Below are 60,948 nucleotides of genomic sequence, written 5' to 3'. Positions count from 1 at the left end.
TTACCCCCATGAATTTACTTTACCAGTCACCATCTGCCAGAATTCCTGAGTTTAGGGACCCGCTCTGCAGTTGCTCAGTCCCGGCAGCTCACCCGTCACAACCTCTACGGCTTATACGCACCCATGTAATGGAATAAAGATGGATTTGACAGGAGGAAAAATTGTGCTTTTTCATTGCGCAAATATAACCGGCGCTAGTAGAGAAGAATTTTGATTCTCATTTCTCAATCCAAGGTGCTGTGTCTTTCAAAAAAAAAAGTTGAGTAGTGCAGTTTTGTGTGCTGTTGCGTAAGGATAGTCACTAGGATGAAAAATTCTGTGCAAAGATTTGGTTAAACATTTTTTTCCAACATTTAAATACTTATCAGCCAAAGGAATAAATGCAAATAAAGCAATTTCACATACCATCATGAGTAAAAAAAGGATAAAGAAAACTGGCAACACTTGTAGAAAAAAAGAGGGAGACAATTCATGAAACTTCAAGGCTAAGACATAGGATAGGTCCCCGAGCAAAAAAGAAGAGTCCTGGATTCATCGAATGAGCCAGGAGCATAAAACATATCCATAATCAGGCAGGAAATAAATATCCTGGCAGCAGATATAAGCAAGGCCGTCCCCAGCAACTTGACTTCCCCACTCCATCGTGTTAGATATTTGTAGATCAGAAGGGCGGCAAGGAAACTATCTAATGACCTGGCAGGGCACTTTGGGCCTTTTCCTGTGTATCTCCACTTTCTACCTCACGTTCGAGGTTCCAAAGGCGTTACGGCTAAGGGGCAGTGGCAACGACTGGCACAAAACCTCATGCTTTCGAATCCAAAAGAACCTTTCCCTCCCTTTCCCTTTTGATAAAGAGAAGGGCAGCATCTTCCACGCCCTCCCTCCCTCTGCATCCTTTATACCACAGCGGCCTCCAATTCTCTACCTTTAGATTAAGCCTTAGTGCCCCAGTCATAGGACATTCCAGATAATTCCCTTGATCCATGGAGTAGAGCAGCTCCTGGGATTTGCCTCAGCAACAGTCTAGCTCACCTGCGATGCAAAAGAGAAAGTGCAACACCAAGGGACAGATCAGGGCTACATCATAAGAGGCGATCATAGCATTCTGCTTGCGAATATGCAGACAGTTTTCACTTAAAAGTCATGGCAGACTGCTCAAGGGGTTTTACCTGGAAGTATACTCTGTCTAATTCCCCAGGCTTGCCCAAGAGCATCAAATCTTTATCCGAAAACGACTCGATGCCTGAGGATTGGCATTGGGACTAAACAGTGAGGCAGCAGCATACAAAGCCAACCACAAGAATAGGCACACAGCGACGCTCAGCCCCGAGAATGAAGCCAGGTGTCACTCCCAGGATTCTCCTCACACCCTGCTATTAGTACTCTACGCTGAACCTGTGACATTGGTGACTCCCCCAACCCAACATACTCAGTCACTGCAAGAAGGCATAGGAGCCATGAAAGGCAGAGGAACGGGAGAATACATATACACCCACGTATAGTAGCAGTAATACTATCTAGACTCCTACTAATAGCTTGCTCTGAGCCCCTTAGATTGCCTATGTGGTGCAAGCGCCAAGATCTCTCCGTTCATGAATTATAATTTTGACGGCAACGCCGTCGAGAAGGAGGTTGGAGGAGGAGGAGAAGGGAGTTGCCCATGGCCCAGGCCGTGCGACGGGTGCCGCGCGGCGCCGAGCGTGGTGTACTGCCGCGCCGACGCTGCGTACCTCTGCGCATCGTGCGACACGAGGGTGCACGCCGCGAACCGCGTGGCCTCGCGCCATGAGCGTGTGCGCGTCTGCGAGGCATGCGAGTGTGCCCCCGCCGTGCTGGTGTGCCGCGCCGATGCAGCAGCGCTGTGTGCCACCTGCGACGCGAAGGTGCACTCTGCAAACCCGCTCGCTGGGAGGCACCAGCGCGTGCCCGTGGTGCCACTCCCCACTGCAGCCATTCCGGCTGCTTCTGTGCTTGCCGAGGCAGCAGCCACCCCCGTGGCCATCGGTGACAAGGAAGAGGAGGTGGACTCTTGGCTGCTGCTCAGCAAGGATTCTGACGACGACAACAACAAAAACATCAGCACCAGAAACAACATCAGTAGCAACAACATGTACTTTGCAGAAGTGGAAGAATACTTTGATCTTGTTGGGTACAATTCATACTGCGACAACCACATCAACAGTACAGAGCAGTACGGAATGCAAGAACGGCAGCAGCAGCTGATGCAAAAAGAATATGGAGATAAGGAGGCTGGAGAGTGTGTGGTACCTTCACAAGTTGCTATGGCAAAAGAGCAGCAGCAGAGTGGCTATGGAGTTGTAGGGGCAGAGCAGGCTGCCTCCATAACTGCCGTGGTCAGTGCTTACACCGATTCCATCAGCAACAGCGTGAGTTCATCTATTACTATGCTGTCACATGTCATGTGTTTTTTTTTCTTGGGTGGATCCTACAAATTTGGGTTAGCATGTTACTTTCCAGTTAAGACCATATCCAAATAAAAGCATTTATCTAGAAAAAAGGGCCATATCAATTGATCTCAACAAAAGGTAGGTTTCTTGCTGAAAAAGGAGTTTTAGTTCTCTGGCGGTATTTCTCACTTTCTTCCATTTCGTTTACTTTTCTACTATTTTCTAATTGTAGGCAGACAATTCTTAGGCTGATGATAAGGGAAGTAGCAAAAATGTGCTTATCGTATACTAGGAATACATATTGATACGTTCCTGCAGTTTGTAACATAGACCACTCACGTCATCCCTAAGTGGATTCTATACATTAATCACTGATGGAGACCTCATTTCATATACAAATAATTCGAAGCTATTTTTCCACACTTTTTCTGAAAATCTATCAATACACAAAAGAAATGGGAGGGACCCAACTATCTATTCAGATAACAGTTAAGTAGTCCAATTTCGTCGCTAACAAAGCTACACTATATTTTGTCTCTTATTTTGCAACAGTAAATAACATCACCTTTTTTTTCCATACGTAGAATTAACCCCTTAAATTAAACCCGTCTATATATCATTGCAGGGTCTATGACACCTGCAATCCCCTTATGATTCACATGTTTCAGTGACCATTTACCGATTCCATCTCAGATATCTTTCTCATCAATGGAGCCTATGGAGGTGGGTATAGTACCAGACAACATGGCCACAGACATGGCAAACTCCAGCGTCCTGACACATGCTGGAGCCATCAGTCTCTTCTCAGGTCCTTCACTTCAAATGCCACTTCACTTCAGCCCAATGGACAGAGAGGCCAGGGTCCTAAGGTACAAGGAGAAGAAGAAGAATAGAAAGTTTGAGAAGACCATACGTTATGCAACAAGGAAGACATATGCAGAAGCACGGCCAAGGATCAAGGGCCGCTTCGCCAGAAGATCTGATATGGAAATCGAAGTGGACCAGATGTTCTTAACTGCAGCTGTCTGATGGTAGCTATGGTACTGTCCCATGGTTCTGAAGGAACTTGGTGAGATATTATCTCAAAGGCATATGTATTGACCAGAGTAATATGGTCCAATACAAGTAGTTCTAGGAAATTGACGTTATGAATAATAATGTGTTGTTGAAAACATATTGATAAAGTACCTTGGCATTTAAGTTGTGGTTTGTAACTTCAGCTATGCAGCTAGCAGGTATATGTTATTACTACTTGCTCACACGTTAACATTTTTAAATGATCAGAGAGCAGCATAGTAAAATGGAACTGCCGCTGCTTTCTGCTAATGAGTACATGTTCAATGAAATTGACGTTGCTCGATGACTGGTCACTGATAAATCCAACTGAAATTTCTCTACAGCAGAGGTGATGTGTTCCCACAGCTTCAAAAAATTCATTATGAGTGAAAAAAAGGGCAACACTGTGTGTTTTAGCTGTGAGCATCATATCTTTCGAGCATGACCTAAGCCTTCAGCATACCACTAGATTTCAGTGATAATTAACTCAACTCAAGTAGAAGTTTTAGGTGCCACTATCTGATGTATGCAACATTGAAGTTGAGTTAAAAGTACCCTAGACTACAAAATGATACAAAAGCATCCTCACACTATTTCCAAAATGAAACAAGAATATATTATAAAGCACTTTCTCATTCTCAGTGCATTCCTCTTTCCTTTCGCTAGCAACTAGTACACGAATCTTAGTGCCTTTATTTCACTGACTAGCATATATGGGTGGAGCCTCACCAAATATCTGAGGCATCCTAGGGTATTTGATCGCCTATACAGCTTATCGCATCCTTGATTAAACTTAAATGTTTAGGACCGCTAAGCTAGGCCACTAACAAACCAGCTAAATCGCCACACATTCAGATATCCAGGACATTTGGTCTCTGATATACCAGGATCAGAGGCAATTCATATGTAAACGTTTTGAAAATATTAATCAAAGAAAACGCCAACATAAACTTTGAAGGGCCTGTCCTTGACTAGTACCGAACTGTGGCAATATAAAGTGCACAGCAGATACGGTTTCATAATCTGACTGACATTGACCAAATACATCACGGAAGAATGAATTGGGAAATATATTTTTCTTGTTCCATGGTACACAAATCAATATTCCAAAAACAAAGGAGACATGGACCCAGTCCAACTTTTTAAAGAAAAAGGAACACCACAAAATTCCTCTAAGAGCATCTCCAAGAGCTCTTGTATTTATGGGTAGCTAAAATCCTAATATAGCTATTATGTAAAACAAAATAGCTATTATGTAAAACAAAACAGCTTGCAAAAAAAGATGAAATCCAACAGCTTGTCCAAAATCTAAAAAAAGGATGGCTAGCGCTTAGCGCTAGGCAAAGATAGCCAACGGCACCCACTGGAAAGAAAATGAAGATAGAAGACGATGTAGATAGAGAATATGTTGGATATGAGTTTTTTGTCTTCTTTTTTCTTTTTTTAATAACTCACTCAAGATACAAGAGCTCTTGGAGATGCTCTAAGGCCTCTTCGTTGGACACGGGCAATTGTGCCAGGGCTATTGATAATTTCCCAAACTAAACTCGACCCAAATTCTCTGTCATCCAAATATCCTACACAGTTATTTCATGAGGACCAATGGTGGTCACCCTTGAATGATGAGTGATTGATAAGATTGTGTGGATTTGATGTGTCTCTTGGCTCGTAATGTGCAGATGTAGGATGCGGCACGATGGTCGACGGCGCGAGGTGAAGGTCAGGCGAAAGATTCATGCTGAATGACCGTGGTGAAGGATGGACGCGAGTAGGCTCGGTGGAGCAAAAGGTTCATACCGAGGGACCAAGACGATGAAGGGTGGATGCGAGTAGGCCTGGATCGAGGGACCCGAGGAGGCCGGGCGGAGTCATGAGCAGTCCACATGGTGCGCGGAAGAGCAAGAGTACATGGTGATGAAGACGGCGTCGACCAAGTCGGCGAGGACAATGGCGAGTCAAGTAGGCGTGCGGCGGGCGCGCGCGAACGACTCGAAGGCGTCAAGGCTCGGCGGGAGGTCGGACACGCGTCGACATCGGCGATTTGACCCGTTTAGCCTCAAAACCGGGGAGTCAGTCGCGGCGTGCGAGAGGGTTTGACCGGTTTGGTCTCAAAATCGGGGGAGACAGGTTTGACCGGTTTAGAACTCAAAACTGGGGACGGACTTGGCGCGGTCAAGGTCCGGGCGGAGGGCACGCGGCGCCATCACGAAGCTTGCATCGAGACGAAGCGAAGTCGTGAAGGTGGCGTGTCCGTCTGTGGCTTCTATAAAAAAGTAGACGGTTTTGCCCCTGCATGGGCATATACCTTAATTAATAATGTAGGGGTCTTTTGGTAATTGGGCGAAGGATTAGTGGATAACAGCAAAGGGGATCGCCCCTTCCTCCCTGGCCGACCGAACAGAATCGGACCCCCCCCCCCCCCCCGGGGATGAATTTTTGAGACCTTGTACCAGGAATTTGATGGGAAAGGAGGCCCTTCCCTCCTTGTAACCTCCGGGCGTTTATTGCGGATCAAATTCTTGGTTCCTTTTGTTTCACTGGGAATTTTGTTTGGCCGGCGTTGCTCTGTTTATCTTGGCCGGCGTGTGGCAGTTTGGCGTGGTGTTTCAGCAGCACCTGGAGATCGAGTTCTGTAGGGAGGAGTTTTCTTGTTGGTTTGCTGGTCAGGCGCTTGGGGAAGCGCACGGCGCGCGCTGCCCTCAGGGCTGGGCGGTGGCCACCGCAGCGGCCGGCAGCAGCCCTGCTACCTTGGCCTGCGCGTGGCCCTGGGCGGTCTGCTGCTTGGAGCAGCAGCAGGCGGCCTACCGACCAGTGCCGCAGGTGGCCGCAGCGGCTTGCAGCAGCGCCGGCTGGGCAGCAGAGCCAGCAGCAGCACAAGCAAGATCAGGGGCACAGCAAGCCAGCGACAGCAGAAGCACCACCACCGCTACGCAGACAAGGTGCTCGATAGTTTGCACCAGCTGGTCGAGAAACAAGGTAATTAGCAAGTGAGCACGTTTCTTTTCTGTTCACGATAGCATATCGTCACTTATTTATTTACATGAACAGAGGTCACTCGTTGCATGCTCAGATGATCAATTAATTGTTAGTTTAAATCCTTCGTATCTACTGCACCTTCACTTACTAAATAGCTTTTGGTAATTAGTTTTTTGCTCTAATCCTTGCTGGCTTAGTTAATTTAATTAATGAGTATTTGATTTTGCTTTTGGGCTTGCATGCTTAGTGAAGAAATATTTTTTGCAAGTCTTTTAGAAAAAGGTTTTCCAGCGCTATGATAAATTTGGTACTTCCGCTTTGTGCTTAGCTTTGCTTGAGTAATTTGCTTTGAGCTTGCTTCCGCTTTGCGTCGAACTTTTCCTAACCGTTCCTAGAGTGAACTCGTCACTTGTTGGCGTGTGTTGCTTTGGCGGTTAGAAGAGAGGTGCGTCGGGTTGAATTTGGAACATAGACCTTGTTCTCTTGGAGAATTTTTAAAAGGCTTCCATTCACCCCCTCTCTGGTCGCCTGTCCGGTCCTTCATTTCAATAGTTTGATATTATTGCATACATACATTACGTACATAGATTAAGATTTCCATTCCATTACATAATCTAGGGGAAAACCTAGAGACTGACATGGTACAAAATCCTAGCTGGGCTAGCTCTAGATTTTTGTGAGATGAACTCTCCAGCCTAACACGAAACACGCAATGCAGGGCGTTCCGCACAGGCGGCGACGTTGTAGTGCGTACCTCGTCGATCAGCAAGGGAGAAGGCGACCGCGGCGAAGCGAAAGGGCGGCGGCGGGGGACGGTGAGGCTGACCGCGAACAAATGGAAGCCACCGCGGCGCTGCAGTAGCGCCTCCCTTCCTCCCCCGCGGTGCTCTCCGCAGACGCCGGTACCGAGACGGGATCCATTCCGCCGCCCTCGCCGCGCCGCCGCGGCATTTGTAGTCGTGCAGCGCGGCGCGGATTGCCGCCGAATCGGAAAACCAAGTGGCCGTGGTTTGCGGAAACTCGCAAGTACGCCTTAGGCCAAGGAATACGGTCTCTGGCGGCTGTCCAGTGGAGGAAAATGAAGGAAGGAAACAAATGGTTGGGCCAACCCTGTAGGGCCTGGTTCCCGTGGGCTCCGAGTCTGGACTTCGTTTGAACCCAATTAAGTCGAAGGGCGTCACTCTTGCAATCAAAGCCCAGCTCCCGCTCAAAATCTGAGAAGACTACGATGCAGGCAATTCTTTTCTGCTGGAAAGCTTTGAACATGTGTTGTAGAACATCATCTTTTTGCATTCTGACATTGGTCAATTCGATTTGATAGTATGTATTTTGATAGTGCATTTTCTCATAAACTTGGTCCAAGTCATTTTGCAACGAAGGTCGCAGTGCTATCTGAAACATACATGTTGCTTTTTCTGGGTGTACTGTACTGCCTGCCATATACACTTGTTCCTTTCGCAGATATCGTGATGCTAAGAACCATATCGAAAGCAATTGTGTATCGTTTGGCTCGTTAGGAATAACTTTGTTTTCATATATTATACTATTATATATTCCTTCACCTGAGGTCGATGCGTATCATTCCTCTTAATAAAAAAAGTGCCCAGACACGGTCGCAAAAAAAGATCGATGTGTATCATTTGATTTCTTTTATGTAGAGATGGGGATCTTGTACAAGGAAGAAGGTCGGCTGCAGTTGGAGGCGGCGGTGCAGCAACTTGAATCACCAACTTGCATTGCCACAAGTTGAAGTTGAAGAGGCAGGCCAGCGTACGTGTCGACCAATGATTTCGTTTTTAAATCCTTGTTATCTTCTTGTAGAGGGAGTTTTAGAGTGCTCTTTTGACTAGTCTTTCTTTCGGTAGAACAAAGCCAGATACTCTATAATCCTAGCAAAACATCACTTCTAGTATGCTTTATAATAAAGCAGGGTCAAGTGGTGTTTGGTCTAAAAATAACCAAGCAAATTGTGGATTATTTTCGGACTCCTGTTCCTTTCGTTTTCTCTTCTTTCACACCAACGCTTGTAAAAATTATCAAATTCACAACCAGACAAATTGAGCGTTACTTTTCTCATCTTATTTTATTTTCTCTAGTAATTATCCATGCAATTTTGTCCAATAGTGAACATGATAATTTTAGCAACACTTTCATCGTTTTTCCTTTCTGTCTTCTCTCGTACTGACGCCTGCAAATAGTGACATTTAGTCACGTATTTTGAATGTGAAAGGAGTAAGTATATTTATATATGCTTACTCATAAATTGAACTCGCGTAGTGTGGATATATATGGTTGATAAAATTTTTCCTTTGTTTTTTTACAACTTTTCCTTTTGTCAAGACTCCGAGAAATTCGTTAGTTCAGCTGGACCTTCATTTGCGCAGTCCATGATGTGTTGATATATATTCATGACACATTTAGGTAGGTTTTGGTATGCATGGCTATGTTGGTTTAGGTAGTGAGTTTTTTTTTTCTTACCACAGAATCACTTCAAAATACCTTGATTTTCAATTTCGTGGTGCTAATCGCTGCGATCTCATTTCTACTATGTGAGTATAATAAACAGAGGATACGAATCTGCAGAGTGCAGATTATAAATTATTGTTGTCGTCAACTCATTGTTCGTTCACAGAATGCTTTGCCAAGTTTAGCTCTAATTAACCCTTTATATTCAAGTAATCTCTGCACGCTGCCTGCTTAATATGTAATTGGTAGCTTTTTCATTATCAGCTATAGAATGCTAGATCAAACCTTAACTTTTGTGTGCAGATGATTTTTTTTTCATTTGGAGTTGGCATCGTTCATTTTTGCTCTCTTAATATCTAGGTGGCAGTTGCTGCTGTCCCGGAGCCGCCCTCATCGTCGCCGGGGGCGGCGAGCTCCTGGAGCCTCCTCTGCAGGGCTGCCCGCTCGCCGCCCAGCCTCGCGTTGTCGCGGCGCACGCGGTCGCAGTCCCTGATGGCGCGGTTGAGGCGGTCGAGCAGGTCGCGGTTGTCGCCGCGGAGGTGGGCGGCCTGCGCCCGGAGCTGGCCGAGCTGCCTCTGCTTGCGCACGCGCGACCGCCGCGCCGACTCCCGGTTGGACGCCGTCCGCCGCCGCCGCCTCTCCTCCGCGAGCCGCTCGCCGGCGCCGGCAGCCTCGTCGTGGGAGTGGGGGCCCGGCGCCGCGCGGTCGAGGAACGGCTGGGGGAGCTGCTGGCAGTGCGCGGCGGCGGCGCACGGCGGCGTGATCAGGTCGGTGCTGATGCCATGGAACAGGAAGTGGTTGTCGCCTGCAGGCGGGTGGTAATGGGGCCCGAAGCCGAAAGCCACGGCGGCTGCGGCTGGCAGGTACGGGAGGACAACGCTCGCAACCTCGCCAGGGTACATGCTGCCTGATATCTTGGCAAGCCAAGACCGAGAGAGAGAGAGAGAGAGAGAGAGAGAGAGAGAGAGAGAGAGAGAGAGAGAGAGAGAGAGAGAGACGCATGCAGAGGTTTGTGAAGGGATGCAAGGGAGCAACGAGGTGGATTTATAGCCCGGAAAGGATCGCCGGGGCCGTACAGGCTCCTACAGCACAGGCGCATGCAGTCGCAATGCCCCCACAGGCCACACACCTGAAAGCGCACGATCAGGCCGGCGATCGATCGGCTTTGCGCGACGGCGACGGCGACAGCAACAGCGAGCGCAACAGCTAGCAGGGCCCCAGACCGTCCTGTCCACACTCCACACACTGGCTGATGGATTATGGATGCTCATCGCCAGCAGGTCGCGTCCGGGTTATCGTGTCGGCTCCTCCGCGTCTCGCATCGCCCTCGCGGGGGCCGCACTGCGTGCATCACCTCGGCGCGATCGAGCAGGCCATGCATCCTGCAAGTAATAGTATCGTCAGCAACAGCAAAGCAGCCCGGCGGCGGGCGGCGCCGGCGCCGGCTACGGTGGTGTACGGCATCGACGACTGAGCAAGTGAGCAGTCGTTTCTGTGTGGAGATCGAATGATCGATCAACGATCGAAGCCTGTCTATAAATATAATTGAGGGGACGAGCGAACAAGCTAGCGGTCTAGCGGATAGAGACGACGATGCTCGGTCGATCATGAGATGGAGCTAGCACTAGCTAGGTACTAGGAGTACTAAGCTGCAGGCATGTAGGTTAGGCTGCGTCGGTCGAGGACGGAGGTGCTCCGCTCCGGACGGCATTCCGTTCATTCCCCGGTCTCGGTCTGAATGATCGATCGATCGATCGGACACGCTCGCTTTCACTACTACAGATGTTTCAGGCCATTTGTCCCGGCAGCCTTTGGGTCCGGGACAATAGATGACTTTTGTCCCGGGTCCAACGGCTAGCCGGGCCAGCGGGGGACGGGGCCTTTTGTCCCGGTTGGTGTCTCCAACCGGGACAAAAGTCCTTGGCCCCCTTATCCCCTTCCCTCTCCTCCTACCCGAACCATTCAGTTCACTTGTTTCTTGCTGTTCTTGGCTCGGGAGAGAGGAGTTCTTGCTCATTTCTTCACCACATTTGTGAAGATCTTTGATTCCCCGTCCATCCATCGGCGCTAAAGGTTTGGGGTTTGTTTTTCTCTACTTCCTTAGCTTGTATAGCTCATTTCATGCTTTAGAAATAGAAAAAATATGTAGCTAGCTCATTTCTCGAACATTTAGCTAGATTGCATATGTAGGTGTGATTTTCTTTTAGATTTAGATGAGTATGTGGATAGTAGAAATTTTTAGAATTAGTGTAGACACTTCATGTGATGTACTTGTATATATGACCATATTGTGGATAGTTGATTTTTGTATTCATGAATGAATTAATGAAATGAGTATATTAGAATTTTTTGTATTATGAATGGATTATTTTGACACTCTAGTGATGTATTTATTCAGGCTCACATTGAAACCATCTAAAAGCTAAAAAATCTTTATTTCGAAACAAGTATACGTCGTTAATCTCCATCCAACGGTGATGACACTACCTTTCGGGAATACACGATGCGCTATAAGCACGTCGCGAATCGGTTGGTCGCATCACCAGCACTTCCGATTGATAAGAAGACAACATTTGACGCAGTCAGCATGGCCGTTGTTGTACTGAGAGCATATCAACGAGCATGCTGCCTGTGCCAAGTGCTGTGCCTATTAATCGTAAATATTGGTGCTGCGACTGGCCGATTGGTGACATCCTTGTACCTCACCGTGTCCCCCCGAAAGGCAGTGTCATCACCGCAGGGTTGAGGTTACTGACATATACATTTTCAGAAATAAAGGTTTATTTTTCTTCTACAGGGTTTCTGGAAATTGAAAAGAGTGTACTCCTGGAACTGAAGGGTGTCAAAGTAATTAGAAGTTATAGAGATTTCTTTCAATTAATTAGAGATTTCTTGAGGATTAATGATACATTTCGTCTTTTTTATATGATTTCATTGTTATTTGCAAGAGTTATTAATCTGATCATTGTAATTGTAATAGTAAATAATTTTTGCATTGTAATGGTAAGAATTTATAATTTTGTGGAAAATAAAAGTATTTTTCAGTAAAATATGGCTTCAGCAGCTGGAGGGAGTGGCGTCGGTGGGGGTGATCGTTGTCCTTCTGGAGAGAAGGGCACAACTCGAGTAGGTCGTTGGTCCAAAAAACCTAGTGCTTTTCATAGAGCATTCTGCGTTCCAACGCAAGGACGGTTGAAAACCTATGTGTTGTTGACCGAATTTTTAAGTTTCATGTATAGTACTCCTTTGTTAAGTTCTGTAATGGATTAAGTAATCATTTTAATTAACCAAGATGTATGATGGATATTGCATATCTTTTAATTATTCATGTTATGTTACATTTAGTTTAATTTAGGTTTGATATATTTTATTTATTCGATACATGTAAAGAATTCAAATCGATTTATTTAAAATGCAGATGGACCGGCAATGGATGTACAATGCTGACCGGCGTTCGAAAGAATTCATTGATGGCCTGCATTATTTTTTGTCTGTGGCTGAGGCAAACAAGCAGAATGGTTTTATGTGCTGCCCGTGTGTTCATTGCAACAGTAACAAGGATTACTCATCTTCAAGAATCCTACACAGCCACATTTTCGTAAATGGTTTCATGGAGAAGTATATTTGTTGGACGAAGCACGAAGAATAGGGGGTTACCATAAAAGACAATGAAGAAGAAGATTTTGACGACCATTTTTCCGGGAATGCTGGAATCGGTGCATCCGATGACGATATTTCCATGGAAGAGCCCGAAGTAGATGTAGCAGAAAATGATCCCAGCGACGATCTGGGGCAGGCATTGCACAATGTGCAGGCAGACTGTGAGAGTGAAATGGAGAGGTTGAAGTTCCAGAAGTTGTTAGAGGACCACCATAAGTTGTTGTACCCAGATTGTCAAAATGGATTGAAGAAACTTGGCACCACCTTGGAGTTGCTGCAATGGAAGGCGACAAATGGTGTATCCGACAAGGGATTTGGTGAATTACTCAAACTTGTTAAAAAAATGCTTCCTAAGGACAACGAATTGCCTGCCACAACGTATGAAGCCAAATAACTTGTTTGCCCTTTAGGACTGGAAGTGTAAAAGATACATGCATGGCCCAACGACTGCATCCTCTACCGAGGCGAGTACGAGAATTTGGATGCATGTCCCGTATGCAGTGCATTGCGTTACAAGATTAGAAAAGATGATCCTGGAGATGTCGAGGGGCAGCCTCCCCGGAAGAGAGTTACTGCGAAGGTCATGTGGTATTCGCCTTTAATACCACGTTTGAAGCATCTGTTTAGAAATAAAGATAATGCTAAGTTGATGCGATGGCACAAAGAGGAACGCAAGAAAGACTCGATGTTGAGACACCCCGTTGATGGGTCGCAGTGGAGAAAAATAGATAGAATGTACCCTGAATTTGATTTGGATGCGAGAAACATAATGTTCAATTTGAGTACGGATGGCATAAATCCTTTTGGTGAGATGAGCAGTGGTCATAACACTTGGCCTGTGACTCTTTGTCTGTACAATCTTCCACCATGGCTCTGCATGAAATGAAAGTTCATCATGATGCCAGTGCTTATCCCGGGTCCAAAGCAGCCCGGAAATGACATTGATGTGTACCTAAGAGCATTGGTCGAAGAACTCTTATTGCTCTGGGGCGATGAAGGTGTACGGATGTGGGATGAATACAAACAGGAAAACTTTAACCTACGAGCATTGTTGTTCGTAACGATCAATGACTGACATGCTCTTAGTAACTTGTCAGGACATTCGAACAAGTGATACAAAGCATGCACACACTGTTTAGATGATACCGATAATATATGGTTGACTCACTATAAGAAGGTTGTATACATGGGTCATCGTCGGTTTCTTCCCATCAGGCATGTGGTACGAAAGAAGGGCAAGCATTTCAAAGGCCAAGCGGACCACCGAACAAAACCGATGCACCGTAGTGGTAAAGACGTCTTCAACATGGTAAAAGATCTAGAAGTTATTTTTGGAAATGGATCTGGTAGCCAACCTGTTCCGAACGAAAACAGAATGGCGCCCATGTGGAAGAAGAAATCTATATTTTGGGAGCTACCATATTGGGAAGTCTTAGATGTTCGTCATACAATTGATGTGATGCACCTCACGAAGAATTTTTGCGTCAACCTGATAGCATTCTTGGGAGTGTATAGAAAGACAAAAGATACAGTAGAAGCACGTCAAGAATTGCAACGTATGGAAGAGCGAGATGCCTTAAATCCACAACAGTGAGATAATGGACGACAATACTTAAGTCCTGCCAGCTATACTCTTAGCAAGGAAGAGAAAGAAACCATGTTTGACTGCTTGAGCAGTATAAAGGTTCCATCTGGATACTCATCTAATATAAAAGGAATCTTAAATTTGGCAGAGAAAAAATTTACAAATCTCAAGTCCCATGACTGCCATGTGCTTAAGACCGAACTTCTTCCGGTTGTGCTGCGGGGGATTCTACCTGATAACGTCCGGTTAACCATCGTAAAGATATGTGCCTTCCTCAATGCAGTTTCTCAGAAGATAATTGACCCGGAGAATTTGATAAAGCTGCAAAACGATGTGGTGCAATGTCTTGTTGGCTTTGAGCTGATATTTCCACAATCTTTCTTCAACATCATGACACATCTTCTAGTGCACCTTGTCAAAGAGATTGATATCCTCGGACCAGTATTTTCTACACAACATATTCCCATTCGAAAGGTTCATGGGGGTACTCAAGAAATGTGTTCGTAATAGAGCTCATCCAAAAGGAAGCATCGCCAGTGCCTACGGAACTGAGGTCATTGACTTTTGTGTTGACTTTATTGATGACCTTAAACCGATTGGAGTCCCTGAATCGCGATATGAGGGGAGACTAACTGGAAAGGGTACATTAGGAAAGAAATCTTATGTCTGCACAAATGATTTCTCATTCAAAAAAGCGCATTATACAGTTTTTCAACAATCATCCTTGGTTGACCCATATATTGAGGAACACAAGAAAATTCTGCTCTCCAATTTCCCGGAAAAGTCTGAGGCATGGATTACACGTGAGCACATGAATACTTTCTGCAGCTGGTTGCGGAAGCATCTAATGCATAACATGGATATAAGTGAACAACTGTTCTTATTGGCTAGGGGACCATCTTGGAATATCTTAACATACCAAGGGTACAAGATAAATGGAAACACATTTTATACGATAACCCAAGATAAAAAGAGTACCAACCAAAACAGCGGTGTTCGTATGGATGCCACGGACAATAATGGAAAAAAGACATATTACGGCTACATTGAAGAGATATAGGAGCTGGATTACGGTCCCAATTTCAAGGTGCCTCTATTTCGTTGCCAATGGGTTAAGCTATCTGGAGGAGGGGTAACAAAAGATGAGTATGGGATGACAATAGTTGATCTCAACAATCTTGGGTATCGAGACGAGCCATTTGTCCTAGCCCAGGATGTCGCTAAGGTTTTCTACATTAAGGACATGTCCAGCAAGCCAAAGAAGGGGATAAACAAGCAAAAGGATGAGCCTAAGCGACACATAGTTCTATCAGGAAAGAGAAACATCGTTGAAGTGGAGGACAAAACAGACTTGTCAGAAGAATATAATAATTTTGTTGTCATTCCATCTTTCGAAGTAAATGCTGTTCCATGCATCCTGCTAGCCAATGATGATGCTCCATACTTGCGCCGTGATCATAATCAAGGGACATTTGTGAAGAGAAAGTCTGTTACCGCTAATCCTTCATGTACTTGAATCATTTTATATTATTGTATAAAAACATAATCGCAATTCGAAAACTTTTATTATATATGTACTGTACAATTATACTTTATGTGTTATATATATTATTTTATATATTTTTCACTTAATTACCAGACTCAATTATAATTTTCATTCAATAATGGATTACTCAACTAATTTTATTTATTTAATGAAATTACATTCACATTAACACACTATACTCTCTCACTAACACACACAATCTCGCTAACACAAACTATCTCTCAAACTCACACACTACTCATTAATATCATGAAATTGCTTAATTTTATCTAAAATTCACTTTTTAAATGTTAATATCATGATAGAATCCACTTTCAGTCGAAAAGCAACAGCTTGAAATAATTTGTTCACCTAATATATTTTTGTATGGTCAAAATAACAAATATGATTTCTGAAAAATTAGATATTTCATTGACCCAATCACTTGAATGAAAATTAATTATTTTTGTTGCGTGTATCAAGTTTATATAGAGATAAGAAATTTTGTTCCATAACTTTTGGAATCATAATTTTTTTAACTGAATTAACAAATGAAAGCCAATTTTAAAAGAGAAGTAAAAAGAAACAAAAACAAACATAAGATTAGGCGGGAACGAGGGAAAACGGGCCCCTTTTGTCCCGGGTGGTAGATCCACCCGGGACTAAAGGTGGGCCGCGGGCTGGTAATTTTCCCGGCCCGCCCAAAAACACCTTTTGTCCCGGGTGAAGCCACCACTCGGGACAAAAGGCCATTTTGTCCCGGGTGGTGGCTTCAGCCGGGACAAAAGGCCCCCCATATATTTCCATCCTCCTTCGCCCTTCCCAAACACTTGGTTTCTATCTGCGCCTGGTGCCGCCGCCATCCCCTGCTCCCCCCACCGCGCGAGCTCAACGTCCCCGAGCACCGCCGCCGTCAACGTCGCTGCCCAGAGCCCCGCCGCGCGAGCCCAACGTCCCCGAGTGCCGTTGTCCCTGCGAGCGCCGCCGCCGTCGACGTCCGCCATCCCAGCCCGGACCCCGCCACGCGAGCCCAACATCCCTGAGCGCCGCCGACCTCACGCCGCCGCCGAGAGCCCCGCCGTGTCCTCCGGCTCGCCCCGCCGTCGCCTGTGCGCGCCCTTGCCGTACGTCCGCCATGCGCCGCCCTGGCCCTGCCACTGCAGCGCCCAGCCGGCGCCGCCGCTCGGCGCCGCCCTAACCCTTATGTGTTTAGAAATTAGTTTAAATATGGATTATTTGTTTAAATTTGAAAATATGGATTATTTGTTTAGAAATTATGTTGTAAAATATAGATCATTTGTTAATTTGTTTAATTTTGATGACAAATAGGGTGTTAATTACTTTTGAAATTATATTATTTAGAGTTCATGTTATTTAGAGTGAAATCATAGTTTGTTGTTTAGAGTGAAATCATAATTTGTTGTGTAAATAAAGGTATATTTACAAATTTTTAAATGTATGAATGTGTATGTATGTATGTGTGTGTAAAGTGAGTTTAAATTTCTTTTAAATATTTCATGTATATTTCTTGAATTACTTAGAGAATATTTCTTGACTTCATCCATCGATCGTTACTTAGTGAAAAAACCGTCTAGAATATTGCATATATAGATGATTTCAAGTTTATTTCTTGAATTACTTAGAGAATATTACTCGTCCTCGTCCATCGATCGATACTTAGTGAAATTATAGATAGAATATTTCGTGTATATTTTATGAATTACTTAGAGAATAGTTCTCGACCTCATCCATCGATCGGTACTTAGTGAAATTATCGATAGAATATTTCTTTTATATTTCTTGAATTACTTAGAGAATATTTCTCGACCTCATCCATCGATCAGTACTTAGTGAAAAAACCGTCTAGAATATTTCATATATAGAATATTTCAAGTTTATTTCTTGAATTACTTAGAGAATATTACTCGACATCGTCCATCGATCGGTACTTAGTCAAATGCTCGCAAATATGTGGATTATTAAGAGAATTTTTAAGGGTTTTATTTGTATTCATATTTTAGTTACGATGGACCCGCGACACACAGACGCGGAAGACGAACAGTTCCTGTTGAATATGATTGGCGAAGGTCAAGGAGATGTCCCTGAACAAGCTGATGATGGCAGCAATACCGACATATATTTGAAAATGTCCGGTGATGGAATTGAGCCACCATCTATTCAGGATAGCGCTGTTGTTGAACAAAGTGCTAATGTACATATCACAACTATACTTATTTGTAGTGACAATCATATTTTCATCTGAATATATTTGAATACTATGAATGTTTTTTATAGCCGTCTGGATCATCGTCGCAGCAGAAAAAGACGAAGCGAGGCCCAACAAAAAAACTGGAAGGGCGGTTCATTATAACGGAAGTTGGTCCAGATGGCGAACCGAACGCTCCAGAAGCTGCCGCCAAAAAATTCATAAGACAATCTGGATGTATTGTCAGGGACCACATCCCGATCAGCTTCAGGCTCTGGAAAGCAACCAATCCAAGCGAGGAACGGGATGCGGTACCCGAAAGAGAAAAAGAATGGTGCTGGCGGGAGCTTAAGAAAAACTTCACGGTTCCAGCTGAATCCGAAGAGATATGCAAGCGCTGGACTCTGAGTAAGATGGCCGAACAGCTGCAATCATTCAAGAAAATTTTGACGAAGAAATATATCAAGACCGGGAGCACACCCGTATTTACCGGCGAGCTCGAAAAGCTCAGGGGTCACTGGGATGCATTTGTGGAATACAAGTCTTCAGAGCTTGGACTTCAGAAGGTGCAGAAGGCCAAAGACAATGCCTCGAAGAAAGTGTACCATCACACTCTAGGCCAAGGAGGCTACAAGCTTGCAATACCCAAATGGGAGAAGATGGAGCAGGATCTGCTTGACAGAGGCATCCAACCTGCGACCATGAACTGGCCTGAAAGGTCAAGGACGTGGTTTTATGGTCACGGGGGAAGCTTGGACCCATTGACTGGTGACTGCATCTATGGGCCAAACATCCAGCGAGCAGCCCAGAGACTACAGGAGGCCATACAAGCAGCGGCCGAGGGAACATTCCAGCCGGATAGAGAGAGGGACGAGCTGACTTACGCCCTTAGGAATCCAGAGCATCCGGGCCGCACAAGAGGCAAAGGCGTGGTTCCGTGGAAGTATGGGTTCAGGGATTACATTGAATCATATAGAAGCCGGCAAAGAAGAAAGAATGATGAGTGGGATCACTTGCGAAGGCTAGAGGAACGACTCATGTCACTTGATCAAAGACTGGAGGAAGAGGTTCAATGCCAAGTGGCCATAGCAATGAGCCAGCAACAGCAAGCGCAAACGGTGCCTCCAGAGCCTAATGTCGCAGCCGATCACCTGTCTCAGCGGAAAAGTAGCTGCGCTTCCACAGACGTCGCCGTCGCCGAGCCAACGGGGATCCAGGCCGCAGTTGAAGCGTCAGCCCCGCAGCGATTTCCAGTGGATGAGATCACCCAGCGGACACCTTGTGACCTGCAGACTGCCGTTAAGAACTTAATGTTCACTGTTGCGTACGGTACTGCCATGCCAACCAAACCAGGCGACGTGTACCACGGGCAGCAAATTCCGCCTGGATACACACGAGTTGGCGTGGAGCAGGTGTGCCAGGGTTGGGAGACGCTCGAGCTTGATATTCCTGGAGGCGATGGGGAGAGGACACTAGCAGAAGCCATTCATGGCTACATCCTATGGGATAAGCGCTACATTGTCCTAAAGTCGGATGATCAAACACCAAGACTGGCATTACAGCATGCCTCTCCAAGGCCGGCATCTCCGCAAAACTCCCCAAGGGTCCTACTGTCTCGGCAAGGATTACCGGCACATTCTCGATCACCATCATCTCATGTGCCGATGAACACTCAAGCATCACCGTCGCCTCCATGGTCACCCCCTCCGCCGCCGGCAAAGAACCAAAAACGGCCGCCGGCAAAGAAGGTAGCTGCACCCGCTAAGGAGCCTCCAAAGAAGAAGGAAAAGGAGAAGAAAACCAAGGAGGCTCCTATTAAACCCTGGGACATGAGCCTTGAAGAATGCGATCGGATAACTCAAGAAAGAGTTAAAGAGCACTTCAAGCCGAAGCCGAAGCCGGAGCCCGAGAAAGTGATAAATCCGATAGATTTGAAATTTTTTAAGGGAATGTGCGAAGCAAATAAGAGAAAATTCATTCCGAGAGACCCCCCTTCAGACTACGAACGCACAATTATCAAAACTACTGAGAAAAAGAAGAGACAATTAAAGTCGTCGTCGTCCGACGTTCCACAGCTCGGAGCCCAAAAGAAACAATCAATAGAGCCTCTCGTAGTGGGACAGACGACGCAAGAACAAGACTTTGTTACATTTTTGAAAGAATCAAACCTGACGGCGGCTCAAACTGCAGGGGGAGAAGATATTCCAAAGGCCGATGTGGTCGTCAAATGGACGTTTGAGATCGGCAAAACTCTTGTACCCCCCGAAGTAGTGTCTGTGCTTCCAACGCAAATGTATAAGCTGCACCAACACTATATGCGTGCGATGGCCGATTGCATCTTCATGCAGGGCGCAAGGATTAAAGATGACGATTTCTTACGGGGGGAGGCCATTATATGGATAAACTGGGAAGAAATTTATCAACTATTCCATCAGAAGGCCCTCGACATCTCTATGGTCGGCTTGTGGGTTCTGTAAGTATTTTACTCTCCTTACGTATTATTTTGCATGATCTCAACATACTGATCTCTTGAATTATTCGGTATCATGTAGAATGGAGATACAAACTTGCAGGAGAAAGGGATACTGTCACATCGGCTTCATCGACCCAATTACTTGTAATTGGAGGATTCTACGCGACAATGCCGATGAGCTGTTCCAAAACTTGTTCAAGTACATAAGCGTTCATCACAACAAGCAAATGATATTGTTTCCTTACAACTTTGCGTGAGTGATTCCTTCCATCTAACTCTTTCTATTCTATAATCGAATTGTTTAAACCTTAACTACCAAGAACTGCCTCCGTATAATCTTGCAGTGAACACTGGGTCCTAATTGTCATAATTCCCGAGAAGAGCCTACTCATGGTTATGGACTCATTAAGGAGACCTCCAGAACAATACGAAAATCTTCTTAACATGATGAAAAAGTAATTCTACCACTACTCCGTCGATGACTGATAATTTGAATCACTTTGTTACTTGACTATAATTGTTCTAATCATGCACAGGATTTGGAAAGAATTCGCTAAAAATCATCCAGTCAAATTTGACAAGGAATTGAAGATAAAGACAGATTTTGCGGTACGCACTTGGATGATTCGTTGCACGATTCATTAGTTTTATTATATATTCATGTAAATACCTGATAATTTCTTCTCTCTTAAAAAGTATGAGGCAGAAACAAGGCACTGTATTGTGCGCATAATATGTATGCGAGAACATCCATGGTCTGGTAGGTCCTCCAAAGGGCTGGACAGATTGGGAGGAGGAAGTAAGTAAAAAACTTGTTAATATTTGAACTCGTATTTTAATTAGTCAAAATTAATTATTCCCTTTTTCCATAGGTCGAGGAGATGCGCGATAAACTCATACCGGAGGAAAAGATTATGGCGATTCAAGAACTATTCTCCGGATTTATTGTTGAGCAAGTCCTCGATCCAAAAGGCGAATTCTACTATGATGGAATATCTAATATTGACAATCACAGCAAATATAACAATATACGCGTATATATGTAATTAAGAACGAATATACCTATGTAAAAATATATGTGTGTGTATGTATTAAATTTCTATTTATGAGTATGTATGTATTAAATTTTCAAAAGGCGAATTCTACTATGTAATTAAGAATGAATATACCTATGCAAATATGATGGAGTATGTATGTATTATATATATAAGCACTCCAATAATATATATGTGTATATATATATTTATATAATATTGGTCCTAGACGTTTTCATATGTAAAGGAATTCACATGTATAGATATGTGTGTGTGTGTATATATATAAGTGAATTAATTTATATATGAAAACTATCTAGGACAAATATTATATAAGTAACTATATATATATGTATATATTAGTGGAGATCATACACACTGAATTCCAATACATAAGTTTAATTGAAATGCAAGAGTATAATTGAAATAGAAAAAGAATTGAGAAAAGGAAAACATGAAAAAAGGGGATCTTTTGTCCCGGTTGTAACACCAACCGGGACAAAAGGGTGTGCCAGCCACGTGGGCGCTGGCAGCACTTTTTGTCCGGTTGGTGTTACCAACCGGGACAAAAGGTCCTCTTTTGTCCCGGTTGCCAGACCCGGGACAAAAGGGCACCCCTTTTGTCCCGGACTGGCGTTCCCGGTTGGGAAACCGGGACAACAGGGGTTTCCCAACCGGGACAAATTAACGTTTTTGTAGTCGTATTCCAATCCCGGCCGGTGAGCTCTGTTATAAATATGGGCAATTTTTGTATATTTTAATTTCAAATATTATTATATAGCAATTTCGTGACATAAATGAGTGATTTTGCAAGGATAAAATATGTGCTAGTGTTTATGTTATTCGCACTAATAAACATTAACAATATATGACTGGACATATATGAGTTGTTTTAGAATGTACATGGACACGGGACAGGTGCCGGAGACATTGGGTGCGTCGTTACCTTGACTGGACATTGTGTCGATCAAGGCTATTCGATGTAGCCGAACTTAGTCATTGCAGCGCAGATGGCCGTCGGAAAGTAGCTTAGTTGAGACGATCTTGATGTTCACTTGAGGAACACAGATACAACCACCAGGATATAGAGGGATGTAGACGTTCGGCCACCAGAAAGTAGATGACGTAGACATTTGGCCACCAAAAAGTAGAGGACGTAGTCGTTCGAGGAGCAAGTGAGCAGTCGCGTGAAGACGCTTCCCAAAAATCCGATTGCCTGCTATCCTGAGGAGGATCTTCAATGTGCAGAGGTTCTGAAGGCCTACTTTTGCCAGTACTATGCGCGCAGTGCTAGCAATGGACATGCCGAAAACAGCTGAGAGAGAAGGGAGAGGTCTCCTAAGCAGAAATACCTGAGATTGCTTGAGAGTTGTGTTGGAATGAGAGGAGGTTGATCTCCTTTTTATAGTTGATCCAAGAGGAAGTGGGGATGAACCTGGACACCTCTAGGTGTAACAATATCCATCAATTTGCACCATTAACCAGTCATCAATTCTCTATTTTAATCACTATTTACAAACTAGTCATCAATTCTCTATTTTAATCACTATTTACAAACCAGTCGTCACTCTCCTCAATTACCAATATGGTATTAACATCATCATGACTTTCTAGCTTTAGCAGTGGGCTTTAATTCTTTTCCATTGAATTATTGAATAATTAGGCTAAAAAGCACTTATATTCCAATAAGCCCTTATATTTGCGATCGAGAAGGTGCAGGTGAAAAGCCAGTTAGTACGGTGGTCGTTCATGGCCACAAGCAAGCTCTCGAATGTTCTCCTTTTCTTTTTATTTTAATTTCCCCTCCCTTTAATTTGGATAAGGAGAATATATATCGGGACCGAGCTGGGGCTCGGTTGGTTAGCTCAGCTGGGGCTGGGCAAGTAGGGGTGGGCATTCGGTTCTTCGGTTCGGTTCAGTTCGGTTCCTCGGTTTTCGAAGAAATTCGGTTCCTAGAAAATAGGAACCGATCGGTTCCAAGAAATTTCAGGAACCGAGTATTTCGGTTCTCGGTTATTTCGGTTCGGTTTCGGTTCTAACCGAACTAACCGAATTTTTTTACCGAAAGCTAAGATAACAAGAAAAATATACATGTTCTATAGTAAATTTTGACAATACTTCCTCCACTTTAGAGAATAATAATTGAGAAGAGAACAATAACAATATAGTAAGAGAAATACATGGCAATTGAAGTATGATACATCACATGTAAACTAAATATACTCTTACAAAATACAAAGTTTATGTAATTCGGTTCTTTCGGTTAATTCGGTTACTCGAGGGTAGGAACCGAATTTTTTTCGGTTATTTCGGTTCTTCAATATCTGGAACCGAACAAGGAACCGAATTTTTCGGTTCCGGTTATTTCGGTTTCGGTTCCGGTTCTTTCGGTTTGGTTCTTCGGTTTCGGTTAAATTTGCCCACCCCGATGGGCAAGCCCACCCGCGTTCGACGCCGGCCGGGCGCGGGTGCTCCACTCCTTCTTACAAGATGCGCCAGAGCTCCTGGCAGATTTCAAAAAAAAAAAGAATATATATCATATATGCACCACGATCTGCAGTTGGGAACCGTGTTCCTCATCCGCAACTAACCGCGAGCGCGCGCGCGTCTGGCGATGTGAGCTTGCTAGTAGGCACATGCTTACACTGCTCATGGGTCTGCTGACGGAGTACTTAATATATATCTGTTTTTTTGTTTGTTTGTTTGTTTCAGACTCTCAATGAATTTTATTTAGTTTAGTTTTTTAAAATTTCACTCGTGCTAGCTAGCTAGCTGGTCCTTATATTACCACAAACCTCAACAAAATAATGCAGCTAGGACTTGGACAGACCCTCATCGATCCGAATGATGGCACGCAGAGTAGTAGTGGGCAGTGATCTCTTCACCGCGTCTAAATCGCGTCCCGGCACCATGAGGATATCGATCTGCCTGTCGTCGGAAGCTGACAAACCGAACGCCTCCGATCGACAGGTGCCCTTCACCGGCCGGGATACGCCTGGTTTCATCAGAGATGCCGCCGAACACGGCCGGGCAGCCGCCAGAGAGAGTCGCCGTGGTTGAAGCCCCCACGTTCCCCGGCCCGCCGCCGCTGGGTCGGCCGCGCACCACGACGACGAAGCTAGGAAATCATGGCGGCGCCGGCGCGTCGTGCATGGGCGGGGCCCGTGCTCACGCGTGCGCACTCCGATCCGGCCGGCCGCTTATTGTCTGACATCACTCGTCGAGAACTAGAGGAGGGAACCGAATGGGCCGCCGTCTGCCTGCCACGGAGGGGGCGCGTGTCGAGACCGCGCTGGGTGGACGCGGCCGTCCCTCCCGTTTCATGGCGGACGGATCCGTATATGAACGGTAACATTCTGAAAACTGGCACGAGCATCAGAGTGGCGCAGCGGAAGCGTGGTGGGCCCATAACCCACAGGTCCCAGGATCGAAACCTGGCTCTGATATGAACTTCATTTTTTTCCCTTTTTCTCTTGTTTTTGTTTTGCGTTTATACTACCCAGCACAACCAGCGCTGCCTTTGGTAAAAAAGATTCTCTCGCTGTCGTGCCTCCTCACGTATATAAACACAAAACAAAAACACGACCATCATCTTTTTTTTTCTTCTCTCGAAAGACCAAAAACACCATTATCATCAGCGGAGCTAATGGCGACGCGCTGCCTCGCTCATCTCCTGGTGATGGCGAAAGGCCGGCCCTAAAGAACGACGAGGCGGGTAGTGGTCGACCATCACGCCATGGCCCGTCTCCTCGCCGTCGCCATACCCCTCTGCCTGCCTGCCTGCCTGCCTGCCTGATGAATCTCCGTACCGCGTCGCGTCGTCCCGAGGGCGACACCACCCAGTGACCCAGCGGCGGCGGGAGCGAATCGCCCGTCTTGCACGAGCAGAAAGGGACCCACGCGCAGGGACCTGTGGCCGTGTGCCCCTTCGCTTGGGTCGCTGGCTCGGCTGTCGGCTCAATTATTCCGGCCCGGGCGGGGGTTGTCGGCTTGTCGCCGTGATTGGACCGAACCTGGGGCATTCGGCGCGTGACGTCGTCGCCCTCGCCTAGCTTTCAGGTGTCGGCCTCGCGGGGGCTCCGCCGTCGCTCTCCTTTCTCTCCCCTCCTCCGCAGAGCATCCTGCCGTCGAGAGGCAGAGCTTCGGTCCTCCCCGCGCACAGCGCCGCGCTGCAAAAGAACCAGGTATTTAGCCCAGTATCACATAGAGTATCATCGACATAGTTATTAAAATTGGAAACTTGAGAACTGCGTCAGTGGAGTGTCATCATCATGATACTCCCCTCATATTTTATGACATTCCTCTCTACTCTCTCCTCATACTATTAGTATATATTAGCAAATTTAATATTTATGACACTTCTATGACACTCCTATTAAAATTCGCCAGGACTTCTGATGCTAGCTCAGAAGTCCTGGCGATGTGAGCTTCTTGCCAGAGCCGGAAGACTGGAGCACAACTTCGACAAAAGCTAGCCCGGGTTTACTGTCGTTCATGTCGTCAGGATTTCTGAAATAAAAAAGTGTAATCCGCTCAGGATCTTTGCAACATATAAGCACCTAATTTTAGGCTCGCAGCTTTGTTAAAATCGGTTTAGTCTTTACACTTTGGAAAAAGTCTATATTACTCCTCTCATCTATAGCCAAAGTCCTGATGGCCCCCTAAACTATCATTTGGTTCATTTTACTCCTCAAACTATATTATTTGGTTCAAATTACCGCCAAATGCAGGGGTCCACTCCCTTTCCGCTCACTCGCCCCTGGGGCGGCCCGTCGCCACCTCCCGAAAGCTTCTCCCCTTCCCGTCCATCCACCTCGACTATGAGAGAACGCCACCGGAAGCCCACGCGGGCGCGGGACGGCAACGGCGACGGCGAGGCCTCCATCCATGCATCCACCTCTCCCCCGAGTTGCCCTTCCCCAAACTCAACGCCACAATGGCTGGGCGGGCAGATCCGACCCCTTCCTGGTCAGATCTAGCGTCTCTCAAAGACGGCGGCTAGGTGGGGTGCTAGCCGACTGCCCCACTCTGCACCGATGGAGCCGATCCGGTCAGTGGTGAATCTAGAATTTGGACTTAGGGGGGCTCATCTTCCTCTTCTTCTTCCTTCTCTCTCTTTTTCTTCTCTTCTTCCTCATTTTCCACCTTCTCCTCTTGATTCATGGTTGAAATTTGTAGGAGGGGCTTTAGGGGGGCTCCATGGGTTGTATAGAGGTAGGGGGGCTGGAGCACCCCCAGCATCCCCCTAGCTCCGCCGCTGGACCCTGTTGGTCGCTGGCGGCCAGATTTGGCCCCTTCTGAGCCACTGGCGTGGGGGCGGCGGGGGGCGGGGGGGGGGGGGGTGCAGACAGGCAGCTCTGGTTTGCTCGGCACCCCGCTCAACTCTGTCAGTGGAGCCAGACCTAAACTGCCATGGCTGCCCATGTGCAACGGCTACGGGTGGTAGGTCGCGGTGGTCGGCACTGCCTCGACGGGGGTGGCCGTTGACGGCCCCATGTGTTGCTTGGTCGGAGGGGGTGGCCAGTGTAGCTATGCGGCTGCCGCGTGCAACCGGTGCGTTGATAACCTTTGGTGAGGCAGCCATGGGGCGACGTCATAACACTGTTGGTCTTCGTGAACCCTTGACAGCACAAGGGTGACCATGCTTGACCATGGAACGCTGCTCTGTACCCGGGGTAATGCCATGGCTACAACTCAAGACACTGCACTTTGTTGCTCGTGTGGATCACTAAGGATTCAAACAGTAGGGTGCGGCCAGGACGTGGCAACGGTGGTGGTGTGCCTCGATGCAACCCCTGAGCCGCTGAGGGATTAAGCAATGAGGTACATGGTCAGTGGAGTTGCTGGCAAAAGCCTTTCTGGAGTCAAGCCGGCCTCGACGACGATGACGTACTTGGCGCCGTTCACCTCCTTGGAGGCATCGTTGCTGTGATTCTACCCCTTCTACACTTGATCAGTGCTCGAGGTGATGACTGATGTGTAGTGAAAGCATTCCGTCCGGTGCGCAGGGAGGTTCCCATCTCCATACATAAAGTTTTGCAGGCTCTTCGCTTCCAAACTCGATGTCTAATATCGTAAGTTGCAGTTGTTTGATATGTGGTTATGCCACATTTAAGTCCTTGAGCTAGGATGTATTGTTATATGTGGTTATGCTACAATTCGCCTAATGCTAGGCAAATGGTGTAAAACCTTGATTATCTTGCGGGCCATTAGGGGTCACAATGAAATGAATCAGGTGGGGATACTCTCCCCACGTTGACTCTTAAAAAAATTATCGCCTAATACAATTTGTCTTTTCCATTTCTCCATACAGAGGTGGAGTTTTAAGTTGAAATGTTATGAGATGATAGCACACATCATAACACATGTTAGAAAAATACATTACAATTTTTTATCATTCTTTGATAGGTTAGATATTTAATAATAAATTAATAATTAGAGTTTAAAATTATATGAAAACTAAAGAGGAAAAATTATAGAATTTTTTGTTAATATGCATCGTGATGTCCACTACTATCCTACAAAATTTGAAAATAAAATTCAACTTGTGTATGGAGAAATGAAAAAGATAAATTATATTATGGTGTAAAACGAACTAAATGGCATAGTTTATGGGTAAATTGAATCAAGTTATAGTTTAGTGGGTTATTCAGATTTTGAACATACTTGAAAGGAGTAAATTGAACTTTTTTCTTACATATCAAACCAATCACTGACAGAATATGCTACTGCCATTCCTAAATATATGACATGTAAGAGTATAAACGAAAATTTTGGGTTAGATCTCAACCAAACATCACCTTCCTTCTTAGCTAGATGGAGAAGTCATCAAATAAATTTCATTCTCTTGCTATTTTCTCCTGTTGTCTAACAAAAGAAAAGAAGATCGATACCATGGGAACTATGCTCATTTTGAAGCCATTTGCTAGGAGTTGGTTTTGGGCCCCGACCACTATCAAGGCCCAAACAGAAATGCTGGCACAATGGTTTCTCATTTCTCAATCTACACTACAGGATTCCACATTTCCACTGATGTAATGTGTACTGTTCTTTTAATTTGGAAGCAAAGGCTCCAATTAGCGGCATCAGAACATCAATTATCCAGAGAGGCTTGTAAAACCATTGACCAAAATCTACTGAGCACACTTCCTCAAGTGATAGGCATACAGACAAACAATGCATCTCCAATAACCAAAAGACTTATCTTCCCTTGCTATAACCTGTAGTTATACTTACATTACATGAACATCGCATCTCCAGTTTTTTACCTTTTCTATTTTCCTTTAGGTACACCAAACAATGTATCAACCCATGTTACACACAAGCCAAAGAAAGACAAGAAAAGCTCGAAGAAAAGGAGGCTAGAAGAAGAGATGCACAAGTGCGCGCATCGAAGTGTTTGTTACAGTTCGACGGATTCGTAGGTGGCGGAGTAGTCCGGCATGCGGTGGAGGCACCGGAGCACACTCTCGGCCACCTGCTTGGTGGCGGCGTCCCCCTTGTGGAAGGCGCTCACGAGCAGGCTCGGCAGCGCCCGGTCGCTGGTCACCTCCCTCACGCACTGCTCGCCGCCGTGCGCCAGGAACCTCTCCACCGCCCAGAAGCACCTCCGCGCCACCATCCCGCCACCGCCGCCGCTCCCGCACCGCCCGCCCTCGCGGTGCTGCCGCAGCGCCCGCAGCACGTGCCGCGCCGCGTCGTGCTCCGCGAGCACAGCCACGCCGCTCGTCACGTCCACCGCGTCGTCCATGAGCGTGCAGAGCGCGCCGAGGGCGGCCTCCACCACGCGGCCGTTCTCGTTGCTCTCCAGGACGCACAGGAGGCCCTCCACCGCGCCCGCCTCCACCAGGCAGAACGTGGTGGACGGGGAGCACACGCCGCGGTGCACCGGGCACACCCGGCTGTGTGCCGGCGGCCTCCGGTTGTCGTGCACCCGCCCAGCGTGCGCCTCACGCAGGCGCCGGAGGATGTTCTTCTTCTTCGGCCGTGGCTCCTCGGTCAGGGGCTGAGAGAGGTTAGGCGACTGGCTGCTGAGGTTCTCCAGGCCGACCGCGGCGAGCCGCTGCACCTCGTCGCTTCCCGCCGACCGCACAAGGAGGTCAGTGAGCACCGATGTGAGGTTGTGATCCATGGCCGCAAGGAGCACGTCCGGGTCATACAGTGTCGTTGTTAGCCGAACAAGCACACCCACGAGGCCCTCCATGTACGCCTTGGCGTAGCGGCTTGCCCTCGTTTCACCGCGCTGCATCTCGTCTATCTTGGCCAGCACGGTCGTCACGGCGCCACGGTTGAGCAACGCCAGATTCAGAGCAATGTGCTGGTACGGCAGCTTCGCCAGGAGTGTTGCTGACATGGCGTGCCGCTCGGTGATACGGCCGTGAAGTCCGATGCTCTTGACAAGCTTACCTGGCTGCCCCGGGGCCTTGCAGAGCTTCTCGGCAATGGTATGCCCCATCAGCGGGGACAACGCGATGAGCAGCCTCGTTGCAGCTATGCCAAGCGACTCCGAGAGCGAGCCCATGAGCTGAATCACAGTCTGGCTGCTGTCCTGCTCCTTCATGACCGAGACCACCGTGGTGAGAGGCTTGGGGAGCGTGGTGAGGGCGAGCAGCACACGCACAATGCTGAGGTTGAGGGTGTCAGGCATGGAGCACTTGAGCATGTGAGCAAAGTTGTACACCGAGTACTTGGACGTGATGACGTGGCCTTCCTTGTTGACGACGATGGCCTCAGGATCCAAGCCTGACTCAACAATGTTGGCTAGGATGGCGGCAGCCTCCGTTTTAGAGCCCATGGGTTCATCATCAATCTTTCGGATGAAGAGCTCCTCGACCATGACCGGGACAGCACCTGCATCCACAAGTGTCTTGCCGTTGGGGTTGTGGGAGGAGATCTGGACCAGGACGTCCAGCGCTGCCTTGCGAATTGCGTTATTGCCGCTGCGCACCATCTTGATGAGGATCTCTGATGCGCTCCCGGCAATGTTGATGGTCATCTCCTGCTTCTGAATGAGCTCCCCGAGGTAGCTCACCATTTCCATCTGCACATCTTCTGACCCTGTTTAGTAAGTTCATGTCAGCTCATGGCAATGTCAAGGTGTGATTCGCAAGAAGATAATAATTTTCCATAAGATTCCTATGAAAAAACAGGTTCCAAGTGTTAGGAATGGAGGAGAAGAGGAGAACTGAACTGTGTATGCTTGTATTGATAGAGAGGCTCTTTGGGCATATATATACATGAGACACACCCTAAACCCTAGAATAGAGGAAAAGACTATACTACCCTTGACTATTATACTCTAACACCCCCTCTCAAATGCAACGTGAATGCAATGACGTTGCATTTGGAGAGTTGATACTAAGCACTAGACTCAACAAAAAGAAAAAGATACATCCAAAGTCCAAAATCAAAGATGTCGTTGAAGCGTGCAACTCTTGAACATGTCATGTAGATGAGCTCCTCCACAAGAGGGTATTGCCTTCACAAACCAGTACTTGAGCAAATACCTCGAGTCTTCACAAACCAGTACGTCGACTCCTCAAACACGAGCCTTGCTTTGGAGAATTGAACTTGACAATAATAGTGAGATGTGTCAAACCAGCCAAAGGTAGAAAGCACCACTGCAAGACGGCAAGTGGCGAGACAGGAAGGTGATGACGACAAATAGACGGCCATTGATCATGACGTGGAGCAAGACGGCTCCGAAAGGGACCAAGAGGGCATTGTCGCACCACAATGATGATGATGAGAATAGCTAAATCGATGGGACTTAGCTAACCATAAAAAAAAGATTGACTGATCTGACAATGAATTAGTGGACACGCACGGCTTGGCTTTGACGAACTGGAGAAATATATGTGGACTTGGATTGATACTGCTAGAAGATGAGACAAACGAAAATGACTTGATATAGTAGACACTAGCAGCAGCAGGCAGATAGGATATGAAATGGCAAAATAATTTAAGCAGCAAGCAAAACTACTAGCAGATGATATGGATGGACATGGATGGAAATATGACATAATATAGTTGATACTAGCAAACAGACAGCAGCAGCGACAAAATATGGTGATGATGAAGCAGCAGTTAGCCATGACATGTGGAAGATCACTGATTGCACAAGATAACAAGCTACTTGAAGATGACGGCACAGCCCAAGCAAGAAATTGGAGCATATTGCAACCGCATAACCATGAGAGGCAGGCCAAGGAAACAAGAAGCTTGAACCACAGCTACTGAAATTAGAGGCCACATGAGAGCAAAGCAGTAGCAAAGATGACAGATAATCCATTCCTCTGTTCTCTCCCAAATAAGCAGCACGAAGCTACAGCAAAGGATGTGATTGATTGGAAGAGAAGAGACGAGCAGAGGAGGGAAAATATCACCGCTAGGAAATGGCTCATGGCTGCAGCAGATCGAGGGCCAACAGCTCGGCCGAAGCTCGCACGCGGGCGGACGGACGATGCAGAGCAGGGGAGCGGACGGATCCATGGGAAGACGTGCTGCTGCTGCGACGGTGGAGGGAGGCACGACGGGGACACGGACAGCGCGGACAGGCGGCCGCCTCCAGCAGCCGGATCCGCGACGGGCGCTGCTCCTCCCCCACGGGCGGACGGTGGATGGGACGGAGCGGCGGACGGCCGGCAGACAGTCGCAACAAGCCGCGCGTATGGCGCGGCAAGGAGCCGCGACAGGCGGCGAGGACGAGCCGCAACGGGTGGCGGGCCGCTCCCGCGGGGAGGCCGCGACGGGCGGCGGTGGAGGGGACGGACCGAGACGGACGGCCACGACTGGCGGCGCGACGGCGGACGGGCGGGCGGCCGCATCGACGTCCGCGGCGGGCGGACGGGCCTGCGGATGGAGGCCCGCGACGGGCGCGCGGACAGACGGCCAAGGGGACGACAAATCCGCGACGGGCGGAGACGAAGACGGCCGGGAAAACCAAATCGAGTCCCGGTGGCGCTCGATCTGCGCCCGGGGATGACGAAGAATCGAGGCCCAGCGGAGGAGGCACGCGCCGGCAGTCGGATGAGAAGAGGTGGACGGCGACTTGCTGCTGGACGAGAGGACGGGCTGCTGACAAGCTGCTGCTGCTACGACGCAAGGACAAGGAAAAAAAAATGGGTTTGGGGCTGGAGGATTGCTGCCCCCGGGAGGGAAGAATCCATCCTCCCGGGGACGGCACAGCGGGGACGAGGGTGGCGGAGCGGATCTAGACCAGGAGCTCTGTTACCATGTTAGGAATGGAGGAGAAGAGGAGAACTGAACTGTGTATGCTTGTATTGATAGAGAGGCTCTCTGGGCATATATATACATGAGACACCCCAAACCCTAGAATAGAGGAAAAGACTATACTACCCTTGACTATTATACTCTAACACCAAGGGGTGCTTTATCACGTATCAGGTTGAATGTATCAAGTAAAAAAGGATCTATAATTCTCATGTGAGTCAAAATATCTTGCAATTAGATCTATTAGCTAGTCAAAATATTTTGCAATTAGCCAAAACGTGGATGCGTACATTAATAATGCCTAACTGATAGATCCTTACATGCACACGTGTAGGATCCTGACATGTGCAACGTTTTATTTTTGAAATATGACATGAATACATACCAGACGTAACATGCATATGGGAGGGATTAAGACGTGATCAATGTGCCATGGAAATTTTCCTAACCTTCTATACACGTGATATCTTTGAAAAAATATATATGTAACCCTAACCTGCTATAATTTCCGTAACATGATCTAACGTGGCATGTGTAAACTTGCAAAATAAATAAATAAAATCTCGGCTAAATTTCCATGGCGCGCGGCTGCATGCATATATATGAACGTTGGCTTGTCCCATGCACGATCGAGGCGAGTAACTAATTTTCCTACTCATACTACGCAGCTATCAACATGTAACAAACTAGCAATAATCCTAACTATAAATGGGGGAGTTAGATTTTATCATGCATGTATACATGCACACATGCATGCAGGTCCGTGCTAAATCCACGGACAAGGATGGTGTTAATTAGAATATCCGGTTTGTTTCTATTTTTTCGTTAGTTCATTATTTTCATCTCTCCTAATAATCAACGGTTTAGATTTATTTGAATTCTTACCTCCTATGAGGTAATTGGTGTACCGTAGCAAAAGCCAACAGAATGTGTGAACAGTCACAAAAGAAAGATGTCGTAATTTTGCAACATATCAAAATAATCTGCACAACTTTGTTCACGCATTAATTCAAACTTCAAACATCCAAAGGAAAGACTCCCACTGTACTCAAATGGTAAGTTTTCAGAAAGGTGATGCAAATTAAAGAAAACTTATGTACTGAATTGAAGTATCCATGGTTTTGACAGGCATTTCACGAACTAGTAGCATATGTTAGCTTAACACACAAAAGAAAATAATTTTCCCTCCCTCTAGACAGGCTAAATCTTACCTTCAACTAGGTGCCTTTGCAAAGGATCCAAGTAGCCACTTTCGGCCATGTACTTGATATTCTTTGGGCATTTCTCTAGGTTCTTTAGGACCTCTCCAGCCTTCTCAGCAGCGACAGGATCATCTGAGCTGTTGAACTTCATTGTGGTGAGAATCAGTATGCTTCCAGCAGTTGATCCAATGTTCTCCAACAGTAACTCTGATTTCGAAAGCTCCACTAAGAAAGAGATAGCCGCATGCCTTTCATCAGTGCTACTGCTAGAAAGCAGCTTTATAGTCCTTGAAACAGCTCTGGTTTTTGCTATGATTTCCTGTATGTCATGAAAACAAATTTGAGTCAAATTAGGAGTTGAAACTGCACTTTTGCATCTGTTTCAGTACAACGATGGCATAACGATTTGCAATGATTGAGGAAAAGATCAAAAGATACAAAGGTTGAAATATCTCAGACACACCTTTCCTGCATCATCCTCAACCAAAAGGCAGAGGAGGTCCAGGGAGTCACATCGGATAAGTCCATCCTTGTGGTCCAGAAGCCGTGCTAGGAACTTGGTGATGCCAATCTTGTGCATCTGATCCCTGTTCTTTCTCCTCAGCCTGGCCAGCACCTTCAGCTCATGTATGGCCTCGAGCACCATTGCCTCTGTGGTTGCCATAGAGAGTGCGGTACGTGCAATCCTGACACGTGTCGCTTCATTCCTTGTAATCCATTCCGCAATCGTGCTCTTCAGTGGAACATTGCACCTTAGTGTCTTGCTCTGCATTGCCATCTTTGTAACAGGACATATTACAGGTTCAGAGCCATCTGTAAACTTGTCAAAGTAATCCTCAATGGCTCTCTTATCATAAGTCATGCCACTCTCTGTCGTCACTGGATCAATCATGACCTTGTTCGTCAGCGGACAGAAGAATGAATCATATAATGGCTCGACATATTCTGCGACTTCGGGGAGCGAACTGAATGATTGACCACCAAACTCATGCGACTCCTGGTACATCCCCTGCAGGAAGTCTACCAATCTTGGCATGTCACTATTGTGCAGTGTTCTTTTTCTGGGCCTCTCCATGGCCACTACCATTGACATATCACCGTCTGAGTAGCCATCACAGGAACGCTGATCATATAGATCATGCCGATCCCTGACAACCTGAAGGTGTCCACTGACCGCTGGTTCTGCAAACCTGCTGCTTGCAAATGTTGACACAGGTATCCTGTTGAGTTCATTGCTTATATTCTTTATGACATTGTCCAGGTCCTTGGTTATGCCCAGGAGGTCGTCATCCATGAGCCGCTGCGCCACGGCGCTGCACCTTGCGACGAGGTCCTTGGCGAGGTCCACATTGGCAGCCAGATACTCCATTATGTGCAGCGTGTTGGTCGGCAAATTCTGCGCCTTCTGCAGATCCATCGTGCCTGGGACTGCCGCATGGAGGTGGCTGCCCACGTCCATGAAGTTCTCCTGGTCAGCATCAACCACTGCCGCTGACGACATGAGCTCAGAGATGGCTGCTAGCACAAACTCGGCGAGGGATGCCTTCCTAGCCTGCGCTTCGCTTCGCTGAACAGAGGGAAAGTGTGAGTTTCACCCAAGCAGACGTATCCAAGCAAAGATAAACTTTAGTTTTGGTATGGGAAAAGATAGTTCAGAGTTCAGACTAGAAAGTCGTAAAGAAGAAACCTACCAACTTTGTTCGCTAGAAAAGTACAATTCTGCAATCTTAAGATGATAGGGATGGATTCTAAACAATTGGGGAATAGTATAATACAGGGCTGGCCACTTTCCCCAAATTCCCAGCTGATACAGATTGGTTGCCTTGAACAACCAGCCTAATAGTGTTCACTGCAAAAACTATGGCAGACCAGTTTGTACATTAGCTGCTACAAGACTGGGAGATGGGAGGTAAACCAAACTTTTCAATTCTCATGGTCCCGGAAGGAACACCAAAAACAAAAGATTGTGGGAGAAGACGACAAAAACAGCTCTATACATTCTTGGATTGCAATTTTTGACATGTTCTTCTGCCGCCAACACCTTCCAAACCAGTCGAGGCCTTCCTAAAATTTCTGGATTGCAAAAAGAGCTGCTCACTTCGCGGACCAAGCTCACACGGCACCGTCCCTCGAAAGCACAGTAGGAGCGGGAAAAACAGCGGCAAGAACTGCTATATTTGGAAATCACACCCCCCAAAAGGCCAAAACTCATCTAATTTTCATGAGACCCTGCTAGTCACTGAAATCACAACGGATTGCGTCTGAATAAGCAAGCAGGTAGGCGGCAGCACAGCAGCACATACCTGCATCCAACCAAGAACTTGAAGGAACTGGGATTCTTCCCCTCCCCCTCCCCCTCCGGCAACCCCCTCCCCCTGATGAGCTGACGGCGGCGGAGGCTGCTAGTATTAGTGGCCGGGGAGCATTCTCCCCTCCAGCTCGCAGCCACCCACACCCCGCTCAGCCAGGCATGGCGCCCTCGGCCCTCGCCGCCCAAGAACAGCACCGCACGCAACGGGACAGCCGAGGTAGAAAGGGCGGAGACCGGTGAGATGCGCGCGAGGGATAATGGTGGGAGACCGCGCGGCCCGCAGACCGAGTCCAGGCAAGCTCACCGTCCCGTCCCGTCCCGTCCCGTCCCTCCCTCCTGTTTAGAGATTGGCAAAAGGCGCACCCTTTTTCTAATAACCCAGTCCACGCACTTGTTTACCGGCAGCACCACATCACTCCCCCGTGGGGACGGTACAAAGATGTTGACCTTTTTGTTACAGGCGCCGCGGATGAGGATGAGCGACCACGCCAACGCTCGCTCGCTTGCAACGCACGCTCTCAACGCGCTCGGTCTGGCCCTGGCGTTCCGAGCTCAGCTGCTCAGCAGCTCATGGGTGGATTTCACGGCAAGTTTAGGTAAAGCGGAGTTGATGGCGAAGCTGTTTTTGAGGTTATGTATATACTCCAACGGTTCATTAATGCAAATCGTTAGGAGACAATCAATGGCAGGAGGCCTATAGGAGGCTTGAGACTAGGGGTGTGTTTAGATCCGTAAAATGGTGGTAAAAAGGGTCACATCGGACACTGTATCACTTTTCGTTTGTTTGTGGTAATTATTGTCCTATCATGACCTAACTAGGCTCAAAAGATTCGTCTCGTCGTGTACATCAAAACTATGCAATTAGTTTTTTTATTTATCTACATTTAATGCTCCATACATGAGGTAAAAGATTTGATATGATAGGTGAATAGTGAAGTTTGGATCGAGAAATTTTGAAAGTGAACACAACCTTGAGTAGGTTCACGTGCGAGGTTTCGGAAATCAGAAAAAGGCGGTTCTAGATTCTCCCGCTGGCTGGCTGGCTCGCTGCGAATGTTTTCGCGTCCGCAATGGTAATAGTTAGTACTAGCTATTTGATTAGCTGATGTGGAGGTGGGAGAGTAAAGAAAAAATTATTTTATAGTATTAGACACACCCACTCCTCTCACATTTTCTTAGACTATGTGAAATAGATCAGCTATTTGCTCGTCACTAGTAACTACTCTCTCCTACTTTTTATTGCCACATTAGATCTAGCTAGTCAAATAACTAATCATTACAGACGCCCTAATCTTTCGTGGAATGCATGGACAGATTACTACTACTAAGTGGATTAACTAATGAATGTGCGTGCTTAGTTACTACTAGTAAGTGTATGTCCTCATGGGAATTAGGAAATTCCAAGAAAAGGTCAAATTCGAAACATTTGTTCTTTTATCTCTTTTGATTGAACCCAAAGGCATGATGGATGTTGAAGGAAAGGCTACATGAGAAAAAATTATGGCAGCGAAGTAGTCATTTGAGTTGTCACTTGGATATTACGTTTGTTGTTTTGCTCTCCTACTTTTTCCCTCGTCATGAAGGCATGCCGGCATTGATGTGCCCATATACATGCCACTGCCCACAATCGGCGGAATGCAACCTCATTATGTGCTTTATTTGCTCTAAAGATGCCAGCCTAACTGTACCATTTAATCCATTCTTGCTATATAGTATAGGGGCAAAAGCGTTTCTACCCCTTTTTTGAATCAAAATGGTGATTTTGCCCTTAGTTATGTGTGGAGCTTGTTGCGTGGCTGTTGTGGCATGCATGAGCTCATTGTAGACCGAACTCTTTAAATAACTTGTGGATTTGGCCCATAGATTTAGTCGAGCTTATCCTGTCTGGAGCTTCTAAATCCTGGATTTGGACGGGGCTAGCTGACTTTGTCCCCAAAATGAGCTAGCGTACACAGAGCCTTTGATTTGGTTGGCACGACTCGATCGGCAGGCACAGGATCGCGTGATTAAACTAATTAAAAGAAGAACCAGTGCGATTAGAATCATTCCAACTCGAGCGGCCGGATGGGGATCGATGCCTCGCTAGCTAGCTGAATCTCGATTAGTATAGGGACAGTTGGATTGTATTAGCCTCTGCATGATTGCTCCTGCTGGTGCTGCTGCGTGTGTATGTTTGTTTGGGTCATCCATTCAGATGTCGCTGTGGCTTTTAATTGGGCAGCAGGATTTTGGGCCGGCCTGGCGTTGCTAGCTACTAGAGCCAACTTACACAGTTGTGTTGATTGCGCTGCGCTCATACGGGAGCGCGCGAAAGGGATCGCCGTGTGTTCACACGCTGCAGGTGCAGGCAGAGAGCGAGGGGAATGTCTGGCGCTGTGCGCCCAGCCCACCACGCACAGGGGTCACAGCCCACCACGGGCAGGCGAACTCGTGCGCCAAACGATGATGGCGTTGCCCCTTCCCGCAGGCGATCCCCGCCTCGGGCGCGCTCAAGTTGTGTGGCCTCGATCCAGCGGCTAGCTAGCGACCTCGCCAGGCGGAACGACGCCGTACCAAACCGGGGTCGGTGTCGGCCTGTCGGGACTCTGGCATCGTGACCGTGACTCTTTACCAAATCTTTTTTTTCGACTTGGCTTGCCCCAGAAAACTAAGGTTCTGTTTAGTTTTATGGAGCATTAAATATAGTTAAAAAAATAATTAATTATATAGTCTAACTAATTAGCACGAGCTGAATCCTTTAAATTTAATTAGTCTATAATTAGATATTATTTATCAAGTAACAACGAAATGTGTTACAGTACCAAAACCAAAACCTTTTCACCAACTAAACACACCCTAAATAGAAAGGTGATTATTTCTTGGCCTGGCCTGCAGTGGCGGAGCCGGAACTAAAAAGTAGAGGATCTTTAGTAATCGAGATGCTAAATTAATAAATAATGTCAAATTTATTGTTTATTTAATGGAACTTTTGCTCGGCAAAGAAGGGCTATAGTCTACTTTTGCCGACACCCGGCTCCGCCGGTGCTGTTCTGGACACTGCTAGCACCAGCGCCGGATCATCGTAGCTGCATTAGGAACCCCGATCGCAGCAGCAGTATCGATTAGGCACCATTTCACCCGAGCTTGATCCAACGTCGGGATTTGGGGCCTGTTTGGTTGCTACCTGCCAGACAACTCATCGACCAGGCAGCATCATCCAACACCAGACGACTGAAACCGGACGCCCGAGAATCATACTTGCGCCAGGCAGCTTTCCCAGGGTCCTAAGCAAACAGGCCCTTGGTTCATGCCGCCCTCTGTCTTTTTTGCAATTTAGTTTTTTTCGTGAAAGAATTTCACATATGTGTCTTTTTTGTAACTTTCTGTAGAAATGGACCCTGGGGGTCGGTGCCGTAAACTGTGGCGCCGAGGTAACACATCTCGACGCCACAGATCATGGCGCCGAGGTGCCACGCCCGCACAAGCTAGGTGTCTGATGTGGCGTCTGACGTGGTAGAAGGGTCGGCGCCGCAGATCTTGGCGCCGACCTTGGCGCCATGGATCTCGGCGCCGAGCTCGGCGCTTTAATTTGTGGCGCCGAGCTGGGCGCCATATATACCCCCTTCTTCCCTTCTTCCCGAGCGTCTATCATTTGTTTCCCCCTTCTCGGTTTTTATTAGAACCTCCACTCGTCCAAACGAGAAATTTAACCTTGGGAAGTCCGATTAAAACCACAGATCTACAAGAGTAAGGTATCCCAAGGTATACTCTATGTCCTCCTAATTTTTGACGCATGAATTTTGCTTCGAATAGGTGCATTGTTGAAATAAATGCTCGTCATTAGGGCCACTACACCAAAACGCCAATATCTTCCTCGGGATCAACCTACATTCCATGGAGCAAGCATGAAACAACCATGCCTGAAGGAACTGATGTGCCAATGTGTTTTTGCGGTTCATTGTGCAAGTTAATGAAATTAGATGTTTTAGGCGATGATTACGGGATGAGATTCTTTATGTGTGAGAACTATGAATATGATCCACCTAAGCGATACGGCAAAAACCGGGCTAAGGTAGCACGACAACATACGTTTTTTTCCTTTGTGACCTAACATTGTGTTATGATTCTAATTTTTGTTGGACATAGTCTCCTCCGTCTCTTTGTGATTTTGTGCAGTGGTTCGACACCGTGCAGTCGCAGCAGGCAAAGGACTTTGTGGAACAACAAGCAAGGTGGGTTGCGGAACATTGGCGCCGAATGAAGCATGAGAAACAGCAAGAGGAGAAGCGCAAGAAAGAGAAAGAAGATATCCGTAATAGGATGGAGGAGGTGGATCGTAAGGCGGCGGCGGAACGTGAAGCTGACAGGGAGAGAAAGCGAGAGAGGGCACGTCATGCGAAGGAAGCCGGGCCCGAAGCAATTAGCAAGGGCAAATATCCTCGGTGCACTCAGTAGAGTACAACCATATAATCCTGGCATTTAACATTCCCTAAGGCATGGTAGATTTAGATACAACAAGAAGTTACCTTGTCGCGTGCATATGCCAATGCAGTTAGTTGTTCATGTTTTCTGTTGAGAGCTTGAATCTGTGTGTTGTAACTTGTAGCATTAATTTGCAGTTCTAGCCGGGAATCTATTGAACCTTCGAACTTGCCTTTAATATTTTCGGATATTTTCAGGAGACTAGAATACTGTGAATCACACATCAAATATAACAGTAAGAATTAAGAACTAAGAACTGCATTACACAATGTAAATCATTGGGATTACATCATAATACAATGTTAATGAAACACACATCAGACATGCAGTGGCATGGCAAAACCCGTTGCAAACTACGGTAAACAGATTTTGAACTAACCTAACATGTCTTAGGTAATTTTAAAAAAATACAACAAACACAACGATGCAGCATGTCACTAGCACTAGGGTAGTCCTAGTAGCCGTACCCCCACATAGCAAACTGCGTTGAGCCTTCTCCGCAGTATCCACCCATTGCAGGTGGTGCAGGCGGTGGTGCCGGAGGCGCAGGGCCCTTCTTATTGTGACAAGGGCAGTTGCAGTAAGGAATAGTACATGGTTCATCCTGTGAAGCGGCAGCATTACTGGTATCATCATCTTCGTCGTCCTTGTTACCCTCGCTCACTTCCTCATAATGGTTCACCTTTCATTCTAGATCAAAGATCTTTATCTGGAGGTACTCGATGAACTCCTGAACTGAATCAATTGGTGCAGGATCGACCCACCTAGTAAAACCACAGTTTTCTGGAGCATTGGATGACTGCAAAACAAATTTCATGTAAGGTGTCTCAATGAAGATAAAGAAATGAAACAACCGAGTATTACCCATGCGTGTGGACATTTGAAGAAACGCCGACCGCCATCCATCCCGTCGGTGCACATATACACTAAGCAGTCCTCACCATGTCTGCATTTTGAACACGGTTCTCTACGGTTGTCGTATCGTCGAAGAGGAGTTTCATTGGTAAATTCACTCTTGTGCTGTGGCGGAAACTCAAACACTGGTTCCGGAAAGGAATCAGGTCCAAGAGGCCCCTCCCATATTATGGGGTCTCCCTTTCTTCCCCCTTTTCCTTTCCCAAAACTGTAGTAATTCTTCCCGATAGACTCACATTCAGACATTGGGTATACAATGAGCTTTGGTGTTTGAGTGCTGCTGGGAGTTCACAAACTTTGGAGTATTTATAGACGCACAAAGGTCTGATACCCGGAGTGTGGAGTGTAAATGCATCTGAAAAGCCTACATGACAACACAGTGAAGAGGCTAGCTTACCGAACACTGAAAAGGCTAGATTCGATTCTCAAACTGACTACTCGATGCATCTCTATGCATGCAGAGCATCTAAGTGCATGCAGACTCACAGCACTGCATCGCTTGCTGCTCGGTCGATCGCGCCTAGATGCCGCATTCCCCACTACACGCCACAGACCTTCGCTGTAGAATGACAGGTGCGTCGTCCTCGCCAGGAGACTGCTTTGAAGGTGAGCTGGTGTGGTTGCCGTATTGTCACATATTTTTGAAATGGTGAAAGGGCACTGCTATTGGGCTGTCGTCTTTTGTCACGTCTGTCTGGGCAAACAATGCGACATGTGAGAAACCCGTGATCGCCGTGCTGAGCAGTGATAACCTGTGATCTCGTACTCGCAGCTAGATACACTATGGTCCCTATTTTGAGCTATACGAGCATGTCATGAAGTTTACACTGTATGCGGTAGTCGTCACCATCGTCAGCGGGATCTCAGCCGCTAACTCCTCCCGCACCTAACTTGTCTTTCATTAAATCACGGAAAAAATTCGCAAGAACTCCCCTTATTTCACGAGCATTATGGAACCCACAAACATAACAAGTTCACATCAATAGTATCTATAGAAACAAATAACAAGTAAACTACCACAATCATAAACAACCGTAATCCGAACAGTCGAAACAGTCCATACTGTTCAAATACAAAAATAACACAATCAGACAGTCCATAAAATATATATGTACAACCCAAATAATCCCTCACTCCTTGCTACTCCTAGTCTTGCCCTTTCCAAGAGCATCCGTGCCTGGAGTGTACCGTTCCCTAGGACGGTGCTGCCTCTGCGCACGAGGCTGTGTCCGCTGTGTCGAAGGAGCATCCTGCAGCTGAGACATTCCAATCTCCTGAGGGCCGTAGTCGAAAGTATCCTGTGTATTACGGGACGAGCTCTGTCCTGCTGAGGCTGTAACGGAGGGCGTAGAAGTGCCAACGCCTGGAAAGGTGCGGGTGACGCCGTGCACGTCCCTTTGCACCGAAGTCCTGCATCCAAGACAGCTGGCAACACGGCGTAACCGTTTTGCAACTCTCTGTATTGAAGCATTTAGTAAGTTCACAAATGTGATGAATAGGTTGTTCTTAATACACGTCAGCATAGCATACTTACTTCTAAGAATGTGTTAAGTGTGGTATCGTTCACATTTCGTCGTGGAAAGCCCTCGATGTCTTCAATTGTTCGCCTCAACGAGTTCCCCTGAAAACCACCAAACCGAATCGTTAGTACCCATATCTAACCGAATTATTGTAACGAGTTCAATTGTATGTAAAAATGTAGATGCAAGCTAACATACCACACGATCGAACATAGGTCCAGCCTCAACAACTCTGCCCTCCCGAGTAGAACGGTCGTACACGGTGTCCTCGTCCTCCGAAGACTCTATGTCGGCATAGTCCACTCCTGTCCACTGCTGCCGTAGCCTCGTGCGTGTCGCCCTGGAGTACCAAGCTAGGTACTCACGGAACTGCTCATTGCTGTGGGGCTGCTGATCATCCTCCACCAGGTCTGTGCCCTGGTCCCACAGATCGATGTAGTCTCGGTGCAGCTACTCGAAATCGTGAGTCTTCTTTTGCTTCTGCCGATCAATCATGCAAGAAATAAATTACGCTTGTGAATCTCATTTGTAAAAAACAACCTGAGGGAAATACAAGTGTGCAGAATATTAATCGCTAAAGTAAGCAATTTTATCCTGGATGTATTTTAAGTTCCACATTTAATTATTTCAGAACTTTTCACCATGGGTTCCTATATTGATCGAGTTGGAGTTTGAAATTTAGTACCTCGTAAGATAACTAAACTTTGTTTGATTTCAGGGCAATGAGACTAGGGTGCAGGGAGCAGCGGGAACAAGCAATCAGTTTACTACCTCAAAATAAAATCATCACAAGCAGCCAAACTATGACATTGCTTCTCAACTGGAGAAGATTGCACATGGAAAATTGGCAAGGAAACAATAATTTGAAGATAAAGAACGCATACTTCTACTTCTCTTTCTGCATCTTGAAACTACAAGTAGCGTGCTACTGCATACATAGAACTAAATCGAGATCTAGCACTACCAGCAGCAAATACAAGTAAGTAATCGAAACAAGTTCTATTATGCATACTTTTCAAGTCTTGGAAACAAGTAATCGAAACAAATTTGCATTACTACTTACTTGTGCAATTCCACAGACGTCGACATCTGACGCACAGGCCACTCCTGTCTCAACCCAAACTGTCGTGCAACTCTGTGCGGCAGGTGGAACTCCACAACATAGAAGCAAATCAATGGGCAGTTCGACATCGTGTACATGTCCTCATCCACATGGCACATGGAGCTTAACTGTAGGGGGCCCAGCCTCTCCTCCGTGAACGGCTGCCATATCACCTGCAAATATTGGAAAGCAGATTGTAAGTTACAAATACCAAACTCCTATGGCCGTGTTAATACAAGGAATCTTACTAACCATGGAAGGAGTAAGTGTGTCCAACTCGTTCGTGTACTCGACGTAAGCGCGCTCTGGTCTGGCCCAGTTAGTGCGGACCTGGTCCCACAAGTAAGCAGCAGTGGGTCTGAGGCGGTGGCCGACGACCTCAAACCACGGACGCGGATCAAGAGTCTGCGGCCGCCCAACTGGTAACCGAAACCACATCCACACCTGAAGAAGAAACACACACCCCCAATGGATGGGTTCCGTGAAGTGCGGCGACATGCCTCGCAAAGGTTGCGGTACAAGAAACCCAAGACTGCGGCCCCATAGCTGTACCCCCCCCCCCCCCCCGCAGTGTCCCAGTCCGTCAGGCAAGGGAGGTACATCCAAGAAGCGGTGTCACATGTGCAACAAAGAACACAAATCAATTATTGCAAAAAGAACGACAATATTATCGAATCTAGTTAACGTACATTTCAGAGGAACACGAGGTCTCACCAGTGCTATCCGAAAAGAGAACAGAGCCGAACAAGTGGAGGATCCAAGCTCTGCAGTAGAGGCTCACAGTCTCGGCGTTAGCATCCTCCGGACATTCGCCAAAGTTCTCACGGAGCCAGGAAAGAGGTACTCCCGAGGTACGGGAATTTGGCGCCGCTGCGAGAAGAGCTCTCCCAAGGAAGGCCTCCACTCGGCCCCTCCAACCCTGAGACACACACATGCTGGTGACTGCACGCCCTCTAATGCTGAGACCAAGGATCTTCTGAGCGTCCTGAAGTGTCACGGTCATCTCACCACAAGGTAGGTGGAAACGATGAGTTTCCAGCCTCCACCTACACAAAGAAGCACATGTTTAGTACAAAGAGTTTATGCTCGATTTTGTAATTCAGAAAACAATGTAGTAGCCATTTAGTCTTGTACCTATCAACCAAAGCTATGATCGCCGCGGGGTTGATTTCAGGCAATCCGCGGCGAACCTGGTACGATACAACGTCCAGGCCAGCCCTCTGCAACAGAGGGGTGTACTTGTCGTCGTACCACATCTCCAAGAACCTATCATGGGTTCGAGGACGAAGCAGGGGCAGTACCTGCACAAATGCAAATTGCTCGTTAGTACAGTACAACATAGTTGAAAAAAGAGAGAGACCGGCAAAACCAATTACCTCCCCCGCTGCAATGTGTCGTCCTCGATGGTTCTCCTCGTAGTAGTGCTCCAGCAGGTGGGGTAGCGCCATCCTACAAAAAATAATTAACATGTTAGACGCATATTTTTCAATGAAATTATCATGACAAAGTATAAAAAAATGAGAATAATATTGAAATTAATGGTAACAACTAGTATAATAACAACTGTAGAACTTTATACAAGGTTTATTGGCACCTGACTAAGAGTCCAAAAGCATGTTCATGAATTGTGCCCTAGCCTGCCGCAGCGGCCGCACTGGTTTTGCTCGGGCTCTTCCACGATGGGCCTCACTCTTCCCCTCTTTGTCCTGCCCGAAATCTGGTCCATAGCCATACCATGTCTAGACCTCTTTCTGCTTCCACGTTTGTCCCAACGGCATGCTCTATCGGCAATGTATACCAGCCCCGTGTACTGTGGCCATTGACTCTCATCGAGGAAAGGCTCAAATCGCGGAGACCAAGTTTGTCTACAGTGAACTCTGGGGGTATGCTCCTCATGTAGGAAAAATTGCGATGCCGCGCTGCTGCAATGTAATGAGAGCATGGAAAGTGGTACTGCCTCGGTCTCCCACATGTGCATGAAAAATTCGACAGAAGGACAACATATTTTCTTGGAGCCCGCACCTCTCCGTCGGACGTTGTACCTCCCCGTTCCGTGACCTCATATTTACCTGTGCTAAGATCGAACAATCTGACCTCATGTTTGTGGGCAAATCCCTTCGCGTCATTTAGATGCTCATTGGGTTTTGATGGCAACAAGTCACCTTTATTCTGAAGTTCGACAGCGGCTTCGTGTTTGGTATTGAACATCGCTACCAATTTTGTGAATGTGAACTCTACAATAGCATTTACCGGCATGCCACGTATACCCTTGAGCACACTATTAAAAGACTCAACCATGTTGCTAGTCTGAAATGAGTACCTCCACCCAGCTTCGTCGTAAGCTCTTGTCCATTTCTCACGGTGCCTCAGCAGTCCTCTTAGCCAACTCCTGCCTTGTTCGTTTGTGGCCGTCTTTAATTGCTCAAACTTCTCCTCAAATAATTGCACCTCCAACTGTCGAGCTACTAACTCAAATAGTGCAAAGTTATCCTTGTCACCATCTTTCTTAAACAAATTCTCAGCAAGATGACGAGTGCACCAATGGTGGGTAGCCCGAAATCTGCTCCTCTACAACACTAAGTATACCCTGGTGCCTATCTGAAATGACACAAACCTCTCTGCTAGGGCCTACAACATGTCTCCGAACAAGCCGCAAGAACCATCCCCAACTGTCTTTGTTCTCCCTCTCCACCAAAGCAAATGCCAGAGGAACCAACGTATTGTTAGCGTCACATGCAATGGCTATCAATAGTGTGCCCATATACTTGCCGAGGAGAAATGTACCATCAATGGAAAACACCGGCCGACAATGTCTGAAGGCCTCCACGGACTGCGGAAAACACCAGAAAGCACGGAAGAAAATATGTCTCCCATTCCTCCATTCATCCGGTTTTGGGATGTACTCATAATGCATGCCTGGATTAGCTGCTTTCATTGCATTAAACAATGCTGACAACTTCTCATAAGGCTCCTCCCAATCCCCATATATCATCTTCCAGGCCCGTTGCTTTGCCCGCCATGCTTTTCCATACTTGATTCTGTAATGGAATAGTTTCTCTGTTAATGCAATAATTGAGTTAACCTTCATATTGGGCTGTTCCTTCAATATGGAGCACAATCTTGCTGCAATTAGTGTAGATGTCAGCTGTCGGTGCCTCTGTTCTAGCTCTTCCTCGGCACAAGTGTGAGGTCCTACGACCTTTGTGATCTTGAACTTTCTCGTGACTTTCTGTTTCCGAGCACAGACCCGCCAATTGCAATCTGCCTTGTCGCACACAACTGTGTAACGTCTCTGCACATAAGAATGCTTCACCCTGAAAGGCCTTTTCTGTTTCACTGAGTACTCCTGCAACCACCTCCGCAGTGTAGGCAGGTCCCTGAAAACAATGCCCTTCTTAACTTCTAGTACTTCATCATCACCATGCTCACGTCACTCTAAGAGATCAGCTTCTCTTCCTTCTCTATATGCCTTGTCAAGATTCCGAACATCACTGAATTCTGGCACGTCTGGATCAATATCAAGACAAACTTGCCTGATGAGCTCTCTATCTTCTGCACTCAATGGGGGTATAGGACGGTCATCATCTGAATCTACAGCTCTTTCATTCTCATAAGGCTCCTCTTGATCATGATTCGACCATTCCACATTATTAGAGCCCTGCACTGTATGGACTGGTGCTATCTCTGGAGTAATACCTACATTATTAGGGACATCTTCTGCATTCCGTTCACAAATAGGAAAAATATGTTGGTACCAACAAATGGAATAAAGGGTCAAATCAAACTAAATGAAAATATTTACCAAAGCAACTTACTTGGATGATTCTGGCTAGTAGGTATCTCCTGAGGAGATATACCAACATCAAGAACAATCCCAGTTTGATTCGGACAGGATTGAACATCAGGGACCCGAACCCCATCATCATCATCGATCTGAATGTTTGGTAAAGACAGATCTGCGGATGCCGAATTACCCCCTTCGGGCGATAGCACATGAGGCGTTGGCTGATCATTACGAGGTGGACACACTAGTGGGGTGGGATCTTTTGAAACCTTCCGCATAACCAAATCAAGACATTGTATCTCATTCTTCATGACAATATTGACATACCTATCCCATCCAACCTCAGATGCAATTCGGACTTGCCGGCTAGAAACTTGCCCTGATTTACCATAATGCAATACCCCTACAACTGAGATATCATCATCTGTTGAATTCCATTCTAACTCCTCACGAGCCCTAGCAATCAGCTCACTCAACAACGGTCGACTATCAAACATCAAAGAAACACTGTCCATACCAACAAATGTGACATTTGAAAACTGATCTGTCTCCACAATTCCTCCATGACAAACGGTTACTACATTGTCCATCTAGTTGGTGTGCACCACACGAAACTTGTAATTAGATTGTCACATTTGTTAACTAAATAAACTTGACACTAAATTAAATTGACACTAAATTAAATTGCTAGCTATACTACTTCCAGCAATAATGGAATTGTCTCCATGAACTACTTCTAAAAATAAAAGAATTGTCTCCCTAAACGTATGTAAATAAATTGTCTACGAAATTTGCTACCTAACTATATTAATTTCCTAAAAAAATTAAATATCCTCCATTCCTATCTTAATTTTCAGAATAAAATTGATAACTAAACTACATAAGTACATATCTAAGTTTATTTCTACAAAAAGTTTCTAACTAAATATCAACTAAACTAATTGCAGTAAATAACTATATGAACTAAAGAAATTACATTAAATTCCAGTCGAACTATTTTGAAAAAAAATATGGGAGCGCTCTGTACCTTGGAGGAGGCCGCAACCTCCGGCAGCTCGCCTCCCCCTCCCCGGCGTCGGCTCCTAGAGGAGCCTTTGCGGCTCGGGCCGCAAACGGCCGCCGCCCGCTGCGCGGTGAGCGCGGCCGGCGTGGGATCTCGCCGCCGCCTATACCACGGAGGGCAGGCGAGGAGACGAGGACGAGGCGAAGGGCGTCGGCGCGGTCGGCGGCGGCGTTGTCGCCGCCGGGGGTGGTTGCGGCGCGGCGACGGGGGGGGGGGGGGGTGGGGCGAGACGAGGGTGGGCGGCGTCACTGTAAAAGAATGGCCGGGTAATGTAAGGTAAAAGAAAAAGTGAATCCTTTCTCCAAACGGTAAAAAAGAACTCGGCGCCGGAGATCATGGCGCCGAGGTCGGCACCAAGATCTATGGCGCCGAGGTCGGCGCCAAGATCTCCAGCGCCGACCTCCTTGCCACGTCCTACCTTTGTTAATGCCACACTCACCTCAGAAGAGCGAGAGAGTTACAATAGCTTCTTGATGGAATTCCGAGATTGCTTCGCTTGGACCTACAAAGAAATGCCCGGGCTCGACCCCCGTGTTGCCACACACAAGCTGGTGATTGATCCATAATTCAAACCGGTTAAACAACCACCACGCCGGTTGCGACTAGAATTTGAAGACCAAGTGATAGCTGAAGTGGATAAACTAATCACAACAAGTTTTATTAAAGAAGTCCAATACCCAAGGTGGATATCCAACATCGTCCCTGTTGAAAAGAAAAATGGGCAAGTGAGGGTTTGCGTAGATTTTCGTAACCTAAACTAAGCATACCCTAAAGACGATTTCCCTATACCTATCACTGAAATGGTTGTCGACTCGACCACGGGACATGGTGCTTTATCCTTTATGGATGGATCATCGGGCTACAATCAGATCAAGATGGATGAGGATGATGCAATCGATACGGCATTCAGAACCCCAAGAGGCAACTTTCAGTACACAGTGATGCCATTCGGGTTAAAAAATGCCGGTGCAACTTATCAACGTGCCATGACCCATGTGCTTTGCGATCTCATTCATCAATCCATGGAGTGCTACGTGGATGACATGGTTGTGAAAACAAGAATCGGGAGAACCATCAAGAGGATCTTCGTATCGTCTTTGAACAGCTACGCCAACATCAACTCAAGATGAACCCACTCAAGTGCGCCTTCGCTGTTGAATCAGGCGTGTTTCTTGGGTTCGTTGTTTGCTACCGTGGGATTGAAATTGAGCCTAAGAAAATTACAGCCATCATGAACATGCCTCCACCTACGAACCTAAAAGAATTGAAGTCACTTCAAGGGAAGTTGGCATACATACGGCGCTTCATCTCCAACTTGTCCGGAAGTGTCCAACCATTATCAAGGCTTATGAAGAAAGGGGCACCATTTGTATGGGATGAACAATGTCAATAGGGACTTGATAGAATCAAAAGGTACCTTGTTAACCCACCAATTTTGGCAGCACCTGTAAAAGGGTGCCCGCTAATACTTTACATTGCCACGCAACCAGCTTCAATAGGTGCCTTACTCGCACAACACAATGATGAGGGGAAGAAGGTGGCGTGCTACTACTTGAGCCGCACTATGGTGGACGCTGAACACAACTACTCACCCATAGAGAAGTTGTGTTTAGGCCTGATATTCGCATTGAAGAAGTTGCGACACTACATGTTAACTCACCAAATCTAGCTTGTTGGTAGAGCGGATCCCCTAAGGTACGTTGTAAATCAGCCTTTGCTAGCAGGGCAACTTGGAAAGTGGGCTGTATTAGTGATGGAATTTGATATAACTTATGTCCTGCAGAAAGCAGTAAAAGGGCAAGCTCTAGCAGAATTCTTGGCAGTGCACCCAGTGCCAGATGACTCTCCTCTCATTACCGACCTCCCAGATGAAGAAGTTTTCACCACGGAGTTAGAGGCACCTTGGGAGCTCTACTTCGATGGAGCCTCACTAACTAAGAATGACCGTGATTGTGCTCCTAGGCGAAGGGCTGGGGTAGGATTGGTATTCCCAACTCCCCAAGGAGAAGTAATGCACCACACATTTTCTCTACTCAAAAAGGAATGCTCAAACAATGAAGCCAAATATGAAGCACTGATCTTCGGCCTTCTTGTTGCACTCACAATGGAGGTACGTACCCTACGAGCCCTTGGGGATTCACAACTCATTGTTCGCCAAGTAAATAATATATATGAAGTACGTAAGCCTGAGCTGGTGCCATATTACAATGCGGCCAGAGGCTTATGGAAAAATTTGAACATATTGAAATTGTTCACGTCCACGAAGTCGGAATGCATCAGCTGACGCATTGGTAAAACTTGCAGCAGCACTAGTCCTGCCAGAAGGAAAACCCGCGCAAGTAATTGTTGAAGAAAGGTGGTTGCTTCCGGCTTTTCTTGAGCTCATTTCGGAGTCATATGAAGTTAATACCAACACAACAGAGACCACTGAGGAGGAGGATTGGCGTAAGCCCTTCCTCGATTACTTCAATCATGGCAGCCTACCAGATGACTCAATGCAGAGGCGCCAACTACAACGACGACTTCCATCCTATGTCCATATAGCAGGTGTCCTATATCGGCGCGCTTACGGGCATTAGATCTTACTCTGATGTGTTGGTCGGGCTGAAGCTAATCGAATTCTACAAGAGACACATCATGGTGTTTGCGGTGGACACCAAAGCGGCCCGAAGATGTACCACAGTGTCCGACTTCCTAGATACTATTGCCCCGGAATCATGGCAGATTGCATGAAAGTTGCTAAGTCATGCCACAGTTGTCAAATACATGGTGACTTCATGCATCGTCCACCTGTCATCACCCCACAGTGCCATCATGGCCATTTGACGCTTGGAGTATTGATTTCATTGGGATGATTGAACCTCCTTCTTCAAAGGGACATCGCTTCATTCTTGCTATAATAGACAACTTCTCCAAGTGGGCTGAAGCTATGCCACTAAGAGAGGTAAAAAATGATAATGTCATCGATTTCCTGGAGAAACATATCATACATCGCTTCGGGATTCCACATAATATCACTTCAGACAATGGAAAAGCCTTCACATCACACAAGATGGAACAGTTCAAGTCTAAATACAAGATAAAGTGGAACTACTCAACCGGCTACTATCCACAAGCAAATGGGGTGGCTGAAGCATTCAACAAAACTCTTGGCAAGATACTCAAGAAGATATTTAGCAAGTATCGAAGAGATTGGCATGATCGTCTCTCTGAAGAGCCTATCGTGTCACAGTCCGCACGCCAACACAAGCTACACCCTACTCCATCATCTTTGGCAGTGAAGCTATTTTGCCACTAGAGATTCAAGTTCCGTCACTTCAAGTAGCCCTTCATGAGGAGCTCACTCATGACGAGCAGATTCAACTTTGATTCCAGGAGCTTGATGTCCTGGAAGAGGGATGCCTTCAGGCTATTCAAAACTTGGAGCTGTATCGCCGAAACATGGTGAGAGCTTATGACAAGCTTGTCAAGCACCGAGTCTTCAGGAAAGGCGAACTAGTCCTGACTACTGCGTCCCATTGTTGTGACTCACAAGACAAAAGGGAAGTTCAAGCCAAAATGGGAAGGACCATATGTTGTTGAGCAAGTCTATGATGGCGGCGCTTACCAACTAATCGATCACCGGGGGGTCAGGCTAATGCCTCCAATTAATGGGGGGTTCTTGAAGAAATACTTCCAATGAAGTGTTTTCTTGTTTTGTTTTTCAAAAAAAATCCTAAAAGGGGGGGGGGGGGGGGGGTTCTTGCTCTTGATGCGTTCCCCCTAGGAGCAAACATCCTACAAAAAAAACATTGGCTTTCCCATACAACACATTGTGCTCGTGGCGTAAGATTTAGCTACCTTAAGGCTTTGTCATTTGTAGGGTAACGCATTAACTCGCCTACAGAAGCTTCAAGAAAACATGGATACATTCATCGCACAAGACACATGTTGATGGTCTCCTACGGGGAGGGGGGCAGTGGGGAGATGGGCTCAGGTTACTTCTGAGCAATGAGTTCACCATGCCATTTGTTATTTTTGACACGGAACAACGAACCCAGGGAAGACAATAAGAAAAGAGCAAGAAAGGTCTACTAGATACATCACAAGTTGTTGTCTAGTGTGCAGCCGCTTGCCAACCCTGTGAGGTGAAGAACAAGGGACAAAAAAAGAGAGAAGTGCCTGCGAGGGTCCACATAGTGACATAAAGGTGAATGGTTATCTCCAATTTCTGAAGACAATGTACACATCAAGCACCTCCAAATTCTTAAAATCAAGTGGTCATCTTTGAAGATGACCAAACTCTAGTATCAGATGGTTCCTTCAATGAAATTTCAAAACCCAAGTTTCAAGAAGTCTTCAAAGAAGATGGCTTCAACTCTGAAGGTAGGAAATCCAACTCCAAGCAAGTGGAAGGCAGAAGATGGCCATTCACCACCCTCAGCAAAAGTACTGGCAAAAAAAAAGTGTCTCAACGGTATTCCCCAAAACCACTCATACTAGATAAGTCAAGTCCTATGTCTCCGTGTCCGAAAGCATAAGAGGACAGTGGTGTTAATCAATGCGAGAATGAGCTACAGTTCAAATTCCCATCTCCTCCCGGTAAGGGCCATGAAAACATGGTGTCTCCATATACATGAACACGAAAAAAAGACAAACCCTCAATTCAATGTTGCTATGGTTATTCGGCAACTTCGACAAGTCCTTTAGTTGCCTTGTCGCAAGCCACTCCGATAGCCAATGTGCAACGGGAAAGCCAACATTTTCTTAATTAAAAAAAACTTTTTTTTGATGTTGTATTTGCAGTTTACATGCCTTTTCAGGAGGACGACTCCTACCAGCTCAAATGTGGTATTCAAGTTATTAAGACGGTGCTAAATCAATCATCTGTATTGGATGATGTCAGCATATCGCCTGATGTCTTTGGGAGCAGTTGAACATGTTCATGTAGCCACGTGTAAAGATGTGAAACTGTTGACGCACCTTAGCGCTCCAATTTATATACCGCAAGCGCACGGGATCGTGTAGCTTTTCCCTTAGAGTATTCCCCCAAGGTTTATCAATCTGTGGATCGACAAAGAACTACCCAAGATTTTCCATCTAATCTAACGGATCTATCCTAACATGAGTGTTGTGTAAAGGTTGATCTCATCCATGAACATAGGCGTAACCATAGCAAAACAAAGACAAGACTAGGCCTATTGTCATCTTGTAGTTCAAGCTAACGAGCAAATAAATCATGCATCTCAATCAATGGCATCTTTAAACCCAAAATCTCCAATCCCATCCTTCGATACCCCATCTACTTAAAGCGACGCCCCCCTTTGGACGAAAGCACCCAGAAGCAAGTCGAACCCCCTTTGGTAGTTCTGCCATGAACCTCTAGCTACAATGACTACAAGATCATGCTAAGCGATCTATCTCGATAATAGATCTAGGATGAAGCAAACCCAAAGAAAAGAATGAAATCGAAAGAGAGAACATGGTCGCTAAACATTCGGAATCACAAGTAACTTCACCATGAATGATTGTACATCACAAGATCACAACCGGAACCCTACCTTGATCTTGATGATCCTAGCTCTAGAACTCCGACGTGGTCTTCCTTGCAAGGTTCCCACGTCGGCTAGGGAAGCCCCTAGACAACTAGCATGACCCTCGGCTCTCCGAGATGTGTCCCTCTATCTTCTCTGCTCCTTGGCGTCGTCTCGCGAATTGATCTCTGCTTGAGCCTCGGGGAGGGGTCTTTAAATAGCCCCAAGAAACCCTAGGTCGAAGGGGAGGCCGAGAAGCCCTGGAAAAGGCCTGGGCCGGCCGGCTCAATGGGCCCAGGCCGACCGGCCTAGCCCATTTCCTTGCCGCCTCGCGTCCTCCTTTCTCCCCAAGTCTTCTGGAGTTTATGCCTTTCACGATTGCACCCCGTGGGACGTCGTTATCTTCGAGATATCTTCGAGAAAAGGGATAGGATGGAAAATCCTTCCTTAAATCTCTCTTTGCTTTGCTTAGCCCCGAAGTATCTTGATCTTATCTTGTGGGCTTTGTCCTTTGGGTTTCATTGGAGGGTGGATGTGCATGAATGGGCCTCTAGTCTTCATGGCCTTTGGTCCTTTGTTCGGGCTTTAGCCTTCGTCTTTCTTCGTGTCATCGCGTGATCGTGGGCCTCGTCATTTCATGCTCCAAAATTGGTCAAAAACCTGCAAAAACGAAGTACCTCCAAAATATATGTGCAAATGCGAAAACGACCAATAATCGGGCCGAGGTTAGGATGGTTAGTGATTTTGATATTAAATTCATGCCATTATCAAAGTTAAATAGGGGATAAAATAGATACTTAAGGAGCGCCAACATCAAGATAACCCCCTCACAGGCGTGAAGAAGCTTGAGAAGGGAGAAACCGTGACTTGCTTCAAGTGTTGCAAAGAAGGACACAAGTCCTACCAATGCAAGGAAAATGAGGGTGAAGCAAAGGGCAAAGAAAACGGCAAGCCCAAGAACTTGAACAAGAGCAAGAAGGGATACAAGAAGGCTAAGGAGATCAAGAAAAACACATCTCCATACTTGAAGGCCTCATTGGTGTACACCAAGCCCACCCACAAATTCAAGCAAAAGAGCGACCGCTACATTCTCAAGAAGAAAGAAAATGGCAAAGTGGTTGCTCATGCCATGGGGTGGAGACATCAAGGATGGAACCGGCCTATTTGGGTGCCTAAGGAAATAATCAATACCATGGATGGCTCCCAAAGGGTTTGGGTTCCCAAGACTTAGAAGATGAGAGCGGTAACGGGGAATTTGGAGGCTTGGCAAGGTTTGGGATGCATGAGTAGGGATGCATCATGCAAAGTTGAATTAAAGCCAAGTTATGGATTAAAGATTAGTGACCCAAATTCCCCTCCCCTACATATGAGGTAATGAGCAAGGTAAAAGGATGATCTCAATTTCATTTGATATCCTTCATGCATCATTGTAGCTCAATGCCTCTCTAGGAATGCATGATCTTATCTTTACTATTGGTATCTTTCATTTGATATGCTTTTCTAGAAATTTCACATGGTAGGTTATACATGCCTTATTCATATCTTGTTGTAACCTACATGAGCTTAATTGATTCTCTCACATGGCATATGTCTTTCATAGCATATCTTGCAATTTGATATCTCTCGTAATCGTGGTAAAAAATGCTTTTGATATCAATTGCTTGCTTATGATGCCATGATTATCAAGTTATAAAGTTAAATCCCCACTATGTGTAATACAAGTGCATACATTTGTGAGTGATTCAAACACTAATGCACACATTTAGGGGGAGCTAACTCTATAGCTTGTGTTTGTGTGACTAATATGTTTTACAAGTACTATTTGTTGTAGTCACCTAGAGCTATCTCCATGAGTTCAAATTTCCTTTGAACACTATCCCTACAAGTCACAATTGGCATCACAATTGGTGTCAAGATATGAGGTGCCACAAGCTTTGAAAAAGGGGGAGCTTGTTCAAACAAAGGGAGATATGCCAAATCTAGTTGGTGTAACACTCTATCACTAGTATTTTTTTTGGGAAAATTCGATTCTTGCCACCACAACTCCGTGAAATTGGGTGTCATGTTGAAAATCATGCCACTCAATGGCATGGATTTCAACATGAGATCCAATTTCAAGAAATTGGAGTGGCATGGATCCAACTGACCCTATTTTTTTTTGCTACTAATGCTCCTTGTTGCTAGTGGTTATGAAGCTTTTAGGTGTTTGATGACAAAGGGGGCGAAATGTACCCCTAAAAGCAAGCAAATAGTCTGGAGTAAATGATGCCATTAGCAAGGGGGGGGGAATGGAAAATGCAATGCAAAAGGATGCAGGGTGATAGGGGAAGGTACTTAGTCAATATGGGGGAGAAGTGCAATTTGATGATCCCATGGACTAAGCTTTTAAAATGAGCATTGAAATGACATCCGAGCAAGCTAAGTAGTTTCTAACTTTTCAAATTGGTATCAATTTCTTATTCTTGCAATTCATCTTGCTTGCTTTGGTTGTGTTGTCATCAATCACCAAAAAGGGGGAGATTGTAACGAAAATGACCTCTCATGCCATATTTCAATATAATGTTTTGGCGATTGCTGACACACACAACACTTGGACTAATATATGTGTTAAGATGATCATTATCAGGCTTATAGGTCCAAGGGATGAAAAGATACAAAACCCCGAAGAAATCAAGTCGAAAGGACCAAGACAGAGGTAATTTGCACTCACCGGTTAAACCGGTGTGAGGCAAATTAAACTCACTGGTGCAATGGGCTCAGAGAAGACTCAGTTAGCAGAGTGCACCGGTTGAACCGACGCTGAAGAAAGTTGAATATGTCGGTGCAATGGATCCAGAAGCTAAGGGAAGGTCTATACACCGGATGAACCGACGATTGAATCTTAGTGAATGTCGGTGCAGTTGTCCAGAGAGTTGGTTTTTCAGAGTTCACAGGACAACTACACTCACCGGTTAAACCAACGCAGCATCGGTTGATTGCCCGTACACGTAACGGCTAGTTTTTGAGGCGGGCAGTTTAGTATCACCGGTTGAACCGACAATGGCTATTGGAGGAGCGTCGGATTAACCGGTGTTAGGGGCTTTTCAGGCAGCTTTTCTCCAACGGCTATATTTGCTTGTGCTGCCTATATATACCCCCATGGCCAGTTGTCACATATTGTTGGAAGCCTCAAGAGCTGAAGAAAGTGCTGCCCAAGCTAAGATCCATCACCAACCATCCTAGAAGTGCTTAGTGTCATATCTAGCTTGTGAGAAGCTTTGAGAGAGTGCTTTGTGCACTTGTATAGGCTTAGTTCTTGAGAGAGATAGCTTAAGAGAAGTCTTGCCGAGGCAAGCAAAGCATTCCCGTCGACGACCCTCCGACTTGGTGTGGAGCGGTGCCGACACTTTGTACGGGGGAAGAAGAGACCCCCTCCTTGGTGGAGAAGCTCCGTAGTAGATTTCGGCCGGGTAACCGAGAGAGACGGTGGTGGTGCACGAGACTCGGTGTCTTGTGGGCACTTGCCTTTGCTTGCCGGTGCGTCTTGGTGGCCTAGTGCAAGACGGTGATCGGAAGAGCCTCGGTGTCCCGTGGATGTAGGCGTTTGAGCCGAACCACGTTACATGACCGTGTCTACTCGGGAGTTTGCACCCCTCTTGCACTTACCTCTTTACTTACTGCATTACGTTTCCGCACTTACTCTATCTTGCTTGCCTTTACTTTCCTAGTTAGTTTGATTAGGATTGGCTATAGGTTGCAAGTCTTTTGGGGTAAGTAGAGAGTAGCATAGATAAAACTTAGTCATAACTAGCATGTGTAGGACGTGTTAGGTTTATCTTAGGCAAGTAGATTGAGCCCTAGGTTAGAAAGCGAATTAGCGACCCTATTCACCCCCTCCCCCTCTAGGGTCGGACACCCCGGTGATCCTTACATACGGCCCCGTAGCCGGAACCAGGATAAACTCGTGCGTTACTGTGTTACCTCTTGCATCAACCATCTAGGGGTAGGGACACGCAGCATCGATTACTAGTTGGCGCCAGGCCGCGAGGTCTGGACACCGACAAAAAGTCAAGAAGTTTGGAGTTCAGACATTCAGTGCAAAATGGTGGGACCGGTTTCTAAAACTGGTGGCACCGGATTTTCCAGATCGGAGTAGGAAACCACGAGAGCCTGAGCTAAGAAAATTTTGAACATTGATTGATGTTTCCCAAATTGAAACAAGCCAAACTGACTCTTTGTGAGCATCTCTTGATCTTCCTTTTCTCATTTATAAATCTCTTAATGTTTGGACCAAGATATGTGGTTAGCTACCCTAGAGCTTTAATAATGCCAAAAGTGCACTCTTCAAGATACCAATCCTTGATGCACTTATTTAGGGGGAGCTCACTTCATATTTTGGGTCTCTTGGTACTAACCCCACTTGCAAGTATTCATGTGTGTAGTTCAAGTATGAGGTCTATCTTGTTTTCATTTGATCTCTTATCTATTTGAATTACCTCAAGGCAAGTGTGGCAGATTTTGAGTAAGCTACATAACACCAAGGTTCTCCAATTCAACATGGTATTTGTATCACTCAACTCTAGATGTTTGATTCGATTTCACTTCTCTAGCTACTCTCCATAGTATGGTTTAAATTCCTCGTTTGGACTTTATTGATCAAGATAGTGCACATAACCTTGCCATCCACATAATCTGGTGTGCACTATTAATGTGAGAAGTTTAACCCGTGCTATGAGGTTTCATATATGATGACTCATTCCCTGTCCGCATCCAAAGAGTCATCTAATATGAGACTAGAGCTTGTGTTACTAACATTTGTCATTTTAGCCTCCAGATTACCTTGGACATATCTAGTGGGAAAATGGCAAGATGAATTTGCTATAGCTATAAAAACACAAACTAGATGACATATAATCGTCTTAGTGTGGATTTCAATAATACAAGGTCAAGGTATGTATGTCACTAAACATTTGCATTTATTTGTTGCATCTAGGCCTTATCTTGCTAGTGTGTGTTTGGTGTGCAAAAAGGGCTAGTGTCACCTTGAATGTATTTTTTGGTGATGGTGATAGGTTTTAGATATTTAACTAATACCTCCTTAATTTTATTGGCGAAAAGATGTGTGTTTTGCCATGGTGAAAAATTGTGAAAGTTGGTATAAGCTAAATTTTTTAGAACCTATCTCAGCTAGTAAATCTTGCATGCTCTTTGTGTCATAGGATAGACTTTCAAAATTAACTAGCATGATAGGAAGTGTGCTTATTGAAAAATCACTTGTTGTTGGTCCTTATGGCCATGTTGATCCATTTGTGATTATTGTTATCTTTGCTTGGTTGCTGGCTAACTACAAATGGTGAAACTCTCTCAAGTCCATTAGACCTATCCATTTCATCTCAAGGGCAAAAATTTTGGAGCTTCTATCCTTATCTCAAATCTTGTCCAAAATCTCTCAAAACTTCACATTTGAGCCAAAGGATAGTGCAAATATGGATAAAAGGACAAAAGAAGGAAACCAAAAGGAAATGAGAAAGCCAGAAATAATTTGCTGGATAAAGTCTACGGGTCAGTGAAATTCCAGTGGCACCGGTTTTATAAAACTGGTGGCACCAGTTTCTGTCGGCAGAACAAAGATATACCCGTGACTTACCCTTTCACTTTTACATTTCACCCCTCTTCTTCCCCACATCTCAGCACAGTAAAGAGAGAGGTGAAAGTGGTGATTCCATGACGATTTGAGGATTCCACCGTGGAATTCAAAGTTTGTGGAGAGAAATGGTTTCTCCAACCCGGTGGGACCGGGTTCCACTCGGTTCTAGGGTTGCAGCAACGTCTCCACCATGTCGGGAGGTATCCAAATCGATGTTCTTCCCCGATCTATCTTTCTAGGAGTTGTTTCTCAGTTTCCCTTGGTAGAACATCATATTTCCACACCTAGAAGTCTCCCTTTGCACTGGATTGAAATTTCCTCAGACACATGGTTGGGGCGGCCAACCTAGGGTTTCTGTGCAGAAACCGGTGGCACCGGAATTCCAAAACCGGTGACACCGGAATTCGCACAGGTTCTCTAGTTCCTGTCACAACTCTGTTCAAAAACTAAACTACAAATTATTGTTCCTAAGGGGAGTATCTCTTCGGTTGTGACACAGATTCAAGGGATGATCGTGTTTATGGGAGAAGACCATCTCGTTCAAAGAATGCACAATTTGAGTTTAAAAGAAGGGACTCAACTAGCAACATACAAGAGATTGAGGCAATTTAGCCAGGAGAGCGAAGAAGGTCAAAGAGGACAGCAGGGAGGATCAATCTTCCAAGAGGTGATATGCGCATTGATGACTCTGAGCCCGAACCAACCTCTAGTGATGATGATGAGGAGAGTCCATATGAAAGGGATCCCACTCCTCCAGACTCTCCTGCTGTAGCTCAGCGAAAAAGAAAAGGCAAATCCATTCGCACAGAAAGTCATGAGCACAGTCAGGG

At 46.2% G+C, this 60,948-nt stretch overlaps 3 protein-coding genes, 1 long non-coding RNA gene, 1 other non-coding gene and 1 pseudogene across 5 annotated transcripts; 3 read left to right on the top strand and 3 right to left on the bottom strand.

Annotated features, from left to right (window-relative positions):
- The first annotated feature begins 1,324 nt into the window (after window positions 1-1,324).
- LOC120670786 lies at window positions 1,325-3,669 on the top strand (annotated as a pseudogene).
- A 2,181-nt stretch (window positions 3,670-5,850) lies between these two features.
- LOC120670566 lies at window positions 5,851-7,934 on the top strand. Its single transcript, XR_005673252.1, has 2 exons — window positions 5,851-6,440; window positions 7,159-7,934. It is a non-coding gene; the product is annotated as an uncharacterized LOC120670566 (long non-coding RNA).
- Window positions 7,935-9,008: 1,074 nt separating this feature from the next.
- On the bottom strand, window positions 9,009-10,125 carry LOC120670565 (basic leucine zipper 8-like). Its single transcript, XM_039950703.1, has one exon. The coding sequence runs from the start codon at window positions 9,806-9,808 to the stop codon at window positions 9,263-9,265; it is 546 nt and encodes a 181-aa protein (XP_039806637.1). The 5' UTR covers window positions 9,809-10,125; the 3' UTR covers window positions 9,009-9,262.
- A 14,638-nt stretch (window positions 10,126-24,763) lies between these two features.
- TRNAM-CAU lies at window positions 24,764-24,835 on the top strand. The gene has a single exon. It is a non-coding gene; the product is annotated as a tRNA-Met (tRNA).
- A 3,735-nt stretch (window positions 24,836-28,570) lies between these two features.
- LOC120669612 (putative U-box domain-containing protein 42) lies at window positions 28,571-36,471 on the bottom strand. The gene is made up of 4 exons (XM_039949408.1): window positions 36,127-36,471; window positions 34,287-35,390; window positions 33,833-34,142; window positions 28,571-30,446 (listed from the first exon to the last, which is right to left on the bottom strand). The coding sequence occupies exons 1-4, from the start codon at window positions 36,130-36,132 to the stop codon at window positions 28,792-28,794; spliced, it is 3,075 nt and encodes a 1,024-aa protein (XP_039805342.1). The 5' UTR covers window positions 36,133-36,471; the 3' UTR covers window positions 28,571-28,791.
- A 7,618-nt stretch (window positions 36,472-44,089) lies between these two features.
- Window positions 44,090-44,664, bottom strand: LOC120669232 (serine/threonine-protein phosphatase 7 long form homolog). The gene is made up of 2 exons (XM_039949015.1): window positions 44,385-44,664; window positions 44,090-44,305 (listed from the first exon to the last, which is right to left on the bottom strand). The coding sequence occupies exons 1-2, from the start codon at window positions 44,628-44,630 to the stop codon at window positions 44,090-44,092; spliced, it is 462 nt and encodes a 153-aa protein (XP_039804949.1). The 5' UTR covers window positions 44,631-44,664.
- Window positions 44,665-60,948: the final 16,284 nt, after the last annotated feature.

The sequence above is a fragment of the Panicum virgatum genome, chromosome 4N, assembly GCF_016808335.1.
Source record: "Panicum virgatum strain AP13 chromosome 4N, P.virgatum_v5, whole genome shotgun sequence".
Classification (NCBI taxonomy): domain Eukaryota; kingdom Viridiplantae; phylum Streptophyta; class Magnoliopsida; order Poales; family Poaceae; genus Panicum; species Panicum virgatum.
Note: the sequence above shows the minus strand (reverse complement) of the source record. Positions and strands in the feature narration are given on the sequence as shown.

Coding starts and splice junctions, on each gene's coding strand:
- LOC120670565 (XM_039950703.1), bottom strand. CDS start 9,808: ATGTACCCTGGCGAGGTTGCGAGCGTTGTCCTCCCGTACCTGCCAGCC.
- LOC120669612 (XM_039949408.1), bottom strand. Junction 34,143..34,286: donor TTGAGGATGATGCAGGAAAG/GTGTGTCTGAGA, acceptor CATGACATACAG/GAAATCATAGCAAAAACCAG. Junction 30,447..33,832: donor GCAAAGGCACCTAGTTGAAG/GTAAGATTTAGC, acceptor CTTACTAAACAG/GGTCAGAAGATGTGCAGATG.
- LOC120669232 (XM_039949015.1), bottom strand. CDS start 44,630: ATGTCGCCGCACTTCACGGAACCCATCCATTGGGGGTGTGTGTTTCTT. Junction 44,306..44,384: donor ACACACTTACTCCTTCCATG/GTTAGTAAGATT, acceptor CAATATTTGCAG/GTGATATGGCAGCCGTTCAC.